The 72,089-nt window shown below is 36.5% G+C and overlaps 2 protein-coding genes and 1 pseudogene across 3 annotated transcripts; all 3 read left to right on the plus strand.

The window, feature by feature from the left end:
- The first annotated feature begins 3,271 nt into the window (after positions 1-3,271).
- On the plus strand, positions 3,272-12,553 carry LOC142634032 (FBD-associated F-box protein At4g10400-like). Of its 2 annotated transcripts, none has more exons than XM_075808298.1 (5): positions 3,272-3,399; positions 3,647-4,579; positions 4,955-5,098; positions 5,184-5,460; positions 12,276-12,553. In XM_075808298.1, exons 2-5 carry the CDS (start codon positions 3,683-3,685, stop codon positions 12,278-12,280), a joined length of 1,323 nt encoding a protein of 440 aa, XP_075664413.1. In that variant the 5' UTR covers positions 3,272-3,399; positions 3,647-3,682; the 3' UTR covers positions 12,281-12,553. The 2 variants fall into 2 exon arrangements, with proteins under 2 accessions (XP_075664413.1, XP_075664415.1); XM_075808300.1 differs by having other exon boundaries at positions 5,006-5,098.
- A 5,161-nt stretch (positions 12,554-17,714) lies between these two features.
- LOC142637217 (G-type lectin S-receptor-like serine/threonine-protein kinase At1g67520) lies at positions 17,715-21,731 on the plus strand. The gene is made up of 7 exons (XM_075811499.1): positions 17,715-18,576; positions 19,493-19,606; positions 19,702-19,913; positions 20,368-20,578; positions 20,680-20,917; positions 21,028-21,178; positions 21,267-21,731. Exons 1-7 carry the CDS (start codon positions 17,715-17,717, stop codon positions 21,576-21,578), a joined length of 2,100 nt encoding a protein of 699 aa, XP_075667614.1. The 3' UTR covers positions 21,579-21,731.
- Positions 21,732-31,824: 10,093 nt separating this feature from the next.
- On the plus strand, positions 31,825-49,408 carry LOC142633978 (signal recognition particle subunit SRP54 2-like; annotated as a pseudogene).
- Positions 49,409-72,089: the final 22,681 nt, after the last annotated feature.

A 72,089-nucleotide genomic window follows, 5' to 3' on the forward strand; every position in this document is an offset into this window, starting at 1 on the left:
AATGGTCATAACGTGAGACACTATGTAATCTTGCGATATTTTCACACACAACATGCAAAAGTTTTTTGCTACTTTTGATACATGTGCAGGTACAATATGATTTGGCCATCACAAGGAATACATGTGTTAATGTTTGCTCACTAAACTGTCTTGACTTGTTTTTGAAATATAAAATTTGTTAGACTTGTTTAGTATGTGTGTGTGTGTGTGTTTGGATCTTAAATGCTTTACATTCTTCTTATTAAGAGATGTTTTTGAAAGCTTAAAATGTTGTTTGGATCTTTGGTTGAGTAACTTGCTTGGTTGTATTTATTTGTGTGTTTTTCTCTTCTTTGAAAACATTGTTTTATCAAGCTCGACAGCTCTCGACAAATAACTATCCATCTTGACCCTTGGACTTCTTTTTCTAGACAGATCTTAACGCAACTTCGATCCATCGAGCTTTTTAGAATTTGTCTTGATAGCTTCTCGACAGATTCTCGATCCATCGAGAAAGTTTTTGTCTGGCCGATAGCTTCTTGACAACTGTTCGATCCATCGAGATACTTTGCCGTCGACAGATTCTCGATAGCACCTCAACAGATTTATCTATCGAGAATTAGTGCTCGACATATTCTCGATAGGTCTCCATCCATCGAGACGCATTTCTATAAATAAATCTAATGCAATTTCAGATCTCATTTTCTTCAATCTCAAATCTAACGCAATTTTGCGAAATTTTGTGGTTGGGTTTTCCTTAAATGATGTTATATGCTCATGCATTGCATTACATTTGCATTTTCATAATGTTTCATGCATTTAGATGTGTGTTCTATATGTTTGAACCTTGTGTGCCAGTAGGATTGGATTAGGCTGAGCCCATAATATTTTTTTGTTGCACATCACATGATCATGCATTACTCATTCATATGTACCTTCTTTTCATTCCTTTTGGTATATCTGTTGAATGGTGCTTCTCTCTCTCTCTCTCTCTCTCTCTCTCTCTCTCTCTCTCTCTCATAGTCTGCGTATGGCACCCAAGCACAAAACTACTCTGTCCCAGAACCCTCTTCATTTCGAGGCATCCTCTTCTGATCCTACTCATTTTCATGTCTGGTTCCGTGATGAGAAGGCCCGTAAGGACTTCTCGAAGAACTTCTCCAAACGTAGCATTCATTCGGAACGCCATGTTATCCTATTGGACTTCTCCGATCGATACTACTCTTCCGACTGTCATACACAGGCGGGGTTGGGAATTTTTATGTGAGATACCCGTGAGCGGTAACATCAGGATTGCCAAAGAGAACAGAAAAGGACTGTCACAGAGCGATAATGACAACTTCCAGCAATGCAATAGGGATGGCCTTGTTTTCCCCAATCTTAGGCTAGGCTGCTCAAAAAGAACAGGTCCAAAAGGGAGCTAATCCCCAACACGGGTAACCTCAATGCAGGTTCCTGTTATAGAAATTACTTGTGCTAAGAAGATGGCGTAAATGGTTTTGTGTTTCGATTTTGGATCAAAGAGAGTGGGAATGTCAAAGGGAGAGAAAAGTGGCCTATCGATGCATGCCTCTATTTCTGCCATATTTCTTTCTATCTTACATTTTTACTCTCACTTACCACTTAGTTTTCCTATTCTCTTTTGTTAGGTTTCTTTTCTTTTCTTCTCTCCATGTTTTTTCCTCCTCTCTCCATATGTGTCTTTTGTTGCTATTCATGGTCACCTCTCTTCCTTTTATACTACTTGAATTCATGGGATTTCTCTCTTTTGTCCCTAAGGTGTTACCAACCATATTTGATTTCTTGTGGGCATCTCTCTAAGATTGCCCACTAACTTGTTAGTTGCCCAACCACTACCTCTACTCAGAGTGTGCTTGCCACACCTTTCCATTTCTAGACAAAACTCATTGTTTTATTTCCCTCCCCTTCATTGCTTGCCTCCCCCCAAACAGATAAGGGTTAAGAGCTCTCTACACCTACTCTTATGGCATGCATCAAGTGGTCTCTGCCTATAATTACCTCTTAAATGAGAAATGTCATCTTAGCAAAACATTCCCCCAAAAGAAGCCTCGGCAGGAACCCCAAAATAAACTTTTTTTCTCCCCATCACCTAACCACACCCCATGAATCACTTGACCGATGACCCACCTCCCATGTATTGGTCGAGTACAAGTAGATGGTGTCCCAGGCCTTGTGCGTGTACCGCTACCATCTGCGTTTGTCTCCTTTTGCTCCCACGCCATTCCTGTCATTCCTGCATTGTCCTCCTCTGCTACGCGTACTGGGTCATGTTTGTCTTCTGTAGCATGAGGGGTGTGTGGGCTTTTGGGCTTACATAACCTTCTTTCATTCCTCCTTGGACTAGGTATTGTCTAAGTAAAGGTATCTGCTCATATAACCCACTAGACTTCCAGTTTTGCCATTCCTCCTACCTTGGCTATGGACCTTATGGTTGTTAGTCCTACTCTATTGACCCATTGGGCTTGTTACCTCTTTCCTTGGGCTTCCTCGGCCCATTTACATTATCTTTACCTCTTACTCCTCCCACGGGCCTACTGGCTCTCATATTTACCATGTTGGCTTATTGGGCTTACTATCTCTTTCCTTGGACTTCCTCATTTACTTTATCTTTACCTTTTATTCATTTCACGAGTCTGATGGCTATCATTTTCGTCATGTTAACCCATTGGGCTTGCTACCTCTTTCCTTAGGCTTCTTCTACCCATTCACTTTATCTTTACCTCTTATTCCTCCCACGAGCCTGCTAGCTATCATTCTTGCCATGTTGGCCCATTAGGTTTAATAACTTGCTTTTACCATTCATATATCATTTCCCTTCCACTTCCCTTATTGTTGAGCTTCTTCTGCTATTAGGCTATTTGTTAAAAGTAGGCATTAACAAATTTGAAGTTAGACTAAAAGCACATATACATATGGCTTATAAAAAAAAACTACAGAAATAGTTTTTTAATTATTTAAATATAAACAGGGTAGGTATGAGGGAAAATATTCGCATATTTACAATGCAAAGAAGCGCATAAAAATACATTTAAAGTTTGAATACCAAAAACACATATACATACCTTATTAAGAACAAAATCTTATAAATTTTTTTTAAAAAAAAAGTAGTAAAATATAAACAGGATAGGTATGAGAGAAAATATTGGCATATTTACAATGTGAAGATGCGCGTAAAAATACAAATTTACCCCTACATGCGCATATTTACCCCTACACATACGCGCATATATATATTTATTTATTCTCGGCAAATTTTTTTTTTTTTTTCCTCAAAATATTATTTCCCGTTAACTTTGCCCAAATCTTCCTCTCCCGCACTCTCCTTTGAAACCCTAAATTCCACATTGACCGGTTCCGACTATGACTAGGCCCATTGTCTCCGTTTTCTCAGCGTTTCAGGTCACACTTCGATTTTCTCTTTGTTTTATGTTTTTGTTCATGTGATTTTCTTCAATTACACAAGTGTCTTAATTGATTCATTTCTACTTGCTTTACTGTATCAAATTCAATATGCTAATTTTTTGTACTGATTTGTTGTTGTGAGTTAGAAGAGTTATAGATTGTTGAATTACAAACTCATAGCTAAAAACTGTTTTGTTTTGTTACAAGTTTTATCACAACTGATATTCATATAATATATCCCCAGTGAATCAATCAAATTCAGTAATGAACTTTTGATCTTATGGCCACCGAATCAAACCCAAAAAGATATTCAGAAGAGGTTGATCGGATTAGCAATCTACCAGAATGTCTTCTCTACGACATTCTTTCACTCCTCCCAACCAAACAAGCTGTTGCCACATCAGCATTGTCGAAAAGGTGGAAGCTGCTCTGGACTAAGCTCACCGTTCTTGATTTCTCGCACTCCGTAACGCGGAACCAAGGCATTGGTAATAACAATGGCCGCATGACCTTTACCCATTTTGTATGCAATGTTTTGCTTCTCCGCAAGCCGCTTCCCGTGAGGAAATTCCGGCTGGTGCTCGATTCTTTTGATGATTCAATTCATTTCCACGTCTCTTCGTGGATTTGTTATGCATTGGATCACGGCGTTGAAGAAATGGAACTCTTGCTCCTGTTTAGAAAACCATTTGAGTTGCCCCATCGCTTTTTTGGTTGCAAATCGCTGAGGATTGTGACACTATATGGCGATATTGTTCTCAATTGTCCTTCATATGTACATCTTCCGAATCTCAAGGATCTTCGTCTTGGCAGTAAATTATGCTCAAATGAGGGCTCTTTTCATAGCCTCTTAACTGGTATCCCAAACCTCATAACATTTTTCATTGGGAGAGTACGAAGAGATGATATAACGGCTATTAATATCTGTCACCCTAGATTGCTCTTTTTTTGCATCCAAAATAAAGTACCATTTCCTTTTAAAATTGAGATTGATGCGCCTAGTCTTAAGTGTCTTTCTTTCTTTGATGGATCTGTCCAAGATAGTTTAACGACCAACATTGTTAAAGCGACTTTTGATTTTTCTGAACACAAGCAACAAGCTGATGAACATGACAGTTGCGGTCACCTTCTTACAGAGCTCCGTAGCGTTCAAAGTTTGTTAGTACGTCATACCAAGGTACTTTCCTTCATTTTGACTCTTAGCAAATTAGTAATTCTTAGTAGCTTCTTCACTTTCATGCTTTATTTGATAGTTTATGCTAGTTTGTTTTTACTTTATAAAGTTAAACAAACATAATACATTAATAACATTTAAAATATTCAGCTAGCCAGTTTTTCTAGTTTGGTATAACTTTTGGGTAGACAGATTTTTTGCCCCTAGACAAAATAAGGCAATGAAAATATGGTATACCAAATGCACCACAACTCATTTGTCACATTTTGATGGTAGCAGTTTGGGCAATCAGATTTCTAAGTCTTTCTTGCTCTATAATTGCTAAATCTTTCTTTTGCTATTTGCAATAATGTCATTTTAGTTTTCATGTTCCTGTAGGTGCAGTCTCTTAGATTTGGTTTTTCTCTTACCATGCTTAATATTTTGAAGTCACTGCAATTTGATGTAAAATGCTGCAAATGGCATATACTACCAAGGTTGCTTGAAAGTGCTCCTAATCTTGAGAAACTTATTGTTCATAAGGTCAGTTTGGTTTAAAAGATTATTTTAGTTAATCTTCTCATATAGACTTGATTTTTTTATTAACTGGTGAGTCTGTTTTCATCAGGTGGATACTGATGGACCACATGAGTTGTGCTGTTGGACAGAGCCACCACATGTTCCCAAATGTCTAGAATCATGCCTTCGGATAATTTCTTTATTAAAATTTAAAAGCTTGGAACATGACTTGGAATTCGTACAATTTTTTCTGAGGAATGCAGGAGTCTTGGAAAAAATGGGAATTCTTACTGGTTTATTGGATTTGGCAGAAAATACTCGAATTCTCAAGAAATTTTCAGAGTTACCAAGGGGTTCTTCTAAGTGTGAACTTTTTCTTCTCAACGGTATGTTCTCTCTCTCATGAATGTTATCATGACCTGTGTATCTATGTTTTTGTTGATTTGCTGGGATTACTTTGTATCAATGACATTTGTATTGACAACCTGAACTGTAGCTCAATGTATATAGCAAATAACAAATAAATAGTACTTCTGACTGAAGTATGGAACCTTTTTTTTTTTTTTGATAAGTAACGAAAATTTTATTAAAAAATGAAGAACAGCCAACCCGAGTACATTGGGAATGTACTATGGGGGCATAAATCAATAACCAAGATTACAACGATCAAGTAAAACGGGAAGGGAAGAATAAGAAAAATGACAAAAAACCACACTCCAATCGAGGAGAGTGTGTAGGAAAAAAGACTTAATCTCTAGTAAAGAGCGTTCACAGCCCTCGAAGCATCTCTCATTCCTTTCGCGCCAAATACACCATAACAAGCAATGAGGCACAATTCTCCACAACTCAATATTTCTATGTCTTCCAAACTTACCCTGCCAAGACTCAAACAACTCAATAACCTTCTGAGGCATAACCCAATGAACTCCAAATAGGCAAAACACCAACGACCACAACTCACAAGCAATGGGGCAATGAAGAAGAAGATGATCCACCGACTCCCCACAATTCTTACACATATAGCACCAATCCAGAACTAACACACGTCGTTTGCGAAGATTATCTGTTGTTAAGATCTTACCTAAAGAAGCAGCCCATGAAAAGAAAGCTACCCTTGGAGGAACCTTCGATTTCCAAACCAACTTCCAAGGGAAGGGTAAGGTGGTAGGAGGGTAGAAAGAAAGATAGAAACCTCTAACCTCAAAACCTCTACTCCTTGCTGGCTTCCAACACAACCGATCCGGACCCAAACCCCGTACCGTCGAAGAGTAGACCATATCCATAAACCGATCAAAGGATTCTTGCTCCCAATCCTGTGGAGGACGACGAAATTTAGCATCCCAATGAATCCTCCCACCAGACCAACACATAACCTCCGCTACTGAAGAATCCTTTGTTCTACTAATACAATAGAGCTCCGGAAAAGCCTCTTGGAAAGTACGATCACCACACCATACATGCTTCCAAAACTTCACTCGAGTACCATCACCCACATCATACATAAGAAGTTTAGAAAAACGTGTCCAACCACTCCTAATATGTCTCCACAAACTAACACCATAAGCACTGGTCACCTTTTTCGTGCACCAACCACCCCAATCATTCCCATATTTCATTGCAATAACCCTCCTCCATAGAGCATCGTTCTCCATACCATACCTCCATAACCATTTTCCTAACAAGGCAGCATTAAAACTCCTCAAACGTCTAATACCTAACCCTCCAACCTGCAACGGCTTACAAACCTGAGCCCAATTGACCAAGTGTAATTTAGAGTCACCATGAAGACCACCCCACAAAAAATCTCGCTGTAACTTCTCCATACGATTCGCCACCTTCCCAGGAAGAGGCAAAAGGGAAAGGAAGTAAGTAGGTAAGGAGGAAAGAGTACTTTTAATAAGAGTTACCTTACCCCCCTTAGATAGATACAACCTCTTCCACCACCTTTAATCTCCTTTCCATCTTCTCCAAAATAGGATTCCAAATTGCCAACTCTTTAAATTTAGCTCCTAATGGTAGCCCCAAATATCTCAAAGGAAGAGAGGATAGCCTACAACCCAGCATCCCCACCAACACATCCATATTGTAGACCTCCCCTATAGGAACCAACTCAGATTTCCCCAAATTAATCCTTAAACCTGAAACCTCCTCAAATCTAGCTAAGATCGCTCTCAAACAAGCTATATGCGAAGGATCAGCATCACAAAAAATAAGAGTGTCATCAGCAAACAAAAGATGAGACACCATCACCGAGTTGCCAGCTGCATTACCTACAGAGAAGCCTGAGAACTGACCAGAAGAAACAGCCACATCCAACAAACGACTCAACCCCTCCATAACAATGTCAAATAGCAACGGAGACAAGGGGTCCCCTTGCCGAATCCCCCTAGAGCTACCAAAAAAATCAGAAGGACTACCATTGATCAGAATGGAGAATTTAACAGTAGATATGCAACACAATATCCACTTTCTCCATTTCTCTGAAAATCCACAACGCTGAAGCATATACATTAAAAAACCCCAGCTCACATGGTCATAAGCCTTCTCCACATCCAACTTACACAAAACTCCCGGAACACCTGACTTCAATCTACTATCAATACATTCTGAAGCAATCAAAAAAGAGTCCAATATCTGTCTACCTTTCACAAATGCATTCTGAGAAGTCGAAATAAGCCCATGTGCCACCCTTCTGAGACGATTAGCCAACACTTTAGAAATGATCTTATAAATCCCACCAACTAAACTAATAGGCCGAAAATCCTTGATCTCCACAGCATCCACCTTTTTGGGAATAAGAGCAAGGAAAGAAGCATTAAGGCTCTTCTCAAACACAGCCTGAGTATGAAAATTGTGGAACACTGCCATAATTTCAGCCTTCAACAAACACCAGCAAGACTGAAAGAACGCCATAGAAAAGCCATCCGGACCAGGAGCCTTATCACCCTTAAAATCACTAATCACCCCAAACACCTCTTCCTCATCAAAAGGTCTATCTAACCACAATGCATCATCCTCTGAGATACAAGAGAACTCCACATCATCTAGTAAAGGTCTATGAGCCACAGTTTCAGTATATAGCTGCCTATAAAAATGAGAGATACAACCAGCTATAGCCTCCGAATCTGAAGACAATTCACCATCTACCATAAGCCTATCAATGGAATTAACTCTTCTGTGAGAGTTAGCTATACATTGAAAGAATTTGGTATTCCTGTCTCCTTCCCTAATACAAAGGACTCTAGACTTCTGCCTCCAACAGATTTCCTCCATCAAAGTAACTTTTTCTAATTCACCTCGAATTCTCTCCAACTCCAGCCTTTCCTCCACAACTAAAGTTCGACTCTCCTCAATCATCTCTAAATCACGAAGCTCTTGCCACAATTTTCTCACCCGATCTTCAACATTTCCAAAAACCTCCACATTCCATTTCTTCAAATCATTTTTCAAAAGCTTCAATTTATAGGCCAACACAAAACTCGGAGTTCCTCGGACATTATAAGATGCCCACCAGGATCGCACCCTCTCCACGAAACCCTCATCTTTCAGCCACATATTCTCAAATCTAAATGGCCTCCTACCGCTCTGAAAGGAACCACCCTCAAGAACAATCGGGAAGTGATCAGATAACAGCCTAGGCAAGCGTTGCTGAGAAACAGACGGAAACATATCATCCCAATCTGCAGAAAACAAAAACCTGTCCAGCCTAGCCTTCGAAGCAACTTCACGAGTATTAGACCAAGTGAAAGATCCCCCTTGAAGCGGAATATCAATGAGACCTTGCTCAGAAATAAAATTGGAGAACTCCCGCATGACATTAGTAAAAGAGGATGAACCAGAACGCTCAGAAGGAAACCTAACCACGTTAAAATCACCACCCACACACCATGGAACATTCCACCAACTATTCAAACCAAATAATTCTTCCCATAAGAACCTTCTATCTCTCACAGAATTAGGACCATAGACACCAATAAACGCCCAAACAAACTGATCTGACACACTAGTAAATCTACAAGAAACTGAAAATCGCCCCACAGCTTCCTCCTCTTTATTCACAACCCGTGTATCCCACATCAGTAACACCCCTCCAGAAGCTCCGCAAGAGCCTAGATAAGACCAATCGACATGTTGGCCCCTCCACAAACTGTGAATCACATTTCTAGTTATCAACTCCATTTTAGTTTCTTGAAGACAAATAACATCAGGCTTCCATCTCCTTACCAAATTACGAACCCGAAGCCTTTTATCCCTATCATTCAGCCCTCTAACATTCCAAGAAATGATCTTCAAATTCATTGATGAACCACCACAGCCCTCTCCTTACTTATATTCCTCGGTTTCGTTGAACCAACCTCGACATTCAGAGATGTCAATAAATTTTTCAACTCCCGTTGACCTTTCTGCCCCGACTTACCGTGCTTCATGTGATCATCCACTGCCTTAAGCTTTTTATCCTTTTTCTTGGCCTCTATAGCCAGCAGCAACCCCGTAATCTGCTCCTCAAAACCTTCCAAAGAGGTGCCCACTGATTTTCTAAAAGCCTTAATCCGATTTGTTACCCATATTGATAAAGTATTACTATCACCCAACTCCATACACCCAACCCCCCGCTCAGAACTACACTCCAACTCCAAAGGAACTTCTGTGGCCAACGGTACCACCTCTAACGGCTTGCCACTACCCTCCCAAGACATCAAACTCTCATCAAAATCCCCCATCACCTCCTCTGCCTCCTTAACAGTAGACCAAGACTCAACTAACCCACCACAGTCCTCTGCCCAACTAATTATCTGACCGTCAATGATAACAGTGTCATTACCTGTTACAGTCTCAACATCATTGACTGAGCAATCCGACACACTTTCTGGAGATCGATAAAGAGCTAATGGAATCACTACTTGTCGACCATCTCGCAATTGTAGCATCCATTCTTTGGAATTACCCCATGATTTATCCAAGTCACTGACCAATTCCCTAATAGTGGGAAGATGATTAGAAGCCATCTTACCAGAGGCCTCTTGCTCCGTCGCCCTTACCTCCGGACCCACCAACTCATCATCCTCCTCCTTCATCTTCGTCGGAGATGACGACATCTCCACCAACTGATCAATCAAGTCCCCTGAAGACATCCCCTTCCTCACTGCCGGCTCAACCGAAGTACATATCGGAGCTACTGTTGACGAACCCACCTCGCAAACATCCTGCACGACTTCCGACGTCAATATCGGCACTGTAGGAGGCTGGGTAAGGCAGCTCGAGCTCACCGGAACACAAGACCCACTCCCGCCAGCTACTTCCAGCGCCGAAATGGGAGAAGTCGAGCCAATGGTGGCCATCGGAACCTTCGTCGTCCTCCTTGGTGGTAGAGAACCAAGCACCGAGCTCTCTGAGACAGTCGTACCTGCACACAGGCCCGAAATGCTTAACTCTAACTCCTCAGCAAATGGGCCCGTAAGACCTGGGCTTGGTATAATTTCTGACTGTCTGGAGCAAGCCCCTGCCTCAATGCAAGATGCCAACGGATCTTTAAAATAGTTTACGTGTTGAGCTAATTGGAGCTCACCAAGTAAGAAAGTGGAAACAATTATACAAAACAGAAAAAGTACTTAATGTATGAAACATTACACCATGATTACTAAAGATGCCTATCCAGCAAGCAAAGCAAAACTTTGAAGTTGCCTATTTAAGGTTGCACTGTGCCGGGTAGGTACCACAGCTAAATTAGAGGACTCTTGAATCTTTAGGCATTTGACAATGGTGGAACCTGTCCACTTTAATCTGACGGGTGAGGCAATCAAAGGCCAAACAGGCTCTTGGAAAGGAGTGCATGGAATTAAGAAACTGGTGAAGTTGATGGTTGTTGAGGACATTGAATTGGCCAAGATGGAGAAGGTGCTTGTAGATGTTGGTTATGTTCATGCTTGGCAACAACCTGGATTAGGCTCCAAACTTATTTTAAAAGGGCTTGATGCTAGAGAGGAGAGAGAATAAAATCATTGATATTTTTAAATTAAAATTATTTATTTAGTGAGAACTAGGAAAATAAAAACTAATTATAGATGCATTTTGGAATGCTGTTTCTGTTGCAGTCAGTCAACATATATAGTCAGCAACATTCACCAAGTCTAGTCATCAACTCTGTTGTCCTAGTCAGCTTAGTTTAGCAAGTGGTTATTTTATTATTAAGCTGCTAAGAGTTTGTTGTAACATATTTAGTTGGAGTGGATTTCGTTGTTGTATCAGATTAGACCATGCTTATTTACCTGTATAAATAGGATCTCTTTCTCTCCAGATTGTAAGCTGTATCATTTTTTCTAAATAGTGAATAATAGATCAACTCAAAGTCTTCTGTCTCAGCGTTTCTTTTCCCTTTCTCTGTTTCTCCATACTGACAACCAGTCTAATAAGGTTCTAAAAAAAGAATAACTTGAGATCAGGCAAAGAACGCTCACTATCTTCAAAGCACCTACTTCTTTCCTTCCAAATACAGCACATCAAACAATGAGAAACAACGATCCATATATGTCCATTACAATGGCAACCAAACTGACCTTGGTAGCAAGCAAGAAGCTCAACAACAGACTTGGCATAACCCAACTTTCTCTAAATAAACCCAAAACCATAGCCAACAGATCCATAGCAACTAAACAATAAATGAGGAGATGGTCAATAGTTTCACTATTACACTTGCACATATAACACCAATCCAAAATACATAAGGTAGCACATTGAAATGTTGTTTCCTTTGGCCATTTAGATCCTTCTCAATTTGGTGGTGTTGATTTCTTTTTGTTAAACTACATTTTGCAGGTTCTCTGTTTTGGGATAATCTTAAACTGAAATTAGTGATAATATCTTGGCTTTGTGACAACCAACTGGCAAAATGATTTTAACCTTTTGAGCTTTCTTAAGATCTCTTTTGTAATGTTTAGGATCATTTCAAAAATCGATATTAATGAACTCTCTTAGAAGGCTTTATTCCCCATGAATTTTTGGATTTTTGGCCCATTAAGTTTTTTTTTTTCTTATATGCTCACATTTTAGGTGCTGATAGTTGAAACTTGAAAGTTAATAATCTTATTTGGAGTTTACAGGAAAAGGCAGGGTTTGTGATACGCTCCTGCTAAAAGGAACTAAGTAATAATTATTAACCAACTTCACTGGTGTTCTCACTGATAGTTTTTCTTTGTTGCAACAGGTTGAAGAGTGAATAAATGAATCTGCTGTGCTCAACAGCCCCAAAAGCCATTTTGCTTCCCTCTATTTTCCCTTTCATTAAAATGTAGAATTTATGTAGAATTTCCAACAGGTTATTGTGATTTCATGCTTGCTTTATTTTGTGGGGTTGAATTTTGTTATTGGTGGCCTCTTAAAATGAAAATCCTAGGTCTTATTGACATCTTGGAGTAATTTTTTTTTGGGTACACTTCTTTTACATTTTTATGAAGAAATGACGAGGCCTATATTTTCTGTGAATTGAAATGAACTATTTAATATGCCTCTTTGAATCCAATATTACCCACGTAGAAATTGGTTGAACCTTGAACCAAGTAATTTAAAGAAGAGGAACTTGATTAGGCCAAGGACTTTAAATCAGTTACTCAACACACCAAATCATGATTCCCAGCAATTTTTTGTTAAACTAATAATGAGTGCATATATATATATATATATATATATATATATATATATATATATATAACCAATACATTAACATCTACCTCTCAAAGAGGGAGGGGAAAGTTTGGAGGAAGAGAAGAAGAGTTTTTATTTTTATTTTTTATAAATAGGAAGATGAAAATTTTAAACATTTAATTTTAACAATTACTTGAAATTAGAAAGAAGAAAATGAAAAGTTGAAATCAATTTGGGTAGTTGGATATAATCAAACATTTGCATCTAATGAATAGTAATGTTTGTAATGAATAGTCAAACATGTGCGTTTGTCCGCTAAAAAGATAATGAGTTATTCAATTTTAACAATTATTTGAAATTAGGAAGAAGAAAATGAAATGTGAAATCAATTTGGATGGCTAAATAGTCATATATTTACATTTAAAACAAATGAACAGGAATATGTTGAATAGAAATGAAGTGCATTAAAAGGTTTGTCCATGAACTATATTCTATTATTTTATATTAAATCAAATAGAAAAATCATAAAGGAAGTTTTTTTAAAGTACAATGTGGTTGATGAGGTGGCTTAACACATGTATAGCAACATTAAATTCTAAGTCTCATTTTTTAGATGTTTATATATAGACTAACTTGTAACCACATCCATATGCATGAATGCAAATATATTTAAAAAATATATATTATAATTCTTACATATATAATTTGAATATTATTGATAGTCATTCTTATATTTTTTTTAACTCTTTAAAAAGTCTTGAAATGATATTATTAGGTGGAAAATATAAATTGTCCATTTAAAATATATATATATATATATATATATTTTTTTTTTCATTAATTCTAGACTCTTTGGTTTTTGTATGTAATAACTCACTTGGATGAATATTTATGATGTGATTCCACATTTGACTTCAAAATTAGTTAATAAAGCTCTCTCTGAAAATAAATAATTTAAAACACATGGCGCAAAATTGGATTTCAATTGTAAAATCTAATTGTATTTTCTCTAAATTTTGCAGAAATATATATATATATATATATATATATATATATACACACACATTGATTGGATTTGATTTAATATGATAGTTGTTGAGGTTTAGTAATGCTCTTTGAAGGCCTTGCATACTTGTAATTAAGGTGAAAATCTTTTAAGTGTGCATGTTAGGAATATATTGTCATTGAGTTGTAATTACACGATTGTGATATATTGGTTGAAACAGTTAGTTAGTTACTGTGGTAGTTATGGTGGATTAATGTTGTTACATTGGTTAATAAACGGCTGAGTGAGCAAGTGGTAGTTAGTGACCATGGGTTAGTTGGAATGGACCATGGGTTAGTTAGAAGGGTCCACGGGTATAAGGGCAAAGGCTTGTAACAGAAGGAGGATTGTGTGAATAACATTCATTTTTGTCTCTCTTCTCTATCTCTATCTCTGTGCTCTTCCATGGAGGCCAGGTCACCTTGAAGTGACCCATATCTTTCTCTGCTTAATCCTTTAGAAAAAACCTTAACAATGCAACTATTGTTGCATGCTTAACCCTCTTGGTTGTGTTTGCGCGTGACAAAGTCAAATGGTCAATTTGAAATGATCCAAGTCAATTGTTTCCGGCTTCCAGGATTTTTGGTCAAGGCTTATAACCTGCCTCTTGCAAGAGAGCTTCTTCTGGCATATTTGCACTTAAAATTGAATTGATCCCTTCCTCTACCACAAGATCTCACCAAAAAATCAAAGAATGTTAGTTATGGCAAACAAAATACGAAAGCTTATCCTTTGTCTTTTATGTTTGCTATTCTACTTAGGGCCATCCAGTTCCCTGCAACATGATACATTAGTGCAAGGACAAGAACTCAAATTTCTGATAGAATCATATTCAGCTAGTGGAAAATTTAAAATTGGATTCGTCAAATGATGTTGAATTTCTAGCAGAAGTATATTCAGTTAGTGCAAGGATATCACTTCCAAAACTTATAATTCACATGAATATCATTATCAAAGTTTAGATTAAAAGAAACTCAAGCAAAAGTATAAAACCCACTAAAAATATTTGAAATTTTTACCTCAAATAATAGAGAAGAGTGAGCTTTAACTTTTTCCTTTGAATAAAAAAACCATCTAGCTAAATTAGAGATAGTACTCACAGTTTTTGTGTGAAAAAAATATGGATTGAATGTAGTAAATGATATCAAATTTATACAAAATAAGATGGGAAAAGGAAAAGTCAAAATATAAGAAAGTGGAAATGATGGAGGAAGTTTAATGCTAAAGTGAAGAGTAGTAGGGAGATAAAGAGGCAAAAGGGAGGGGAAAGGTTAGAGGAAGAGAATAAGAGTTTTTTTTTTTTTTTTTTTTGAATAGGAAGATGAAAAGTTTAAATATTAAATTTTAACAATTACTTGAAATTAGAAAAAAGAAAACGAAAAGTTGAAATCAATTTGGGTAGTTGAATATAATCAAAGATTTGCATCTAATGAATAATAACGTTTGTAATGAATAGTCAAACATGTGCATGTATCCACTAAAAAGATATTGAATTATTCAATTTTAACAATTACTTGAAATTAGAAAGAAGAAAATGAAAAGCTGAAATTAATTTGGATGGCGGAATAGTCAAATATTTGCATTTAAAACAAATGAATAGTAATATATTGAATAGTAATGGAGTGCATCAATAGGTTTGTCCATGAACTATATTTAATTATTTTATATAAAATAAAATAAAAAAATCATAAAGAAATTTTTTTTAAGTATGACGTGGCTGATGAGGTGGCTCAACACAAGTATATCTATAGTAAATTCTAAGTCTCATTTTTTTAGATATTTATATATAGACTAGCTTGTAACCACATTCATATACATGGATGCATAGATATATTTAAAATATATATATTAAGATGCATAGTATAATTCTTATATATATATATATATATATATATATGATTTGAATATTATTGATAGTCATTCTTTTTTTTTTTTAACTCTTTAAAAAGTCTTGAAATGATATTATTAGGTGGAAAATTTAAATTGTCCTTTTTTAATGTTCATTAATTCTAGAGTCTTCGGTTTTTGTACGTAATAAATCACTTTGATGAATATTTTTGATGTGGTTCCACATTTAACTCCAAAATTAATTTATAAAACTCTCTCTGAAAATGAATAATTAAAGACACATGGCGCGAAATTGATTTTTTATTGTAAAATCTAATTAGATTTTCTCTCAGTTTTGCTTATATATATATATTGGCTTGTAACCCCATGCATATGCATGTATACACTTAAAGATATATAATAAGATGCATAATATAATTCTTATATATATAATTTAAATACTATTGATAGTCTTTTTTATATTTTGTTAACTCTTTTATAAAATTTGTAAGGATATTATTAGGTATAAAATGTAAATTGTCCATTTTTTTTTAATTATTGTGAATCACTTCTTTTTTTTTTACGATTCATTTATTCTAGACTCTTTGATTTTTTTTTACTTAATAACTCACTTGGATGAATATTTATGATGCGGTCTCACATTTGATTCTAAAATTAAGAAATAAAACTCTTTAAAAATAAATAATTCATGACACACGGCGCAAAATTGGAACTCTAATTTGGAATTTTAATTTAAGTTTATCTCAACTTCACCTATTATATATATATATATATATATATATATATATATATATATATATATATATATAGATATATAAATTACATATACAATATCAATTAATAATTATTGTCTATGAAATTCTACTAAATACAACACAAAATAAAACAATAAACTGGTCAAATAGTATCTCCTAAATTGAAAAGGTATGTGTGTATGGAATCATTTAGCATAATTACAGTTTGTTACGTTCAATATCTTCATATACAAAATATCTAAATAAAAACGGTATAAAAAATATGCTCATTAGTTCAGCAAAAAAAAAAAAAGCAAAAAGCAAAAATTTAAACAATTTAATTTGTATGGAAAACTAACAAAAGCAAAATTCAATTTTGATTCTAATTGACTTTTCTCTAAACTTTAATATATATATATATATATATATATATATATATATATATATATATATATATATATATATTTCGTAGTCATGGTATATTACATAAATGACTTATAAATTTGAATTGTTTTTAATTATATGATTAGGTTTTTTTATAATTTATTTATATTGGACTCTTCGTTTTCTACAATAAATTAACTCATTTAGCACAAAAATTTTAAAAAAATTAGATTAGATGGGTCATGTGGCACAAATTAAACTCTAATTGAAATCCAATTTTTACATTGAATTAACTCACTTGGCACAAAAATTTAAAATTTAGATTAGATGAAACACATGGCCCAAAATTAGATTCTAATTGAATTCCAATTTGAAATCTATTTGAATTTTCTCTCAGCTTTACCTATTATATATATATATATATATATATATATATATATTGATTGGATTTGATTTGATTTAATATGACAATTGTTGAGGTTTATTAATACTCTTTGAAGGCCTTGCATACTTGTAATTAAGATGAAAATCTTTTAAGTGTATGACTATTGTTGCGTGCTTAAACCTGTTGAATGGTCAATGGTCAATGGTCAAAGTCAAATCAAATCCAATCAATATATATATATATATATATATATATATATATATATATATATATATATATATATTTATTGGATTTGATTTGATTTAATATGACAATTGTTGAGGTTTATTAATACTCTTTGAAGGCCTTGCATACTTGTAATTAAGGTGAAAATCTTTTAAGTGTATGACTATTGTTGCGTGCTTAACCCTGTTGAATGGTCAATGGTCAAAGTCAAATGGTCAATTTGGAATGGTCCAAGTAAATTGTTTCCGGCTTCCTGGATTTTTCGTCTAGGCTTATCCCTACCTCTTGCAAGAGAGCTTCTTCTGCTATATTTGCACTTAAATATGAACTGATCTCTTCCTCTACCACAAGATCTCACCAAAAAATCAAAGACTGTTAGTTATGGCAAACAAAATACGAAAGCTTATCCTCGGTCTTTTATGTTTGCTATTCTTCTTAGGGCCTTCCAGTTCCCTGCAGCATGATACATTAGTGCAAGGAAACGAACTCGAATATTTGGCAGAATTATATTCAGCTAGTGGAAAATATAAAATCGGATTCATCAACCTCATCTTGGGTGGTCCCAGCTACATAGGAATATGGTACAACGACAACCGTTTCCGTGAAAACAATACTCTGTGGGTTGCCAATCGTGACAAGCCATCCCTAAATGCTAGAAGTCTCGCCATTGATGATAACGGGGAATTGAAAATTATAAACAATGGAGATCTTCCTTTTGTACTGTACTCCGGACATGAAGCTAGTAATGTAAGTGCTGTTCTACTTGATACCGGCAATTTTGTACTGAGTGAAATCAGTTCAGGGCGACAATTGTGGCAAAGTTTTGATTACCCTAGTCACGTACTTCTGCCAGGAATGAAACTTGGAGTAGACCGAAAAACGGGGCAGAGATGGTTTCTAACATCATGGAGAAGCCAGGAGGTACCCGACTCAGGAAACTTTACCTTTGGCCTCCATCCTAATCGTACAGATAAATTGGTCATCTTGTTGCACGGGGTCATCTACTGGACAAGTGGGTATGTCAACTCATCTTCATTTCGCCTAACAAATTCCAACTATAGTTTTGACTACACATCGAATGAGAATGAAACATACTTCAGCTACTCTGTTGTGGACATATATTCCCCACAGTTATCGATAAATTACTTGGGAGTACTTTCTGATCATGAAGGCGTTATAGTTAATTGTACTTCTACTTCCTCTTATTTAAATGAAGGATGTGTGGCCAAAGAAAATCTTCAATGCAGGAGCCTTAAGGAGACATTTTCTCGAGTTTTCGGTTCATGGCATGATGATGGATTTAAGTTTAATGAAAGTGACAACCTGACCCTTATGGATTGTAAGGCCAAGTGCTTGAACAATTGTTCTTGTGTTGCCTATGCATCTACAAATGAAGAGAATCAAACTGGCTGTGAGATTTGGAGCACAGGGCCTAGAATTGCTTCGACAGATGCTAGTAAGCGACGGACAATATACTTCCTTGGTAAGTCTAATTAATTCATGCTCGAGACTAATCAAATAAATGTGCATATTATTGATGTATTAAATGTAGATATAACATATATACTATTAACTTAATTTTTGAAAATTGAAGGAAAAAATTGATATAATTAATATTTGAAGAACCTAGCTTTTGAATCTAACGCCTCAATTCTCATGTCAACAATATTATCCACTATGAAGTCCATACCCATCACAGCTTTGTTTCTCCCTAGTAAAGAGCAAGAAAAAAAATGTGTTGTTAATATTTTGGATATTCAACCCAAATAAGGCATTCTCTTTTACCACACCCAAACCATGTGAGATTTCATGGATAGCCCTCACCTCATCATACCAATGACCCTTGCTTTGTGCATGGAAGAAACAAAGCCGCAAGGGGTATGGACTCCAAAGTGAACAATATTGTTGATATAGATCTAAGGACTAAAGGAAAACTTTCAGAATGTATAGAATCAAAATTTTGTACAACTACAAAGAGGCTCAATCTCAAATGATTTGAAGCCTCTAGGGGTCAAAGAGAAACAATGAATTTTGTGAGTCTTATCTTGATTTCTAAAGCACAAGCAATCATGCAACTTAAATCATAGTAAATCACAAGAAAAAGAAAACTATTGGTAGTATTATTGAAAATATGTTTGTCCTCGTAGCGAAAAACGTAGTAAACAGGCAGGCGAACAGGTGGTGGATATGGCTAATCATGGCAGTAGGGGCAATTATTATCTCGTTGTTGTGCTTCTTAGGCAACACAAAATGGAAAAAATGCAGAGTGGAAGGTAATTGATGCCCCTACTATAGATTTTTAGATATATTACTAACGATCAAGTAGAAAGAAAAAAAAATCAACTAATATTTTATATATGTTAATTAGGGGAGAGAAAAAAGAAACAAAAATTGCTCATGCAAGAAATTGGAGGTAATGCAATACCTTCCACAGTACATGAAAAAGTGAAGAAACAAAATAAAGATGGACAAGCTAGCCATGAGTTGCAAATCTTCAGCTTTGAAAGCATTTCTGTAGCTACAAATAATTTCTCAATTGAAAATAAATTAGGAGAGGGTGGCTTTGGACCAGTTTATAAGGTTAATTCTTCTCTCTCTCTCTCTCTCTCTCTCTCTCTCTCTCTCTCTCTCTCTCTCTCTCTCTCTCTCTCTCATAGCCTAGCTAATCCATTCTGTCTGGTCAATAAATTAACACTTGAGGTGAGCCCAATTGCTAGGAAGAATCTTGGAGAGGGTTTGGATAGCACGTTTGCGTCTGTGTCTGCGTCCAGCTTTCCGCGTTTTTTTTTTTTTTAAAGACCAGCTCTTAGTGCACTGTTCATGGGACATGAACAGTGCACTAAGGCATATGAACAGTAAAACAAGAGTAAACAGTAATTTTTTACACATTTAAAAATTATTTTGCTACAGTGTTTTCAGTTTTCAGTTTTCAGCAATAAGTTCTATCCAAACGGACCCTTGATACAAAATTAAATAATGTAACTAGAGATTGAATTAAGATGATATGAGTATGACTAATACAATATACTTTCAGGGTAAATTATCTGATGGACCAGAAATAGCAATAAAAAGACTTTCAAGAAGTTCTGGGCAGGGATTAGTAGAGTTCAAGAATGAAGTGATTCTTATTGCCAAGCTCCAACACACTAATCTTGTCAGGCTTTTAGGGTTTTGCATTCAAGGAGAAGAAAAACTACTAATCTATGAGTACATGCCCAACAAAAGCTTAGATTTCTTCCTCTTTGGTAGGACGTGGTTAATGATTAGGAAAGTTTACTTATGTGAAGATTTTTTTCTTTCTTTTATATAAAGTCAAAACAACACTTAATCATTTGCTTGCTATCAGATTCTACTAAAAAGCATTTATTAAGTTGGAGGACACGCTTCAACATAATTGAAGGCATTGCTCAAGGACTTGTTTATCTTCACAAATATTCAAGACTAAGAGTAATTCACCGGGATTTAAAAGCAAGCAACATTTTGCTTGATGAGGAGATGAATCTAAAAATATCTGATTTTGGCATAGCAAAAATATTTGGGTTGAAAGGATTAGAAGAAAACACAAACAGGATTGTTGGAACATAGTAAGTATGCATTTCATTTCAAGCAAGCATAATTTAATTATATTTTTCTATATGCACATGCATATATTTGCTTGTTTATGTTAAAGTTCATTGGTCACTTTTTACTTTAGTGGTTATATGTCCCCGGAGTATGCAATGAATGGTGTTGTTTCGATAAAAACCGATGTATTCAGTTTTGGGGTTCTACTATTAGAAATCATGAGTGGCAAGAAAAACAATAGTCACTATCACTTTGAGGATCCACTCAACCTCATAGGATATGTAAGTTTCTCAGTTAACCCTTCTTAACCAATACATGGACTTTTGAACTTAATGGTTAACATTGTATGAACAATTGGACTTGTATTAGGCATGGCAGTTATGGAATGAAGGTAAAAGTTTGGAGCTAATAGACCCAACAATACTAGAGGAATCACGCCCTCCATTTGAAGCATTGAGATGCATTCACATTGGTCTCTTATGCGTACAAGATCAGGCAAAGGATAGACCCACCATGCCAGATGTTGTTTCTATGCTTTCAAATGAAACTCTTAAACTATCTTCTCCAAAACAACCTGCATTTTTTACCAACACAAATGCAGAAGACTTGGGGGTTTCAGAAATTAAGCCAAAAAGCTGTTCCATAAATAGTGTCACAACATCTGTGATGGAAGCCAGATAAATACTAAAATGCAATAGTTATGTATGAATGTTTGGTATGTACATGCCCATGTTTTTTGAGGGCAAACGGCAGAATGTACATGCCCATGTTAATAGGGCTATTCCTACATGTAACTAGACAAACCTGTATCCATAAATGAAACCTAGATTCATTTATCTTTCGTCTTGTTGTAGCAATTAAAAGAATTATCGATGCTTGTGTCATGTGTGAGTCAACTAATTTAATGTTTGTCGTAAGTGTCCTAGCTCAATTGTTATTGGTAAAGCTAACCATCCGGGTGATTCAAGGATTCACTGACCTCGATGTTTACCAACCACATATAATATAATACTTGCAGTAATGAATATGTCTACTCTCCCACTTCTTTGGTTTCTGGTTCTGATGATGTCGTTTCTTCCTATGCAATGAGTCTTTTGCTTCATTGTGATATACCTTTGTCCATCGTGATAAGAAGGTAATTTGAGAGATGCTGTAAGGTTTTTGCTGTATTTTTGGTTTTATCTAAATCATTGATGACATTCTATATTTATTTGATATATATTTTTGAGCGATGTAGTGGGTTTTGCTTGCAAGGGTTTTGTCCATCATGATCAAATTGCTGTGATAAGCTTATTTTATGCTGCACTCTATTTAGTTTGGTGATTTGATTGTGTCATAATTGAATTTGCATGTAATTTGAACTAATTAATCAACTTGGTTAATTGGTTAATTAACTCAGAACAATATATAACCCAACAGGTGTCTAGTTAGCTTTATGTTTTTTTTTTTTTTTTGAGAATGTAGTTAGCTTTATGTGATAAAGCTGCTTTCTTGAAGCACATACGATGAATCTATTCGCGAAAGGTGGTTATTTGTTGGTGGCACGGGTGAAGAACAATTTACTGAGGGATAGGAGTTTTCGGACAGCAAAAATTTCTCAAGAATGAACAAGCCACTGTAGGAAGTGAAGGAAAAATTGTGGTTTTGTATCTCATACAAAACACATAGCGGAAGCAACAAACAAGAATCTATTTCATTCATAATTGATAATGTGCACAATATAAATTTCAGAATTTAATAACAAGATAGCATACCTTGGTATGGAGAAATTCAAAACAAAGATTAGAAGCACTTGGATGTGTGGTCTCTCAATCAGTTTTCAAGGGAGAATGAAAGTGTGTCTCACACTCTCTCACACACCGTTTCTTTTCTTTTCTAATCTCTTAAAAAAAATTATGTATGTTTCTCCATTTATAACTAACTGATTATCTAATTGGGCTGACCTATTGGGCCTTTCCAATTGGGCTTTAGTGTGTGGCTTGGAGTGGGACCAAAAATGGACCAATAAGACACTAGCTCCAATGGGCCTTGGGCTTTTCCGTCAACTCTTGACAAGTCCAAGGTTACCATTAATTATATTTAATACCACTATATAAATATAATTGCACTCTAGGCCTTATTAATAAATTATATCTCAAGACTTTATTATACACGTAACCCCTTCATAAAATATTCGTAGTAACACAAAGTCATAAATGTAGACTGCCACTTTGTAAATTACTACATCTTATCCTTGAGTACCCAGTTTAATCCTTTAAAGTTATTCATTATATATTTATGAAATCAAATTTCATAAATATATACTTTAGTAATTTCTTACTAAAGTGGTTAGGCCTAACTCTCTGAATAACTGAACTCATTAAACTTATCTCAAGAGAATATTTTATATCTCCATCAAGAAACTATGAATTCCATCTTGAGAATATATGTTCTATCAACACTAAATGTGGTTGCCCAACATACTGAAGTTTTGACCATCACTTCAGATCTCACTCCTGATATATCAAAGCAACCTACACTCCATGATCAGGTCCATTATTCTTTCAGGATTAAGAGTTCATGCAAATAGAAGTCGTGAGATTTATTATTCATTTGACAGTCATTAGGAGAATAATAAATCTCACAGCGGTCCTGTTCAATATGTTTTAACTCTTAAAACATATCAACATATCAACTAGAAGTCTCCACTTCCATGATCAAGAAAAATCATCGTAGTTGACACGTTATAGTCTTCGCAGATGAAATGCCCAATTTCATCACCGACTACGAACTATAAATTCTGAGTTTACAAAGAACTTGTGATTTACATCTTCTGTGACTTTTCACATAAATCACATACAATGCATCTCATGGACTATATGATAATGTCTCATATTCATGTTACCATTATTTTATATAATAATAAAATAATTTTATCAATCACAATATTAAGTCATACATCATGTCATACATAATGTCATACATAATATCATACATAGCATCATACAATAGGATTTAAGGGCACAAATCCTAACAATCTCCCACTTGCCCTAAAGACTATTGTGCACTAATCTAACTCCCATTCCCTCTAAATGTGATTCGAAAGTCCTTTGAGGCAAGGCTTTGGTAAAGGGATCTGCTAGATTATTTGCACTTTCAATCTTTGCTACCACAACATCTCCACGAGCAACAATATCTCGAATGATGTGGTACTTCCTCTCAATGTGCTTTCCTTTCTTGTGATTCCTTGGATCTTTAGATTGTGCAACCGCTCCACTATTGTCACAAAACAATATGATGGGAACTTGCTCCATTCTCATAACACCAAGATCAAAAAGGAATTTCTTGAGCCAAACAACCTCCTTTGCTGCTTCACAAGCAGCAACGTACTTGGCTTCCATGGTGGAGTCTGCAATATAAGATTGCTTAACACTCCTCCAACTTATGGCTCCACCTCCCAAGGGGAAAACACATCCTGAAGTGGATTTTCTGAAATCTAGATCTGACTGAAAGTCTGAATCTGAATAACCAATGGGAATCAAATCCTTACTATGGTAAACAAGCATATAATCTCTCGTTCTCCTAAGATACTTGAGAATATGCTTTACAGCTTGCCAATGTTTTGGTCCTGGATTTGATTGATATCGGCTGACCATGCCAACTGAATAACAAATATCTGGTCTAGTACAAAGCATGGCATACATGAGACTTCCCACTGCAGAAGCATAAGGAACTTGTCTCATCATATTTTCTTCCTCTTGAGTCTTAGGTCTTTGGTCATCAGACAGAGGAACTCCATGTCTAAAAGGAAGCAATCCTTTCTTGGAGTTTTGCATGCTAAACCGTTCTAGGACCTTATCTATATATCCAGCTTGTAATAAGCCAAACATCTTATTCTTGTGATCTCGCCAAAGCTTGATCCCTAGAATAAAGTTAGCCTCACCCAAGTCCTTCATATCAAATTGGCTTGACAACCAAACTTTGACCGATGACATTACCCCTACATCATTTCCAATGAGTAGAATATCATCAACATAAAGCACTAGGAACATTACTACTTTGTCTCGATGTCTTTTGTACACACATGGTTCATCAAGATTTTGTTTAAAACCAAATGACTTGATTGCTTGATCAAATCTAATGTTCCATGACCTAGATGCTTGTTTAAGTCCATAAATGGACCTATTCAACTTGCATACCATATGCTCTTGGTTCTTTGCTATGAAACCTTCTAGTTGCAACATGTATATTTCTTCTTCAAGATTGCCATTAAGAAATACAGTCTTGACATCTATTTACAAAATCTCATAATCATAATGAGCAGCAATGGATAAGAGAATTCTGATAGATTTAAGCATGGCTACTGGCGAAAAAGTTTTATCATAATCAATACCTTCTTTTTTTGTATACCCTTTCGCCACTAGTCTTGCTTTAAAGGTTTCAACCTTTCCATCTATCCCTCTCTTCCTCTTGTAGACCCATTTGCAACCAACAGGTTTAATGCCGTTAGGCGCCTTTACAAGATCTCATACATGATTGGAATTCATAGAATCCAATTCAGATTTCATAGCTTGGACCCAATGATGTGCATCTATATCATTCATTGCTTCATCATAAGTGTAAGGATCCGATTCAGCCTCTTCTGAGATAGCCTCATAAGTTTCTCCCAAACCTATGAATCTTATAGGAGGCCGAACAATTCTTCCACTACGACGAGGCACTTGTATACTAGACATCTCATGAGTAGTATCTTGTGGTGTATCTAATACAGTCACATCATCCCTAGTTTCATCCATTGGTTGTTCAACTACAGGTTCATTCATTTCAGCCAAGATAACTCTACTTCTAGGAGTGAAATTATTCACATAGCCATTTTCCAAGAATTTGGCATTTGTGCTAACAAACACTTTATTATCCTTATGACTATAGAATAAACCTCCAACTGTTCCTTTTGGATACCCTACAAAAAATACTACTTTTGTTTTAGACTGTAACTTGTCAGACTTTCCTTTCAACACATGTGCTGGACAACCCCAAATGTGGAGATGTCTCATACTAGGCTTACGCCCATTCCACAGCTCTACAGGTGTTTTAGGAATAGACTTCGAAGGTACTAAATACAGAAGATACATTGCAGTATTTAAGGCATATCCCCAAAAAGAAATTGGTAGAGTCGAATAACTCAACATGGACCTAACCATATCTAAAAGAGTCCTATTCCTTCTTTCTACTACACCATTTTGTTGTGGAGTTCCAGGTGCAGTCAACTGGGATATAATCCCATTTTCAGTCAAGTAATCCTTGAAGTCACCAAAAAGGTATTCGCCACCTCGATCAAATTGAATGGCTTTTATGTATTTACCCAATTGATTCTCAACTTCAGCCCTAAACTCTTTGAACTTTTCAAAGGTTTCAGACTTCCATTTCATTAGGTACACATAACCAAATCTAGAGTAATCATCAGTGAAAGTAATGAAATACTCATAGCCACCTCTTGCTTGGATTGACATAGAACCACATACATCTGAATGTACTAGTTCTAGCAAATCTTGGGCTCTTCTACCCTTTGCATTAAAAAGTCGTTTGGTCATCTTACCTTCCAAACAAGATTCGCAAACTGGAAAACCATCAAAGTCCATGGGCTGTAAAAGTCCATCTTTGATTAGTCTTTGAATCCTACTTGAAGTAATATGACCTAAACGCAAGTGCCATAGATATGCATCACTAGTAGAAGGAAACTTTCTTTTTAATGATTTCACATGAGAGTTACTATCTAATTCAGAATTGTATAATTCATGCTTATCAGGAGTTAAAATATAAAGACCATCCACAATATTGCCAGAACAGATAAACACTTGATCCTTCTTTATTACAACATTGTCTTTCAGGATAACACAATATCCATGTTTACCTAAGTAAGTTGCAGAAATTAAATTCCTACGAACATTAGGTACATACAAACAGTCTTCTAATATTAAAACTTTAGACTTAAAACACAAATTAAACACTCCAACAGCTTCAACCGGAATCTTGCTCCCATCAGCCAAAGTAAGAAATAGTTCTCCCTCATTCAACTTTCTGGTCTCCTAGAACCCCTGCAAAGAATTGCAGATATGATTAGTACAACCTGAATCCACACACTAGGAATCTGTTGGATTCTGTACCAAACATATTTCAAGAAGAAATGAACTTTTCATACCTTTATTCTTGGCAGCCTTGTATGTTGGACAATTCCTCTTCCAATGTCCTTTCTCACCACAATAGAAACACTTTCCTTTGGTTTTCTTTCCTTTGTTGGCAATCCCTAAGGCAATTTGTTTACCATCTTTCTTAGTGAAGTCCTTCTTCTTCTTCTTCTTCTTACCCTTGCCTTTCGACTTAGGTTGAGAAGTAAAAGCTTCACCTACATTGGCTTCAACACTAGAAGTACCAAGGATGCCTTCCGCCGCCACTAACTCATTCATTAATTCAGACAAAGAATAAATCTTTTTGTTCATATTATAATTGAGTCTGAATTCCTTGAATGATTCTGGTAGTGACTGGAGTATCATATCCACTTGGGATTCTCCATCAATGTCGGCACCTAAAACTTCTAATGTGTTCAGATTAGCAATCATCCTAAGACAATGCTCCCTCACTGAACTCCCTGCAGCCATTTTGGTATTGTAAATTTGCCTCATGGTTTCTTGCCTTGCAGAACGGCCTTGCTCACCAAACATCTCCTTCAGACTATGCATTATGTCCGAAGCAAGTTCTACATCCTGCATTTGATGTTGTAGAACATTTGAGATAGATGCTAGGATGTAGCACTTAGCCATCTCATTAGATTTTTGCCAACGATCATATTGTTGTTTTTCCTCAAGAGGAGCATCTAATGAAGGAAAGTTAGGACATGATTAAGTAAGCACATATTTGTGCTCTTTAGCAGTAAGAATAATGTCCAAATTTCTTTTCCAATCAACATAGTTGGATCCAGTCAGTTTATTTTGATTAAGAATAGAAACAAGTGGGCTAAAAGATGCCATGATAAAATCTGAAAATAATAAACATGAATATAATAAGTAAACTAGACATTATCAATTTAGCATATAAGCATATAATATGGAACCTGAATAAAACCATAAAATAACATATGCAACGACAACCCAATCTCATATTCAATATCCCTCAGCATAGAGTGAACATAAAATACTATGATTGATTGAGAACTATTCTCATTATTAGTACTATCATGATAACTCTTATCAAATACTAATAATATGCCGTTTTATATTTAGCCTCTAAATAATAATAGTAAGAACTCAGCATAGAGGATACTATAATACTTAGTCTAGTGTATACCATTGTCTAGAATTATGTGTAACCACATTTCATCCCTTTAACAGTCTTATTTTGTAGTAATATGATAAAACACCCTCCGCATGGAATGCAAAACTCGAAGCTAAGACAAGGTGTTTTTCAAACCACTATAAACTAGGAAATTCAATCTTGTAGTACCATGAAATAAATACTCTCCGCATGGAATGCTAAGCTCGAGGCAAAGATAAAGTATCTATTTCACACTACTATGAACCAACAATGGAGACCGTGAGATCCAACTCTTGTATCTCTCTCCTACTAGATATTTTAAATTAAAGGTTTTTAAGGTCAAGAACTAGAATAATGCTAGACATATTGAAAAATAATCCTAATCTAATTAGGAATAAATTTCATTAAACTAGCATTAACATATATATAAATATATATAACTTAATAAAAATATTTATTATATATAAAAATCTATATTATATTATATATAATATAATATACAAATTAATATATAATATATAATTATTACATTGTATATATATATATATATATATATATATATATATATATATATATATATATATATATTTATTTATATATGCCATTGAATTGTCTTATTATATGTCACGGTGGGCCATCAAGAAATTGTACTCCAAGACAATTCGTGAAATAGGCTTTGTCTCATTTAATGAAAGTAGATGCAATTCCCATTATAAATGAAAGAAACCGTGGGCCATCAACAATTCATTTTTCTTATTATAAATGAAAGTAGATGCATGAACCGTGGGCCATCAACAATTCTCATTAAACTATGTCCAAAGACATGCAAATGAATTCAAGCCGTGCAATTAAAGAAACCAAGTCAGGCCATAAAAAACCGGACCATGCAATAAGACTCCAATCCATGCATTCAAAGGTCGAACGGTGCATTAACAATTCAAAGTTTTTGACAAGTGCATAACTGCTAATCAATAGCTACCATGACTAAATGCAATCCATACATGACAATTACACAGATTCTACATGTAATCCGTTAACTTCCATTAATAGTTATTGAATCAATGTCCAATCCGTGCATATGTAGAACAATATATCACATATATTTATCAATGCACACAAGATTTATGGAACAATATCTTTACGTAGAAATTTAAAACATAAAGATAACGGTTTTCTTAAATTCTAAAATTCAATCACACGCTATACAATCATAATATAAAAACCTGGCTCTGATACCAATTGAAGGAAAAATTGTGGTTTTGTATCTCATACAAAACACATAGCGGAAGCAACAAACAAGGATCTATTTCATTCATGATTGATAACGTGCACAATGTAAATTTCAGAATTTAAAAATAAGATAGCATACCTTGGTGTGGAGAAATTCAAAATAAAGATTAGAAGCACTTGGGAACACTTTTAATCTTCACTCCAATTCCACTTTACGCCCAAGATATGTGGTCTCTCAATCAGTTTTCAAGGGAGAATGAAAGTGTGTCTCACACTCTCTCACACACCGTTTCTTTTCTTTTCTAATCTCTTACAAAAAATTCTGTATGTTTCTCCCTTTATAACTAACTGATTATCTAATTGGGCTGACCTATTGGGCCTTTCCAATTGGGCTTTAGTGTGTGGCTTGGAGTGAGACCAAAAATGGACCAATAAGACACTAGCTCCAATGGGTCTTGGGCTTTTTCGTCAACTCTTGACAAGTCCAAGGTTACCATTAATTATATTTAATACCACTATATAAATATAATTGCACTCTAGGCCTTATTAATAGATTATATCTCAAGACTTTATTATACACGTAACCCCTTCATAAAATATTCGTAGTAACACAAAGTCATAAATGTAGACTGCCACTTTGTAAATTACTACATCTTATCCTTGAGTACCCGGTTTAATCCTTTAAAGTTATTCATTATATATTTATGAAATCCAATTTCATAAATATATACTTTAGTAATTTCTTACTAAAGTGGTTAGGCCTAACTCTCTAAATAACTGAACCCATTAAACTTATCTCAAGAGAATATTTTATATCTCCATCAAGAGACTATGAATTCTATCTTGAGAATATATGTTTCATCAACACTAAATGTGGTTGCCTAACATACTAAGGTTTTGACCATCACTTCAGATCTCACTTCTGATATATCAAAGCAACCTACACTTCATGATCAGGTCCATTATTCTTTCAGGATTAAGAGTTCATGCAAATAGAAGTCGTGAGATTTATTATTCATTTGACAGTCATTAGGAGAATAATAAATCTCACAGCGGTCCTGTTCAATATGTTTTAACTCTTAAAACATATCAACATATCAACTAGAAGTCTCCACTTCCATGATCAAGACAAATCATCGTAGTTGACACGTTATAGTCTTCGCAGATGAAATGCCCAATTTCATCACCGACTACGAACTATAAATTCTGAGTTTACAAAGAACTTGTGATTTACATCTTCTGTGACTTTTCACATAAATCACATACAATGCATCTCATGGACTATATGATAATGTCTCATATTCATGTTACCATTATTTTATATAATAATAAAATAATTTTATCAATCACAATATTAAGTCATACATCATGTTATACATAATGTCATACATAATATCATACAATAGGATTTAAGGGCATAAATCCTAACAGGAAGTTAGTGAAACTCACACAAAAAACCAGGAATTTCCTGAAGTTTGCGGCTGCTTAGGGGGTCTCTGTTGTACTCTGGCTGGACTAGTGGCATCTTGTTGGTGTTTTTATAAAGTAAATATGTCCCTAGGATGGTGTATGATGCAGCAAGAAACCTTGAAATGAAACTCTCTAGAGTTTTGAAGCATTACAACTGGTGTTGACCCCTTGCTAGATAAGATGCTCTAGCAGAAATACAATCCGAGTTAACCATGTTACAGAAAAAGACCTTGGACAAACCAATTTGGCTTAAATCAATATCTGGAAATTTCTCAAAACTCGAAATGCAATTGAATCAAGAGGGCTAGAGTAAATTGGTATAGTACAATCTGGTTCTCTAAGGCAATCCCAACAACACTAGAGCTTATAATTTCGTTTGCCATGCTAAACAGATTATCTACAAGAGATACGTTGATTCAGTGGGTTGCAAAGCTTGTATATTTTGCATAAGGCTTATCGAGAGTAGAAAACAATTGTTTTTTTAACACGCTTTTACCAAATGAATTTTCGGAAAAATTATAGACATTTTTCCTTCAAACCATATAACTAAAAACTACACATAACCGGTGCTTTCAATTTGCTTATTAGCTGAACTGGTAAAGTCTCTGATGGTTGAAAAAATAATTTAGAGTTACATAAAAAACTAATTGCTAGTTTAATAATAAAGAGTTATCATTAAAAGCAAATTGGAATATAATAAGAGAGAAAGCAGAAGTTAAAACTTTCAATAAAATTAATTAAAAAAAGAAAGGGGCCTGGAGCCAACTTTTTGGGGCTTTCCCCAAGAAAAAAAAAATGGTCTCATATATGGGCTGGGCTTTAGAAATCTGGGCCATTCCAAACCCATTAATAATTTCAGTTTCAGTATTATACTATAATATTAATTACTCACCACCACCAGTAACCACCACCACCTCCTCCTCCTCCTCCTCCTCCTCCATTTCCTTCGATCGATCCCTCTTCCCCCCATAAAAGGAGACCTAACCCTAACCCTAACCCTAATCTCCAATCGTTGAGCAAAAATGGTGTTGGCTCAGTTAGGAGGGAGCATATCGCGTGCTCTTCAGCAGATGAGCAATGCGACCATCATCGACGAGAAGGTCTTGAACGAATGCTTGAACGAGATCACTCGCGCTCTTCTTCAATCCGATGTCCAATTCAAGCTCGTCCGCGACATGCAGAGCAATATCAAGAAGATCGTCAACCTCGACGACCTCGCCGCCGGCCATAACAAGCGCAAGATCATCCAGCAAGTACAACCTTTTTTTTATTCTCTCACATATTTTTCTTACATTTTATCATTCCTTTTTTTTTTAATTTTTTTTTTATGGGTGGTGTTTGTGATTGTTATGATGGAATTCACTTGGCTGCCATGAGTTTAGAGTTTAGGGATTGCTTTGGAAAGCTTAGATAAGGTTTTGAATTTGCATGTGTTAATCGGCTTAGGGATATGATTGATGTCAATTGATATAGAAATCTGATGAAAGAGAGCTCTGTTGGTTCAAGTGTCTAGATTTTAATGTTTTTTGAATTGAGGTTTTTGTATAATAATAATAAGACTTGGGGCTATTGGGATTTGGTTTTCGGAATTTTGGATGAATTTTGATAAGGTTTACACCAAAGAGAGAATGCGGATAGTGGAAGATGGTGCTGCTTGCACTTGATGTAAAATTCTGTTAGTTGCCATGATTATGGGAGGAGTGCGAAAAAAAAATGTTTAATACTATAATTTGTTTTGTTCTTACTTACTTTTATAATTGTATTTCTCTTTTATATCAAATAAATCTTTTCTTGCATGGCTACTTTGTACTAATTGTTAGCAACTAAATTCCGCAACTAAGCTACTTTTTTTGTGTTGGGGGCTAATTTTGTTAAGCCCTTTTTTTTGAAACCCCATTGACATACTCTTTGAAGTAATGTTATGTGTCTAGAGCGTTTTCAGTGATGATATACAACATCAATCTTCATTGTTCATACTTACTGAAACAAAACTAAAAAAAAGCGAAAATAAATAAATTCTTTATTGTATATTATGTTTTGGTATCTGCTGTGCTCTTATTGAAGGGTGGCTTACAATGTAGGCTATATTTAATGAACTCTGCAAAATGCTGGATCCTGGGAAGCCTTCTTTCACTCCAAAGAAAGGGAAAACAAGTGTTGTTATGTTTGTAGGTTTACAAGGTATGTTTTTTTACCTGATCACTTTCATGCATTTTGGATCATTCAGCAGTTTTCATAGACAATTGATGAGATTGTTTTTTTGGGAATTTGTGATCTGAACTAGCTCTCTGGGCTTTATATATGCTGTGACTGATTCATGGGTCCAAAATATGTTGTACTATTTTTATTTAGAGTGTACTGTTTCCTTTTGTTTATGCACATCTTATTATTTGTTTGACAAATTCAGGGTCGGGAAAAACCACAACATGTACAAAATATGCATACTATCATCAGAAAAAGGGCTGGAGGCCTGCCCTTGTGTGTGCAGATACATTCAGAGCTGGTGCTTTTGATCAGCTGAAGCAGAATGCCACTAAAGCTAAGATTCCATTTTACGGAAGGTACTTCTTTCGTATTCTACTGCTTGTTTGTGTGTACAAGTTGTGATGTAATTGAAGCATAAGATTTTCCTTTTTTCTTGTGATTTTTTTTCCTCACTTACCCCCTCACCCCTCTCTCTCTCTCTGGAAGAAAAAGAAAAGAAAAACAAAAGAGAAAAAAAGATGAAAAGATGATGTCACAAATAACTAGGTCTGTGCTATGATAGCTTATGAACATTGGTAAATATATCAAAATCTCTTTTATGCCATACACTAGAGATAATTTTCTTTTTCTTTTTTTGATAAGTTCACTAGACATAATTTTCAGTTGCTAAGAAGTCATTTTAGTCATGAATTCCAAAGAAAGAGCTTTAATATTGAATAATTAGTGAACCACTACTGGCTTTCTCCCCCTCCCCCTCCCCCTACCCCCCACCCCCCAATCACCTGTTATCAAAATGTAATCTCTAGTTTTAGCAGATAAGCAACAGGTTTGACCTAGGGATGGTCAGTGGAGAAGAGAGCTTTAGTGAAATGGATATGGCTGTTCTGGGTCAGAGCTACTACTTTTTTTTTTGGATAAATAACGTAAGAATATTATTAATAATAATAAAGAAGTTACCAAGCCGAGTACATTGGGGATGTACTATGGGTGCAAAAATCAAGAAACAAAAGAACAACGGTCAAGAAAAATAGAAAATGAAGAACAATAAAAATGAGAAAAAACCACACTCCATTCAAAGAGAGTGTGTAAGAAAAAAAAAAACTTAATCTCCAGCAAAGAGCGTTCGCAGCCCTCAAAGCTTCTAGCATTCCTTTCTCGTCAAATGCACCAAATCAAGCAATGAGGTACTAATTTCCAAACATCAATGTGACGATGTCACGCAAACTTTCCTTGCCAAGCCTCAAACACCTCAAGAACTGTACGAGGCATAACCCACTGAATACCAAACAAGTAGAAAACCAAAGACCACAACTCCCAAGCTATGGTACAATAAAGTAGAAGATGATCCACCGACTCCCTACACCTTTTACACATAAAGCACCAATCAAGCACAATCACTTGTCGTTTACGAAGGTTGTCTGTTGTTAAGATCTTACCTAAGGAAGCAGACCAAGAAAAGAAGGCTACCCTTGGAGGAGCCTTCGATCGCCATATCATTTTCCATGGAAAGGAAACAAGATTATGAGGGTAGAAGGAACTGTAATAACCTCTAACCTCAAAACCTGTATTCCTTGCAGGCTTCCAACAAACCTTATCTGGGCCAAACCCTCTTGCTGACGAGGAGTAGACTAGCCCCATAAACCGATCAAAGGCTTCTTCTTCCCAATCTTGTGGAGGACGACGAAATTGCACATTCCAGTGATACCTCCCAGCAGACCAACCCATAACTTCAGCCACTGAGGAGTCCTTAGACCTACGAAGACAATAGAGCTCCAAAAAGGCCTCTTGGACAGTACAATCCCCACACCACACATGCTTCCAAAATTTCACTCTAGTACCATCCCCCACATCATAAACAAGTAGTTTAGAGAAGTTCAACCAACCACTTCTAATATATCTCCACAAGCTGACCCCATAAGGACTTGTCACCTTCTTCGTACACCAACTATCCCAAAAATTCCCATATTTTGCCTCTATAACCCTCCTCCATAAAGCATCAGTCTCGGTGCCATACCTCCACAACCATTTATCTAGTAAGGCAGAATTAAAATTACCCAACTGTCTTATACCCAACCCCCCATCCTGCAGTGGCCTACAAACCTTGGCCCAATTAACTAAATGAATTTTAGGTTCACCACCAATCCCATCCCACAAAAAATTTCTCTGTAATTTCTCCATACGCTTAGCCACCTTACCCGGTAAAGGAAGAAGGGAAAGAAAGTATGTAGGTAAGGACGATAATGAGCTTCTAATGAGTGTCACCTTACCCCCTTTAGATAAATACATTCTCTTCCAACTTGCTAATCTCCTCTCCATTCTCTCAAGAATAGGGTTCCAAACAGATAAGTCCTTAAATTTGGCACCTAAAGGAAGGCCCAAATATTTCAAGGGCAGAGAAGACTGCCCACACCCCAACAGACCCACCAAAGCCTCCAAATTGAGTACGCCACCAACAGGTACCACCTCAAATTTCCCTAAATTAATACGCAGCCCGGACACCTCCTCAAATCTAGTAAGAACCTCCCTCAAATTAGCAATCTTAGACGGTTCAGCATCACAAAAAATCAAAGTGTCATCTGCAAATAGAAGGTGAGACACCATCACTGATGGACCAACTGCACTGCCCACAGAAAAACCTGAGAATTGCCCAGTAGAGGCAGCCACATCCAACATACGACTTAATGCCTCCATCACAATATCAAACAACAATGGAGATAAAGGATCCCCTTGCCGAAGCCCCCTAGAACTTCCAAAGAAATCAGTTGGGCTACCATTGATCAGAATGGAAAACTTTACAGTTGAAATGCAATACCTTATCCATTTTCTCCATTTTTTTAAGAAACCACAACGCTGTAGCATATACATTAAAAAATCCCAACTCACATGATCATACGCCTTCTCCACATCCAACTTACATAGCACACTTGGAACTCCTGATTTCAATCTACTATCAATACATTCAGAAGCAATCAAGACGGAATCCAAAATCTGTCTGCCCTTCACAAAAGCATTTTGTGAATCCGAAATAAGACCATGCGCCACCCTACGAAGCCGATTAGCCAACACCTTAGAAATAATCTTATACCTCCCACCAGCTATGCTGATAGGCCGATAATCCTTTACCTCCACAGCATCCACTTTCTTAGGAATAAGGGCTAGGAATGAAGCATTAAGACTCTTCTCAAACACCGCCTGAGTATGGAAATTGTGGAATACAACCATAATTTCAGGTTTCAAAACACCCTAACAAGATTGGAAGAATGCCATGGAAAAGCCATCCGGGCCAAGTGCCTTATCACCATTAAAGTCATGGATCGCCTCAAACACCTCTCCTTCCTTAAAAGGCCTATCTAACCAACTTGCATCTTCCATCGAGATGCTAGAAAAAACCACATCATCTAAGACAGGTCTGTGAGCCACCTCCTCAAAGTAAAGCTGCCTATAAAATTGAGAGATACGGTTTGCTATAGCAGTAGGGTCTGAAGACAACACCCCATCCGCCATAATCCTATCAATAGAATTAGCCCTCCTATGAGAATTAGCTATACGATGGAAAAACTTAGTATTCCTGTCTCCTTCCCTAACACAAAGAACTCTAGATTTCTGCCTCCAACAGAGTAGCTTTCTCTAACTCATCACAAATTCTTCCCATTTCCACCCTTTCCTCCGCTGATAATCCTTGACTCTCCTCCCTATTCTCTAGAACACTAAGGTCCTTCCACAATTTTTTAATCCGAACATCAACATGACCAAACACCTCCACATTCCATCTTTTCAAATCATGTTTAAGGAGCTTTAATTTATTAGCCAGAATAAAACTCGGTGCACCGTGAACTTGGTAGGAATCCCACCATGACCGAACCCTATCCATAAAACCTTCTTCCTTTAGCCACATATTCTTAAATCTAAATGGCATACTCCCTCTCTGGAAAGAACCACCCTCAAGGACAATTGGAAAGTGATCTGAGCACAATTTAGACAGCCGTCTTTGAGAAACTGTTGGGAACTTATCCTCCCAATCTGCAGAAAACAAAAATCTGTCCAGCCTAGCCTTCGAAACAACTTCTCTAGAATTTGACCAAGTGAAAATACCTCCTTGCGGTTACAGTGATGACTACCCCTCCCCCTCGCCCCTCCCTCCCCACCACACAGTCAACACCTTTCCCTCCTCTGTGCCCCTTTCTACCATTGCCCCTCAACCAGCCACCTCCTTCTCTCCCTGGTTATTTGCCATCTCCTTTCCCATCACCCTTTGGTTTCTCTCCATTTCACCCTCTTTGCCCGCCATATCCTTCTCCTTTGAATATCCCACCCCCATCTTTTTTACCGTTACAACCACAGGTTTGGCCTAGATCAGTCACTACTGCTTCATCCTCACCTCTCCCTAACAGTTTGCCTCTCCCTCCTAAATCTTCTCCTCAGAACAAGGGTGGCAGTAATGGGTCTTTTCGCATAGACTCGAAAACTTTTTCTTTCTCGTTTGTCAACGGTCAGGCTGACTCTTATGTTATTCACAAAAGGCGTCGGAATTTTAATAGTTCCATTTGTTTGGGTCGTAAAGGATTGGAATGGATTCTCTCTTGTTTTGCCGATATCTGTGATTGGGTTCTTGGAAAGGAATATATGTATCAACGTTACAGAGAAAATAACAAGTTCTTCGAATTTCGTGGAAGATCAAATAAGGCTGGTATTTTTGTGGAGATAGCTGTGTATTATGGTGGAGCTCGCCGTGGTTGGATTATGGTTCCTGCGAGTTCAAACCGGTCTGGTTGGAGTTTGTTTTCAAAAGAATTAGAAAGATTTCTATCAGGTTCAAACACTGTTTGGGTGAAAGGGAGGATTTCTGGTGTAGTAGCTGGTGCTGGTGCTAGTCCTGCTCTGACGGAAGGAGGTGGGCATTTTGGGAAGAAATCTCCCAAGATCAGGAAGCAGCGGAAGTTAAGGAATTTTGAATTTTTTAGAGCTGATTCGGGAAATAACGTGCTCATGGATGGTACTGGCGCTGCTGTCTCTTCTATTAATGGAAGACCCACGCGTGATTTTAAGTTTGAGGTGACTCCTGCTAGTTTGGCGCTGAGGGTGTCTAAAACCGTTGGAGGCAAACGTTTGGTAAATTGGGTGAACCACTCTTCTAATCATAAGCCCATTTCCAGTGGGCCGGTGTTGTTATCTGGACATAATAAAGTCCTTTCTCAGAAGGCTATGGATAGTGGGCCTATTTTACTAACTGGGCATGACAAAGCCCAAGTGGTTGACCCGAGAGGTAAGGTCCAGAATGGGCTTTCTTTTCATCGTGGAGTGGGTGCGCGTAGTCTCCATAATCAGAGCGCGAGGGTGGTGGGCGAGTGTTCTAAGCCACCGATGAAGTCATCGGCTTTATCGGTGATGTCTGAGGGTGCGTCGGCTGGGTTACCGCCGGCATCTACTCCTGGGTCTTCTTCGGAGCATCTCATTTCCAACTCGTCAAGAGAGTTGGGAGCTCCGGTGACCGAAACTCCATCGGCGCTACGATGCAGCTCTGCCACGGTCGTGCTCAACTCCGGTAAGGCTGTTCTTCCCTTGGACACCCTCTCTGATGCTGAGGATTCTCATGACCAAGCGGTTTGCTCGCCTTTGGTGGTGCTTGAGGTACCGATTCTGAAAGGTGTATCGCCGATCCTTGATCAATTTCCTTGGGTGATTCAAAATCGTTTCTCTCCTCTCTCAGAGCTGGGTAATGGGGTTGATGAAGGGTTTGTGGAAGGGGTAGATCATGAGGGTCAGTGGGAGACCAGTGTAGTGTATGACCATAGCTGTGGTAGTGGAGAGAAAGATTATGGGGTGTTGAAGTGTGACCCTCTGTCTTCATGGGAACCCAATGAAATCAGAGATTTGGCGCTGGTTCAGAATTCTGCAAAAGGACCTCAAGGTACAGAGTTAGGGACACCTTCTAATTGGGTGTCCCAGCTGATGAAAAATTTCTGTAACATGGTGGGGTTCCCTATTGTGAAACATGAGGATCAATGTCTGGCTTTGTTTCGCCTTTTGGAGCAGGAGTGTCTTAAGGTGGTTGTTGAGGAGGTGCCCAAGCAACCAGCAAAATCAGGGTCACGAGGACTCAGGGAACTTAAGGGGCTTATCTTTAATGTTAACTACGATGGGGTATCTTTTAGGAGCAAGAGCAGAGTCTCTTTGACTGCTGCAGGGGTTGTTGGTAGTTGTAAATGAATTTACGTCTACTCTCTTGGAACGTAAGGGGGCTTAACAATCCCCGGAAGAGAGAGGTTTGTAAGAATCTCCTAAAGGAATGGAAGTGTGATATTGTATGTCTTCAAGAAACTAAAGCATCTTCTTCTGATGCTGCCTTTGTTCGAAGTTTGTGGGGAAGTCCTTTCACTGATTGGGCTGTTTTGGATGCTGTGCAGACTTCTGGTGGGATTTTGTTGATTTGGGATAAGAGGGTTTTTGAGAAATTGGATGTAATTGCCGGTCAGTTTTCTATCAGTGTCTTATTGAGAGGTGTGGTGGACGACTTTGTTTGGGCTTGTACAGGTGTGTATGGTCCCCATGAGGATGGGCAGCGTGTTACCTTGTGGGAGGAGTTGTCACAGTTGCGTGTCAGATGGCCCATGGCATGGTGCTTAGTAGGTGATTTCAATATCATTAGGTTCCCAAGTGAAAGACTTGGTTGTGAGTCGTTTTGCCCTGCTATGTTTGCATTTTCGGACTTTATAGAGAGGAATTCCTTAGTTGACTTACCTCTAGAGGGTGCTTCATTTACTTGGTTCAGAGATTCTGGCCTTCCCTCTATGTCTAGAATTGATAGGGTTTTGGCTTCCCTAGACTGGGTGGATCATTTCGAGAATGTTTCTCAAAGGGTGCTTCCTCGGGTTATTTCTAACCATTGCCCTCTTTTGTTGGAAGCTGGCGCTGTTCGTAGGGGTCGTAGTGCTTTTAAATTTGAAAACATGTGGTTGAAAGTTGAGGGTTTTGTTGATAGAGTGCAGCAATGGTGGAACGGGTATAGTTTTGTGGGTTTACCAAGTTTTATCTTGGCTCAAAAATTGAAGGCTTTGAAAGCAGATTTAAAAAAGCGGAACAAGGAGGAGGTTGGTGACTTGGCACTCAAAAAAAAAAATTTGCTGACTGAATTGAGGGGTCTTGATGTTAGAGAGGAGCTGCAAGATCTCTCGAATGAGGATCACCTTTTTCGTATTCATCTCAAAGCTGACATAGAACAGTTGGCTTCTCTTGAGGAAATTTCCTGGAGACAAAAATCTCGTGCTTTGTATGTGAAGGAGGGGGATAAGAATACTCGCTTCTTTCATAGATTAGCAAACTCTCATAGAAATGCTAATCATATTAAGAGGATTGAGGTGGATGGTGTCCTTTATGAGGATGAGTCAGATGTGCGCTCTCAGATAGTCCGTTTCTATCAGGGGTTGTATGAGGAATCTAAATTGGGTCGCCCTACTATGGATGGATTAGATTTTGCTTGCTTAGAAGAGGAGGAGAGGTTGTCCCTAGAGAAGGCGTTCACAAAGGAGGAAGTTTTACACGTCTTAAGGGAGCTGGAGGGAGATAAAACCCCTGGTCCTGACGGGTTCACCATGGCTTTCTTTCAAAATTGTTGGAGTGTGGTGGAAAAGGATGTCATGGCTTTCTTTGACTTCTTTCATCGTCACTCTGGGTTTGAACGGTCTTTGAATGCTTCTTTTCTCATTTTAATTCCTAAAAAGAGTAATGCTGTTAACATTAAAGATTTTCGGCCTATCAGTTTAGTGGGTAGTGTGTACAAGTTGTTGTCCAAGGTTTTGGCTAATAGGTTAAGGGTGGTTTTGGATAAACTCATCTCTGAGACTCAGAATTCGTTTGTTGGTGGGAGGCAGATTTTGGATTCTGTGCTCATTGCAAATGAGTGTCTGGATAGTAGGCTGAAGAGTCGGTTACCAGGTGTGGTTTGGAAGCTTGATATTGAAAAAGCATATGACCATGTTAATTGGGAGGCCTTGTTTTATTTGTTGGACCGGATGGGGTTTGGGTCGAAATGGAGGGGGTGGATTAAGGCTTGTGTTACTTCTGTCCGTTTCTCTGTCTTGGTAAATGGTTCCCCTGAAGGCTTTTTTGAAAGCTCCCGTGGGTTGAGACAAGGAGACCCATTATCCCCGCTACTATTTCTCTTGATTATGGAGGTTTTAAGCAGAATTTTGAAGAGGACAGAGGAGAATAACCTTATTCCGGGGTTTCATGTGGGAGCAGTGAATTCTGTTGGTGTTCAGATCTCCCATTTGTTGTTTGCGGACGACACTATCTTATTTTGTGATGCCTCTAGGGATCAGTTGCTTTCCTTAAGGTTGGCGGTGTCTTGTTTCCAAGCTTTTACGGGTTTGAAGGTGAATGTTGGGAAAAGTGAGATTGTTCCTGTGGGGGAGGTGAATAATATAGATGCATTGGCTAGCAATCTTCAGTGTAGAGTGGGGAGCTTGCCTATGAAATATCTGGGGATGCCTTTGGGAGCTTCTTTTAAAACTGCTTCGATTTGGAACCCTATTTTGGAAAAGATGGAGAAGAGACTCTCAGGGTGGAAACGTCTTTACTTATCTAAGGGTGGTAGGCTCACTTTACTAAAAAGTACTCTATCGAGTCTTCCTACGTACTTTTTATCTCTCTTCACTATTCCTAAAGCTGTGGCTGCTAGAATGGAAAGGATTCAGAGGAACTTTCTTTGGGGGTCAGTTGAGGGGAGTTTCAAATATCCTTTGGTGGCTTGGAATAAGGTGTGTTCTCCTGTTAAATTGGGGGGGTTGGGGATAAGGAGTGTGGCGTCGTTTAACCAAGCTCTCTTAGGGAAATGGTTGTGGCACTTTGGGCAAGAAGTTACTCATCTCTGGCGGAGAGTTATATCCACTAAATATGGTGAGGGTCAAGGGGGGTGGTGCACCAAAGTGTGCAGGAGGACTCACGGTTGTGGCCTTTGGAGAAGCATTCATGAAGGGTGGGAGAGTTTTTCTAAGCACCTATCGTTTGTAGTGGGTGAAGGCACTCGCATCCGCTTCTGGCATGATAGGTGGATTGGGGATTATATCCTAAAAGATCTCTATCCTGAGCTTTATGTGTGTTCAGTTGCCAAGGATGTTTGCATTTCTGAAGTTTTGTGGCTTCCGGAAGGAGGTTCTACTAGAGTGTGAAATTTAAGGTTTTTTAGAGCCTTTGAAGATTGGGAGCTTGCTGCTTCTTTTTCTCTTCTTCACTTTATCCAACCTCATATCCCTCGGGGGGATAGGAGGGATATTCTTTGTTGGCGGCTCAAAGGCAATGGTATGTTCGACACCCGCTCTTATTACCAAGCAATCCGGGGTTCCTCGGATTTTTTGTTTCCTTGGAAGGGTGTTTGGAAACCGAAGGTTCCTAAGCAAGTAGCTTTCTTCTTGTGGACAGCCGCTCATGGTCGGATTCTCACTTTGGATAATCTCATGATTAGGGGTCGGCGTCCTTTGGCAAATCGGTGTTGTATGTGTTGTTGTGATGGGGAGTCGGTTGACCATCTTCTTCTTCATTGTACTGTTTCTCATACATTATGGTCTCTTATGCTTTAGGCTTTTGGTATCCACTGGGTTATGCCTAGATCAGTGTCGGGGTTGTTATCTTGTTGGCATCAGTGGTTAGGGAAGCACAACTCGAATATTTGGAATTTGATTCCAGGGTGTTTATTGTGGATTATTTGGTTGGAACGAAATCGTCGCTCCTTTGAGAACATGGAGAAGACATTGGATGAGTTAAAGGTGTTATGTCAGAGAAGCCTCTTCGAGTGGTCTCGTTGTTGGGGTTTTACGGATTCTCCGTCTCTTTTAGAGTTTATGTTTTCCCTTAGAGTTTCCTTCCCTTAGTTTTCTTTCTTTGTATCTTTCTGTTCATCATCATGAACATCCTGTACTACTTTTCCTATTAATATTACTTCTTTGATTACCTATCAAAAAAAAGAAAATACCTCCTTGCAAGGGCAGATCAATAAGACCCTATTCTGAGATAAAATTAGAAAACTCCCTCATAGCAGTAGTGAACAAAGTAGACCCCAATCGTTCAGAAGGAAACCTAACCACATTAAAGTCACCACCCACACACCATGGGACACTCCACCAGCTATTCAAGCCACAAAGTTCCTCCCATAATATCCTCCTATCTCGGTGTAAATTAGGACCATAAACACCCGTAAATGCCCATACAAACTGATCTGACACCCTTGTAAACTTACAAGAAACCGAAAATCTCCCCACTGCTTCCTCCATTTTATTCACTACCCGAGTGTCCCACATCACTAACACCCCACCAGAAGCACCACAAGAACCTAAATAAGACCGATCAACATGTTGGCCACCCCACAAGCTACGAATCACTGCTCTATTAATCAGTTCCATTTTGGTTTCTTGAAGACAAACCACATCTGGTCCCCATTTCCTAATCAAATTTCTAACCCTGAGCCTTTTATCCTGCTCATTCAACCCTCTAACATTCCAAGAAATAATCTTCACATTCATTGATAAGACACAACCGCCCGCTCAGAACTTGCACTCCTTACTTTATTTGTATCATACTCGACATTTAAAGATGACAGCAAATTCTTCAACTCCCGCTGACCTTTCCGACCGGACTTAACCAACTTCTTCTGATCACCCACCACAAGTTTCTGCCTATCTTTCTTACTGGCCTCTATGGCTAATAACAATCCTGTAATCTGCTCCTCAAAACCTTCCAGTGAAGTGCCCACAGATTTCTTGAAAGCCTTTATCCTACTGGTTACCCATTGTGATAGTTGACAACTATCCGCACTCTCCTTACACCCAATCTCCTTCATAGAACTAGACTCCAACTCCAATGGACCTTCAGTAGCCAAAGGTACCACAACTAATGGCTCATCACCTCCCTCACAAGACCTCAACCTTCCATCAAACTCCCACAGCTCACTTACTAACCCGGGAACCACAGTCAAGGAATCTACTAGCCCCTCACTCTCATCTACCAAAGTAACCCTCTTCCCTTCATTAGAACAAGAAACATTACCTGGTACACCCTCTCCCTCTGGACTTGAGCAGACTGACATACAATCTGGAGAACGATAAAGTGACAATGGGAGCACTAATTGCCGGCCATCCCGCATTTGTAATATCCAGTCTTTGGAGTTACCCCAAGACTTATCCAAGTCTTCGACCAAGTCCCTTATAGATGGGCCAGGTAGTTGAACTCCCTCAAAGTTAGAAATACCCGAACCTTCCAAACCCATACACTCCTCATCCCCATCCTCCGATGCCACTGAAGAAGACAGCGGCACCAACTCCGACACTATCGGGTCAACCAGATTCACTCCCTGCTCCGATATCGTGGCCGATGACACCACCGGCACCAGTCTCGACCCACACGGAGCACTGGTCAGCGACATCTGTTCGTGAGGGACTTGGGCCACCACTGCCGATCCTGTTGGCTCAGTGGGTGGCTGCCCTAATTGTACATCTAGAGCTCTTTTTTACCCTTTCCCTAAACGAAAGAGAAAGAAGAAAAATATTTTCAGTTCCATTTCCTGAATATTTCTCTTTTGTGATTTCCCTAAAATTAAATATTCTTTTTGTTTTGTTATAATTATTATTATTATTACTTCTGTTTATTACTGTTGCCATTATCACTCTCATTAATGCCTTTGCCAATTACATTTTATTAGATAATGCGTTCTTCTTTATTTAAGTAATAATTAAGGTGGATTTCAAATGATACAGCTATACAGAATCAGATCCTGTAAAAATTGCAGTGGAAGGTGTGGAAACATTCAAGAAAGAAAATTGCGATCTGATAATTGTTGACACCAGTGGGCATCACAAACAAGAAGCTGCTCTTTTTGAAGAAATGCGTCAAGTTTCAGAAGCAACGGTAATTTCCTGGTATTGCTTTGTTCTTATTAATTTGTTGTTGATTGCCTATATTGCTAATACATTTTATTTGCATCTTCCAGAAACCAGATCTTGTTATCTTTGTTATGGATAGCAGCATTGGTCACGCTGCATTTGACCAAGCTCAAGCTTTCAAGCAAAGTGTTTCAGTTGGAGCTGTAATTGTTACCAAAATGGATGGGCATGCAAAGGGAGGTGGTGCTCTTAGCGCGTAAGTTTAATTGCAACAAGTCTGGCCAAATTTCTTGTTTTTAGTTGGATCTAATGTAATATTTAAGCTTCAATGCATGCACTTGCTGAAGCTGTGTAGTTGCTTTTCAAAATTGGTGAGTTTAGAACTTATTAACTAGACCCTATATTTCTTTGATGGTGGATGCACATTTTGTGGTGAAGAAAAAAGGGTACTCATTATGGGAGGGAGTATCATCTTAGTTATATATAGTAAAGAACACCATTAAGCAGTATGGACTTGCATAGGTGATAAGCGATTAAGTTATTCATTGTGAAATGTTATTGTATTGTATATATACATGCATAAATACATACGTAATGATTTCATGTTTGAGTTCTCAATATGTTGGCTGCAACTTTTCAGTTGGTTATACAATAGGATAATCATCTAGGGTTGCTTCTTTTTGTTACAAATGTGTTATATAAGTATGCATTTATTTGCTTAATCTAGTACCTCTCACCATTTACATAATGCTCAGTTTCACTCCGTAAAGTATATTACCCCATTTAATAAATGTTTGCAACAGTGAATTGTGCTAGCCAGTAGTCAGAGCATTAGGATTTTAGTTTATGGTAAGTATCCCGCACACAAGCCTTCATTTCAATTCTTTAACTAATTCTAAGGTGTCTCTTCCCTTCTCTACTTTCCTGGGATTGTTAATGTACCTAATATTCCAGAATGTACCCATTGAACTACAAATTAGGCAGAAGATTATCATTTTGTTCACTATGATGTTGCTAGAGAGCTATGGTTGCTTGTTTTGGGTTTGGAATTTAGTTGGTGATTGTGAGAACAATTTTGTCATTGTCGGAATTCTGGGGATAATGTTTTTGTGCACAAAGGAGGTATGTGTCATGCATTTGGGGTGAGTCTATAAGTTGGACATTTGAAATTCATCCAGTTTCCATGGAAAAGACAAGATGGTGCTTCTGAGATCATGCTTAGAATATGTCTATGTTGCGCTGCTGTTCCTTCTTCTTCTTTTTTTCTTTTTTTTTTTTGGATTTTTAAGATATCTGAAGTTTGATTCTTCTCTTTTTGTGTTCTCATTTATACTTCCCGTGCCCATGTATGGTTTTTAATAAAATAATAATACAAAGAAAAGAAAAAATGAAATACTTAAATTATATGCATTGGCATGCATATTTGATATGTTTGAATACTCAACACAAAGCTTGGGTCTTTCTGTGGTGTGATTTGTAAATGGCGTAAAATAATTAACTTTAGGTAGACATAAGAACATAAAAAATACAGTCGGTAATGTACTGGACATCTTTTCTAACATACAGGTTCCATAATTTATGGAATTATAAGCTACCTTCATGTTTGGTTCAATTTCCTATGAAATGGAAACTTATTGCTCATTTTGATAGAAGCAATTTTAATTTTAATTTGTTTTTTTTTTCTTTTTTCTTTTTTCCTTTTGACACTAAATTCTCTTCCACTGTATATGTGCAGTGTTGCAGCAACAAAGAGTCCTGTTATATTTATTGGAACTGGAGAGCATATGGATGAGTTTGAAATTTTTGATGTTAAACCATTTGTCAGCCGTCTCTTAGGTGTGCAACTCTTTTACAGTTTTGACTCTTGATTTTGTGACTTAAATTTCTTGTGTATGTTTTAAGTACTTACTTGTTGATTATATTTTAATCTAGGCATGGGTGATTGGTCTGGATTTATGGACAAAATTCATGAAGTTGTTCCTATGGATCAGCAGCCTGAGCTTCTGCAAAAGCTTTCAGAAGGGAACTTTACATTGAGGATTATGTATGAGCAATTTCAGAACATACTTAAAATGGGTCCAATTAGCCAGGTTAGTACTTGACTTATACCATCTAATCAAAGCTTTATCGACAACAAGGTGCCTTTCACATATATGAGAAATAATAGGTGACCTCTTGGTAGCTATGTTTAGGTGACTGATGGAGCAAGATCAATAATTGATTAACAAGATTTTACATTCACATTTTTAAAAAGGATTTTTTTTTTGGGGGGGGGGGGGGAGGGGGGGTGTTGGACGTTTTTCTTTGATCTTTGGGGATAGCTTTTTTAAATATATATAATAAGAAACTTTATTAAAAAGATAAAGAAAAATACAATCTGTTCCCAGAGTACACAGGCAGTGTACTAAGGAAACCAAGCAAACTAGCAACAAAGAGAGCAAAAATAATTGTTTCTCCCCCTCAAAGTTCGATGATTCTGATATCTCCAAATAGTCCACATAACACATAAAGGATCAACCCCCAAATAACTGCTATCTGATGCCAACCAAATCCCCCATTTCCAACACACCAGTAGCTCCACCACATGCTTGGGCATCATCCAAGAAACTCCAAATAAGCTAAACACAAAAGTCCATTAACTATATATGCATTTGAGCAATAAATGAGCAGATTTTCCACCGATTCCCAACTATTCTTGCGTATACAAATGTTATTAACCACACAAATATTCCTCTTCCTCATATTATCCAACAATTGAAGAAAGAAACTCTAGCGGGAGCTTTCACCTTCCAAATACTTCTCCAAGGAAAGGTAAGAGTGCCCTTTTTGTGAGATTTTTTTTTTGATAGGTAAGAAAAATTATATTAAAAGATGACTACTTCATTAGAAAAATGAAGTAGCACAAACAACAGAGACACTTCATTATCCCCCTTTGAAAATATGCATTTGTCCTATTCAGTTTGAGACATTGTTTTACTTGTCTTTTTACAATTGCAGCTTGGTTTTTATTATTTTAAAAAAAAATGTAGTGTATTGTTATTTAATTAGTGAATTACTAGCAACTATTTTAAAACATTGATTGACATCGTCACTGGGCTTAATGGTCTACCAACTGTACCCAGAGCCCTGTTCAATAGAAAAAAAAGTGTAAACTTTATAGTTGAATACATGTGTAGGTCAAATTCTGAATACTTATGAAAAAAAATAAAAAATCAAATATCCCATGCACTTGGACAAAAGTTAACATTATCAATTTAAACCTCCCAATTGAACTTCTTTATTATTAATATTTTTTGACTAGGCAATTGGGAGAATTTTTTTTTTTTTGGGGGGGGGGGTGGGGGCGCAGGGTGTGGTGGGGAGTTGAAATGATGGGGTATGAACCTGAGTGTCCAAGCACCACGGAGGTGTTGGAACCACTGGGATATTCCTTGAAGCCCAATCAAACCTTTAAAGTTGAGGATTTAAATTGATACAATTTTAGAAGTTAATGATTCAGTTCTAAACTAATGAAATTGTAAGTTTAATTTGTACCAATGCTAAGGATTAGTTTGAAACTTTGAAAATGACCCCTTAAAATATATGGTTTAAAATGAAATTTATCCAAAATTCTCTTTCCAAGTGGGGTTGGGGATTGTTAAGTTTCAGCTGTCATTTTAGAGTTTTTGACTGACCATGCTTCAAAATCTAAACTTTGGATCTTAGCTGGAGAGGCTGCTACTTCATGCTGATGACTGACTTGGTCCGTGTAGGTTTTCTCAATGCTTCCTGGATTTAGTGCTGAGTTAATGCCAAAAGGCCGTGAAAAGGAAGTTCAGCAAAGATCAAGCGGTACATGACAATGATGGACTCAATGACAAATGAAGGTGAGTCAAGGCCATTTTTTTGTGGTTTTGCTCTTTATGTGCCACATGTTTATGGGATTGACTTTATACTGACTCAATCCAATGTTCTGATCCTAATAGTTGACTGCTAAAATGTTGCAGAGTTGGATAGTACAAATCCAAAGCTCATGAATGAATCTCGAATGATGCGGATAGCACGAGGTTCTGGTCGTCAAGTTAGAGAAGTAATGGAGATGTTGGAAGAGTACAAGCGTCTTGCCAAGATATGGAGCAAAATGAAAGGGTTGAAGATTCCTAAGAAGGGTGAAATGAGTGCCTTATCACGTAATATGAATGCCGAGCACATGAGCAAAGTCCTTCCCCCACAGATGCTGAAACAGATTGGTGGCATGGGAGGCTTACAAAACTTGATGAAGCAAATGGGATCTACAAAAGATATGATGGGAATGTCTGGAGGTGGAGACAAGTAAAATTTTCCCAGAGATCTATCATGACTTCCTGATCTCAGTTCTAACTGTGGCTGTAAGCATTGCTTTGTTGGACTGAAAGGCACACAGGTGTCTCTATGCAGGTTGATATGACTGACCGTTCTGCTTTGCCAAATATATTTATATTTTTATAGAAGGGTCACATGTAGTTTAATCTCAAGCATAGTGGGCATTTTGTTGTAATATGAAGAGTCAGCATTGAAATTTTCCTTGTATGTATTTACTTAAAAAGGTTAGTCACGGAATTGAAAAGAACTGAAATGAATATGAGGTGTTGTACTTGTATGGCAAATGATCTTTCCTTTCGTTGGTGTTTAAACAAAGAAAATAATGTTATTGCAGTTTTCCACAATGAAAAAGAGAACTCTCATTCCACTTCCATGTTTTCGTTCACATGATTCTTCGGAAAATCCTTGATAATAACTTTCGGCTGTACAATGGGCGTATCTCAGACTCCAGCAATACAGACCAAATTGATTAAGTACCATAATTTTTGGATTCTGTAGCTAAAATTACAGCAATTTATTACATTACATTACATTTGACACTAACCCAAGTAAAAACATGATCACAGCACAAGAAATGATCGCAAAAATTCCACCCAAGGTTGAAAGCCTCATTCAGTTGGAGAGAGAAAGAACGCCACACAGATTCGGCAATGGGGCAAAACCATAACAAATGCCCAAAGGTTTCATCAGAATCTGCCCAGCAAACCTTGTTTGAATACAGGCGAAAATCACATTTTTGTCCCTACATTTTCAGGCGATTCCCACTTTGGTCCCTAAATTTTATTTTTACCGCTTTTAGTCCCTATCCTAAAAATGCTTCCCGTTTTGGTCCCTGCCATTACATCAGAGATGGAAAATGCCCACGTGGCAAACGGCAGAATTAAAAAATATTAAAATAATGTCCACGTGTCACTGCAAGTTTCACGTGGCTTTCCTGCCCTTAGTTCCATTCCCACCTGTAGGAGGTCTTGTGGGCCCTCACGTGACTTCATAATCATCTACTCATTTAAGGATCAACTTCTTGCCAAATTGAAATCCCTAAACCCCAAATTAAGCTCCTCGCCTCAAACTTAGCTCCTTGCTCACAACATAGCCCAAAAACATCTTCAACTCAACTGCTCTCATGGAATCAAGCTCGATGTCATCGAGTGGAAGCCTGAGGAAAAGGGGCCCAATTCAATGCTTTTGCTCTAAGAAACCCATTTTGGTTGTTTCGTGGACACCTGAGAACCCTGGAAGAAGGTTCTACAGGTGTCCAAATTTTTGGGTAAGTTAGTATCTATCTCTCTAACTCTAACTTTGCATTTGGCTTTCTCTTTCTTGGTCATAGACCTAGTTTTCATATCAAGACTATTCTTGTTGCACATTTTTTTTTTCCAATAATACACGATCTCTCATTGTAAATTTTTTAAATTTCTATTGAGTTTTTGGGTGGGAGTGAAGTTTAGGTGAGAAAAAAAAAAGAGTGAGAAAGAGGAACTTTTTGTGGGGAGAGACAGGAGTCGACCCACTGTGAAGAGAGAGAGAGAGGTGTTTAGGCTTCTTTGATTGTAAAGATGTTATTTTCATGGAACATTTATAAGATTCTGTTCTTGGGTTTTTATTTTATAGCAATTTTCTTTAGTGGGTCTTTTTTAGTTTCAAAGATTTTAGTATTATGCTAATACAAGTGTTGGATTGGCTGTGACCAGATTTTGCTAATACTATTTGTTATTGTTTTTCATGATTTTGGTTAAAGATATAATGGGTTTCATCTGGCTCTTGGGTGTCAAACTAGATGCAAGTGTAAATTTTTTCAGTGTTGTGATCATGAAATATGCAAGCGTGGCAAGGTGCTGATTCCGGAGCAGAGGCAACAGATTTTAACCCTTAAAGTTGACATTGCAGGCTACAGGAAGAGAGAGAAGAGGCTGCTCATATGTTGGGGCTGTCTTTGGTGATAAGTTGGATGCTACTCTACTTGATGCTTCTTTTGGTTGGCTAAATAGGTGGGGGGAAAATGGGTCATTAGGTGGCTAGTTATTAGTGGAAAAAAGGCCATAATTTTGGTGTATGTTGGTAGATTTTGGCAAAAATTTTGTGTTGGTATGTGTTGGCTTGAATTTGTGTTGGTATGTGTTGATATGTATTAGTGGGAAAATGCCTGAATTTTGATGTAATTCTTTCTGTAATCCGAGATTTTAACAATGGAACATCACTTTTTAATTAATCTATGACTTGTATACCAATTTATTGCACACTAGTTTCCTACAACATACCACATAAGATAAACTAGTTTCCTCAACTAAATTTGAAGACATTAACTTCTTGACCAGACCACTTGGAAAAGCTTGCTCTTTTCTATTTTATATTTGAACCATATAAGGGTACCTGCACAATAGCCTTAAAAACACAATAGCCTCCCAATGCCAGTCAAACAAATCTGGCTTCAACTACACAGTAATTAAGTATTCAACACAACTATACTAATGAACACAGAAACACAGCATCACCTGTAAATACTAATGATCACTAATTAACACCAATGACAGTTTTTGGTGTACCATAATAATTACAAAATATGGGACAAAGTCTACCCAGCACATTCATACAAAAAAAGGACTTGGTCAACCATTATATAAGTATACCAAAATGCTAATTGTCTTGTTAGTTACATAAACATATGAAGAGTGCTCTCAACATATAGCACACCAAAAAAATAGGTCTTGCTTTAGCTTGCTATCTTCTAGCATCTCATTGCTGTCATATACCTTGCTGCATTCCTCGTTGCATTCAAGGTCTCAGTGGTGACTGCACTTCTCTTCCTCTGTCTTTTTGGTCTTGGATTGGACTGGTTATTAGTTGGGGGCAGAGGTGCACTTATGGTCACATCATCAATAGAGCTTGGTTGTGCCCTATGTACCGTTGGCTGAACATTGGAGCCTGGTTGTGCACTACCTACAGCTGGGCTGTTTGCATGACCATCCTTGGCTGCTTGCAAGCACAAGCATAATAACAATTAATAATCTGCCAACTAAAAAACAAACAACACAGATATCTAAATCAAAGTAGTATATTTACCCGCCTAGTGGTCTACTGACTTAGGATGCACTCCTAAGCAGGGAGGAGTTCCCTCCTACTTCTCCATTGCAGCTCCTCCTATTGTGTCCTAATTTCCCAAATGACTTGCATTCTTTTGAGATGCCTAGACCTCTATTTTTTTTTTTGACTTCTAGGTTCATTAGGCTCTAGTGCCCACTTCTTCTTAGGCCTGCTGGGAAGTCTCCTCTTGATAGAGGGCTGCACAGGTGATAGTCCACTAGGTCTCCACATATTCTGGCAATTGATGAGCTCTATAATGAGGTCATAGCAATCAATGTAGGTAGTCCTTTTGTAGCAAGCATTGACATACTTTTCAACATGGTATGCCAGTTATGTCCCACTTCCTATAGCTGCACTTCTTCTCTTCCAAGTCCACAGTGAAACTCTCCAACCCATTCTTCACTTTAAACTTGGTACGACCAGCCCAACATGCTAACCACTTGCTACATGCCAACTTCTCCTTGCATAGTCTCTTCCTTATCTTAGGACACAACTTAGATTCCACCTTCATAATCATTTGTTTGTTTGCTTGAAATCTAGTCATCAGATATAGCCTAATACACTCGAGCTACAAGCACATAGAGAGAAAGGGAGAATTAATCATTCATGAATCACACAGGTCTATGGATCATAATGCACATTTATGCATACTAAGTGATGACTACCCTGAGTAGATTGCCTACCATGGTGATTATAGGTTTGCTCCTAAACTTAACTATCCTGTTGTTGAAGCTTTCACACAACTGTGTCACTCTAGCCATCACTTTTGAACATGTGCCTAGCCTAGACAGTTGTTGAATGAGACTGCGGCCATTTGAATGCATCTTCATCCACCTCCTTTAGCTCAATCATTGCCCTCTCATGTGCTTGCTAATAGGTGGTCTTGGCTGCTTTCCAAAAAAGGTCTCTAATAAGGACACTAGGATGATTCTTCCTCAAGTTATTGTATAAATGTCTGTAGTAGATCCTGTGCTTGTACTATGGCCAATTCTCAACAAAAGTGTTTACCAACCCTCGCAAAGCACAATCATTTAATTTAGCAAGCAATGAAGCTACCATCAACCACAATTAATTTAGCAAGCAATAAATTAAGAACACCCATTAACCACAATTAATTCAGCAAGCAATAAATCTACCATCAAACCTTCTGTTGATCAGATATGAACACCCATCTATCGCCATTTCCTATGTCAGCAAGCAATAAATTAAGAAACCAGGTCCAAGAGTCCTTGGTTTTAGTCTCGACTACTGCATATGCGAAGGGAAGTATTCATCATTAGGATCTCTGCCAATAGCACACATCAGCTGACAACCTGTCTTGGTCTTCAGATGGCATGCATCTAGACCAATGATTGGCCTAAGCCCTGCCAAGAAGCCCTTCTCGCAACCATCCATGCAGATGTAGATTCTTTCAAAATATGGCAGCCCAGTTGCCAAGGAATGCTCAGCTACCAAATCGCCATCATTATAAGTATGTAACTTCATTAAACTGTGCTCCCAAGACTGCACCTTCTTAACTCATCACAGTACTCCCACAGCTAGTTGAACTATGCAGTGTAGGCCCCATCAACAACATCTTGAGCTTTCTCTCTACCCCTACATGCCTTGCTTGCACTTATGTCAATCACATACTTCTTATGCATAGCATCCTAAATGTCCTTGAGCTTTATGTCAAGTTGTCTCCTAACCCTCTCCACTAACTTCTTCCCAATGTATGATGTTGTGCACCTTGGATTTCTATAACTTTTGCTGCATGTGTGTTCCATGTTCAGTGTTTTCAATCTAAAACTCTTCTCTCTTGGCACCTTTGTAGGTAGGCAACAAACTTGCACCCTAGTCAGCATCGAGCTCTCACTCTCACCAAGTCATTTTTCACAAATTTTATACCCCTTCCACCATGAACTGCATCATTAGTTATAGCATCTTTAAATTGTTTAGGTGAGATGAACAACTCTGGCTATTGGCCTAAAGATTGGGTATCTGCTCCTCCTAATAGAATTGTCAACCTGAGCAATAGGGATGTCATCATCACTTGAATCATCACCATGCTTACTGCTTAATGATGATTTGTCAAGGCTAAGCAGCTCCTCACTATCATAGTTATAATTCATGACACCACTACCCATTTATCCTAGTTCAACATCATCTTCTTCAGATTGATTGTCCCAACTATCAATACTATCTTCACTAATGTTCATTGGTTGCATTTCTGGCTCTTCTTCTAAGCCACTCCCCTCAGCCTCACTACTCTCCTCAATTTGGTCATCAACAACTGGTGATTTGCTAGCCCTTCTAGCACAAACCTACTCAGCATCTACTCGATATGGCTCACCATGTCAACATTAGTACTTTCAGCATTATCATGGCCTCCAAGTTGTGAAAAATCAGGTTTGTACTCTTCATCATCATCATCATTATCATTTTTATACTCAGCATACTCATAATTGTGATCACTCTGAAGCTCACTGTCACTGGTAACACAACAAACCCCATCTTCATTTTGTTGATCACCAACAAAAACCTCTAAGGCCTTAGCATCTACACCTTCTAGTTCACTACCAGGTTGTCTAGCAGCTAAGGGCTTAAAATCCTCCACTGGTAACTCAAGTGGTTCATGAACTAGATGCTCTACAAAGACATGAATCTCCCCATATCCCTTCACCAAGTCAGTCATGAATACAACAGCATCATCATCAACCACCTGATGGAAATTTGCTTGCTTTGGGTTCACACCAAGCATTTTAAACCAGAGCTTATCCACTGCAGTGTACCAAAACTCCCTACAGATACTCTCAATCTCTACTTTTGACCACTTATCTAGGTCACAATTATCTACTATATCAACTGTCCCTCCCACATACACTTGAGGGTCCCACGGGAAATGCCCACCATGGTGGACATGCAGAGTAAAAAATTCATCCATCCTACATGCAAGTCACGAAAAGAAAATAGAATGAAAACAAATATCCACTTTTTGAAATTAATAATACTTCGTTAGGCTAGTAAACTAATAAACAAATAAAAAAAAATATACAATACAGACAAAAGGAACACATGGACCCAACCACTTCTCGAAAAGCAAGACACAATACAGACAAACACAACTAATACCAGCAAACATATTCCATAGTTTATCACATTCAATAGTAAAACAATAGTAAAACACAATACAGACAATCAATGCAAATACCAACACAAAGATTTCATGCTTTATCAAAGTCAATATAGTGGCCCCTAATAAACAATAGTGACACACAATATAGACAAACAATGCAAATACCAACAAAAATATTTCACTGTTTATCACAGTCAATATTGTGGCCCTTGATATAAAAAAAAAGTAAAACAAACAAAGCCACAAATACCAAAAACTATAAACAAAAGTAACACACAACAGCCAAACAATGCAAATCCTAAAAATATTCCACTATCACAGCCAATATTATGTCCACTACAAAATCTATAAAGGGGGAGAAAGAGAGAGAGAGAGTGTGTGAGACACAACGAGAGAGAGAGAGAGAGAGAGAACCCAGTGCCTTAGACTGAAATTCTAGAGCAAGAACAAAACACAACATCTCAAAATTCCCTAATTCTCAAAACCCAAAAGCTAAGATTGAGACCCAGATCGATTACCCAGCACTTAAAAATAGCATTCATAAGAGAGAGAGAGAGAGATAGTACCTTCGCAATCTTCCTTTCACAAACACGTAGTTGCTTCGAGATGGGAACCGAAGCTACAATCACTCTGAAGCTATCTAGGTAAGAGATTAGGGATTGTGCTTGCTGATTTGGGGTTTTTTGGTTTAGAAAGAATTTCACTTGAGGGCCACGTGACTAACTAAGGGTGGGAAAGTCACGTGGAGCTTGTAGTGACACGTGGACATTATTTTAATATTTTTTTAATTCTATCATTTGCCACGTGTGCATTTTCCATTTCTGATGTAACAGCAGGGACCAAAATGAGAAGCACTTTTCAGGATAGAAACTAAAAGTAGTCAAAATAAAATCTAGGGACCAAAGTGGGAATCGCCTGAAAATGTAGGGACGAAAATGTGATTTCTACCTTGAATATATTCACATGTACAAAAAGTTGAAGCATTTTCATCTTTTCTTACAAAGGAAAAAGAATGCGCTCACAAAAGCAGGCAAGACAAATCACACTATCGTTCCAAGGGAACTAGCTTTAGGTAGCAAACAAATTTCAAAAAGGAAAGGGTTTGGCTCCACTCATTTTCTCTCTCACATTCTCTCTTGAAAAAGTGGCTATTCTCTTTTTCTCTTTCTACCTTTAGATTTTTTATTCTTTTTTGAAATTCTACTTTAGGTTGATAAATCATTGTGATTTTTAAAACTTTATTTTGGGTTCATACGTTTTGGTGTATTATTTTTTTAGTTTCATATCACAAGTAGTATTTCTCTCTCTTATAGTTTTGGTTTGATTTTTGTTTGAGTCAATACTTATTTATTTTGGAAGTAAGAATTTGAATTTATATCAAAACACAGTCATGGCAATGCTAATTATAGATTAGAATGTAATCCACTTTGGTCTATATCAGTCCAATTCAGTTGATTTGGCCCACCTCGGTCCAATTCGGTCTACTGTAGTCCACTTCGGTCCACCTAATGAATTTGGTCCATTCAGTCCACTTGGGTCTATTTTGTCTAGTTCAGTCCATTCAGTTCAGTCCAATTTCGGTCTACTTCAATCCATTTCGGTCCAATTCAGTTTATTTTGGTACATTGGGTCCAATTCAGCCTAATGCAGTTCACTCGGTCTAATTCAATCCATTGACTCCATTCAGTCCACTTTTGTCTATGCAGTCCAATGTGGTCCATTCGGTTCATTTGGTCCACATTGGTCTATTTGGTCCATTTCGCTCCACTTCGATCCATTTGGTCTATTTCTATCCATTTTGGTTCAATTCGGTGTACTTACTTAAGAATTAAAAAAGAAAAGTTTAGAGTGAGAGTACTATCAATTATTTTAATAATATCAATTATATTTATATTATAAGTTTTGGTTATCATAATAATCTCTTTAAAAGAATGAGAATTCGAATAATAACTTTGAAACTTAAAAATTTTATTTCTACCAAAAGAAATTAGGAAAATAAAATGAATAATAAAAATAGTAAGAAGAACAGTTTTTGGTTTTAATGAAATTTCTTTATTTAACTGTGTAACAAGGTGGATAAAAGTTGTTTTTTTAACTTATTCCTAGAATTGATGTAAAAAAGACTATAAGGAAATGTTTAGAGAAGAGTGCATATAGTATGCCTCTCTTGAATACAGTGAATGTACTTCCATAATCCAACATTCTCAACGTAATGATTATATGGGTGGTCTGCTTCTACTTTAGAAGCAAATGCTAATGCCAAAAGCAAAATACACACATATTATACATGCACACGTCACTAGATAACCAAACATAAACATAAACATGAACATATATATATATATATATATATATATTTTTTTTTTAGTGATCCTTTTGGTTCGTTCAATCTCTTTTTGGTATGGGTTTTGATTAGATGTTTTTTTTTTCTCTTTCGTTTAAATTTTATGGTTTAATATCAATTTTATTTCCTCTTCTTGCCCAGCAAACCTCGTTTAAATATATTCACATGTATAAAGTTGAAGCATTTTCATATTTTCTAACAAAGGAAAAAGAAATGCGCTCACAGATGTAGGAAAGACAAATCACACTAACGTTCCAAAGGAACTAGCCTTAGGTAGCAAACAAATTTTAAAAGGAAAAGGTTTGGCTCCAATCATTTTCTTTAAATTTCTTATTATTCTCCCTCACATTCTCTCCTTAAAAAGTGGCTATTCTTTTTTTCTCTCTCTACCTCTAGATATTTTATTCTCTTGCAATTCTACTTTAGGTTGATAAATCATTGTGATTTTTAAAACTCTATTTTCGGTTCATATGTTTTGGTGTTTTATTTTTTTAGTTCCATATCACAAGAAGTCTTTCTCTCTCTTATAGTTTTGGTTTGATTTTTGTTTGAGTCAATACTTAGTTATTTTGGAAGCAATAATTTGAATTTATATCAAAACACAATCTTGGCAATGCTAATTATAGATTAAAATTCAATCCACTTTGGTCTTATTTCAATTCAATTCGGTTACTTCGTCGCACTTTGGTCTAATTTAGTATACAACAATCCACTTCATCCATTTGGTCTGCTCGGTGAATTCAGTACATTCAGTTGACTTTGGTCTATTCTGTCTAGTTCGGTCTATTCAACTCAATCCAATTTGGACCATTCCGGTCCAATTTGGTTTAGTTTGGTATATTGGGTCCAATTCAATCTAATTCGGTTCACTCAGTCTAATTCAGTCCACTTTTGTCTATGAAGTCCAATGTGGTCCATTTGGTTCATTTGGTCCAATTTGGTCAATTCAGTCCATTTCGATCCACTTCGATCCATTTGGTTTATTTTTGTCCACTTTGGTTCAATTCGGTGTACTTACTTAAGAATGAAAAAAGACAAGTTTAAATTGAGAGTACTATCAATTATTTGAATAATATGAATTGTATTTATATTATAAGTTTTAGTTCTCATAATAATCTCCTTAAAAGATTGAGAATTCGAATAATAACTTTGAAACTTAAAAATTTTATTTCTGCCAAAAGAAATTAGGAAAATAAAATTCATAATAAAAATAGTAAGAAAAACAGTTTTGGTTTTAATGAAATTTCTTTATTTAACTGTGTAACAAGGTGGATAAAAGTTGTTTTTCAGCTGATTCCTAGGATAGATGTAAAAAAGATTATAAGGAAATGTTTAGAGAACAGTGCATATAGTATGCCTCTCTTGAACACTATGTGAATGTACTTACACACAGCGGAAGCAACAATTATAGATCTATTTCATTCATGATTGATAATATGCACTATGTAAATTTCAAAATTTAAGAACAAGATAGCATACCTTGGTGTGGTGAAATCCAAAACAAAATATTAGAAGCACTTAGGAACACTTTTTAATCTTCACTCCAATTCCACTTTACACCCAAAAAGTGTGGTCTCTCAATCAGTTTCCAAGGGAGAATAATCGAGTGGCTTCATTCACACATACACACCATTTCACAATGATGTCTCAATTTTTCTCTAATAAAAAATTATGTATGTTTCTCCCTTTATAACTAACTGATTGTCTAATTAGGTTGGCCTATTAGGCCTTTCTAATTGGGTTTTAGTGTGTGGCTTGAAGTGAGACCAAAATGGACTAATAAGACACTAGCTCCAATGGGCCTTGAGCTTTTCTGTCAACTTTTGACAAGTCAAAAGTTACCATTAATTATATTTAATACCACTATATAAATATAATTACACTCTAGGCCTTATTAATAAATTATATCCCAAGACTTTATTACACATGCAACCCCTTCATAAAATATTCGCTGTAATACAAAGTCATGAATGTAGACTGCCACTTTGAAGATTACTACATCTTAATCCTTGAGTACCCGGTTTAATCCTTTAAGTTATTCATCATATATTTATGAAATCTAATTTCATAAATATATACTATTAGTATCTCCTTACTAAAGTGGTTAGGTCTAACACTCTGAATAACCAAACCCATTAAACTTTTCTCAATGAAATATTTTATATCTCCGTTAAGAGATTATGAATTTCATCTTGAGAATATATGTTCCATCAACACTAAATGTGGCTGCCCAACATACTGAGATTTTGATTATGACTTTAGATCTCACTCCTGATATATCATAACAACCTACACCTCATGATCAAATCCATTATTTTCTTAGGATTAAGAGTTCATGCAAATATAAGTCTTGAGATTTGTTATTCATTTGATAGTTGTTAGGAGAATAATAAATCTCACAGCGGTCCAGTTTAATATGTCTTAACTCTTAAAACATATCAACATACCAAATAGAAGTCTCCACTTCCATGATCAAAACAAATTATCTTAGTTGATATGTTATAGTCTTCGCAGATGAAATGCTCAATTTCATCACCAACTACGAACTATAATTCTAAGTTTACAAAGAACTTGTGATTTATATCTTTTGTGACTTTCACATAAATCACATACTATGCATCTCATGGATTATATGATAATGTCCAAATATTTATGTTACCATTATTTTAGATAATAATAAAACAACTTTATTAATTACAACATTAAGTCATATATAATGCCATACATATCATCATATAATAGGATTTAAGGGCACACATCCTAACAATCTCCTACATGCCCTAAAGACTATTTTGCACTAATTTAACTCTCATTCCTTCCAAATGTGACTCAAAAGTCCTTTGAGGCAAGGTTTTGGTAAAGGGATCCATTAGATTACTTGCACTATCAATCTTTACTACTACTACATCTCCTCGAACAACAATGTCTCGAATAATGTGGTACTTTCTCTCAATGTGCTTTCCTTTCTAATGATTCCTTGGGTCTTTGGATTGCGCAACCGCTCCACTATTGTCACAAAACAATGTGATGGGAACTTTCTCCATTCTCACAACACCAAGATCAGATAGGAATTTTTTTCAGCCAAATAGCTTCATTTGCCACCTTACAAGCAACAACATATTCAGCTTCCGTGGTGGAGTCCGCAATACATGATTGCTTAACACTTCTCTAACCTATGGCTCCACCTCCCAAGGTGAACATACAACCTAAAGTTGATTTTCTGAAACCAAGATCTAACTGAAATCTGAATCTGTATAACCATTGGGAATCAAATTCTCACTATGGTAAACAAGCATATAATCTCTCGTTCTTTGTAGATACTTGAGAATATGCTTTACAGCTTGCCAATGTTTAAGTCCTAGATTTAATTGATATCGGCTGACCATGCCAACTGAATAACAGATATCTGGTTTAGTACATAGCATGGCATACATGAGACTCCCCACTGCTGAAGCATAAGGAACTTGTTTCATGGTATTTTCTTCCTCAAGAGTCTTAGGCATTTGGTCATCAAACAGAGGAACTCCATGTCTAAAAGGAAGTAATCCTTTCTTGGAATTTTGCATGCTAAACCGTTCTAGAACTTTATCTATATACCTAGTTCGTGATAAATCTAACATCTTATTCTTGCGATCTCACCAAAGCTTAATCCCTAGAATAAAGTTAGCTTCGCCCAAGTCTTTCATTTCAAATTGACTTGAAAACCAAACCTTTATTGATGACATTACCCCTACATCATTTCCAATGAGTAAAATATCATCAACATAAAGCACTAGGAACATTACTACTTTGTCTCGATGTCTTTTGTATACACATGGTTCATCAAGATTTTTTTCAAAACCAAATGATTTGATTGCTTTATCAAATCCAATGTTTTATGACCTAGATGTTTGCTTAAGTCCATAAATAGACATTTTCAACTTGCATACCATATGCTCTTGGTTTTTTGTTATGAAACCTTCTGGTTGCATCATATATATTTCTTCTTCAAGATTGCCATTAAGAAATGCAGTCTTGACATCCATTTGCTAAATCTTATAATCATAATAAACAGCAATGGATAAGAGAATTCTAATAGATTTAAGCATGGCTACTGGCGAAAAAGTTTCATCATAGTCAATACCTTCTTTTTGTGTATACTCTTTTGCCACTAGTCTTGCTTTAAAGGTTTCAACCTTTCGATCTATCGCTCTCTTCCTCTTGTAAACCCATTTACAACCAACAGGTTTAATGTCGTTAGGCGCCTTTACAAGATCTCATACTTGATTGGAATACATAGAATCCAATTTAGATTTCATAGCTTGGACCCAATGATATACATCTATATCATTCATTGCCTCTTCATAAGTATAGGGATCCGATTCAGCCTCTTCTAAGATAACTTCATAAGTTTCTCCCAAATCTATAAATCTTATAGGAGGCCAAAAAATTCTCCTACTACGATGAGGCACTTGTGTACTAGTCATCTCATGAGTAATGTCTTGTGGTGTATCTAATACGTCCACATTATATCTAGTTTTATCCATTGGTTGTTCAACTACAGGTTCATTCATTTCAATCAAAACAACTCTACTTCTAGGAGTATAGTTATTCATATAATCATTTTCCAAGAATTTGGCATTTGTGCTAACAAATACTTTATTATCCTTATGACTATAGAATAAACCTCCAACAATTCCTTTTGGATACCCTACAAAGAATATCACTTTTGTTTTGGACTGAACTTGTTAGACTTTCCTTTTAACATATGTGCTTAACAACCCCAAAGATGGAGATGTCTCATACTAGGCTTACGCCCAGTCCACAACTTTACAGGTGTTTTAGGAACAGACATCGAAGGTACTAAATTCAGAAGATATATTGCAGTACTTAAGGCATATCCCTAAAAGAAAATTGGTAGAGTCGAATAACTCAACATGAATCTAACCATATCTAAAAAAGTCTTATCCCTTCTTTCGGCTACATCGTTTTGCTGTGGAGTTCCAAGTGCAGTCAACTGGGATATAATCCCATTTTTAGTCAAGTAATCCTTGAAATCTCCAACAGGTATTCGCCACCTCGATCAGATCGAATGGCCTTTATGCGTTTACCTAATTGATTCTCAACTTCAGCCCTAAACTCTTGGAAATTTTCAAAAGCTTTGGACTTTTCAAAAGCTTTGGACTTCCGTTTCATTAGGTACACATAACTAAATCTAGAGTAATCATCAGTGAAGGTAATGAATTACTCATAACCACCTCTTGCTTATATTGACATAGGACCACATACATTTAAATGTACTAGTTCTAGCAACTCTTGGGATCTTCTATCTATTGCAATAAAAGGTTGTTCGGTCATTTTACCCTCCAAACAAGATTCACAAACTGGAAAACCATCAAAGTCCATGGGCCCTAAAAGTCCCTCTTTGATAAGTCTTTGAATTCTTTTTGAATTAATATAACCCAAACGCAAGTGCCAAAGATATGCATCACTTGTAGAAAGAAACTTTCTCTTTAATGATTTTACATGAGAGTTATTATCTAGTTCAAAATTGCATAATTCATGTTTATCCGGAGTTAAAATATAAAGGTCATCTACAATATTGCCAGAATAGTTAAACATTTTATCCTTCTTTATTACAACATTATCTTTTAAGATAACATAATATCCAGTTTTACCTAAATAAGTTACAGAAATCAAATTCCTACGAACATTAGGTATATACAAACAGTCTTCTAATATTAAAACTCTAGATGCAAAACATAATTAAACACTCCAATAGCTACAACTGGAATCTTGCTCCCATCAACCAAGGTAAGAAACATTTCCCCTTCATTTAGCTTTTGGGTCTCCTAAACCCCTACAAAGAATTACAGATATGATTAATACAACCTGAATCCACACACCAGGAATCTATGGGATTTTGTACCAAACATGTTTCAAGAAGAAATTTACTTTTCATACCTTCATTCTTGGCAGCCTTAAATATTGGACAATTCCTCTTCCAATGTCCTTTCTCACCACAATGGAAACACTTTTCTTTGGTTTTCTTTCCTTTGTTGGCAATTCCTAAGGCAACTTGTTTACCATCTTTCTTGGCGAAGTCCTTCTTCTTCTTCTGCTTCTTCTTCTTCTTCTTCTTCTTCTTCTTTTTACCCTTGCCTTTCGACTTAGGTTGAGAAGTAGAAACTTCAGCCATATTGGCATCAACACTAGAAGTACCAAGGATGCCTTCCACCACTACCAACTCATTCATTAATTCAGACAATTAATAAATCTTTTTGTTCATATTGTAGTTAAGTCTGAATTCCTTGAATGATTCTGGTAGTTACTGAAGTATCATATCCACTTGGGATTCTCCATCAATATCGGCACCTAAAACTTCAAATGTATTCAAATTAGAGATCATCCTAAGACAATGCTCCTTCACTAAAGTACCTTCAGCCATTTTGATATTATAAATCTGCCTCATAGTTTCTTGCCTTGTAGAACGGCCTTACTCACCAAACATCTCCTTCAGACTTAGCATGATGTCCAAAGCTAGTTTTACATCCCGCATTTGATGCTATAGAACATTTGAAATAAATGCTAGGATATACATTTAACCATCTCATTAGATTTCTGCCAACGATCATATCACTATTTTTCCTCAAGAGGAGCATCTAATGATGGAAAACTAGGACATGGTTGAGTAAGCACATATTTGTGCTCTTTAGCAGTAAGAACAATGTCCAAATTTCTTTTCCAGTCAACATAGTTGGATCCAGTCAATTTGTTTTGATTAAGAATAGCAACAAGTAGGCTAAATGATGCCATGATTTTAAATCTGAAAATAACAAACATGAATATAATTAGTAAACTAGACATTATCAATTTAGCACATAAACATATATTATGGAACCTTAATAAAACCATAATATAACATATGTAACGACAACCCAATCTCATATTCAATATCCCTTAGCATAGAGTGAATATTAAATACTATGATTTATTGAGAACTATTCTCAGCATTAGTGTTATCATGATAACTTTTATCAAACACTAATAATATGTCGTTTTACATTTAGCCTCTAAGTAATAATAGTAAGAACGCAGTATAGAGGATACTATAATACTTAGTCTAGCGTATACCATTCTCTAGAATCATGTGTAGCCACATTTCATCTCTCTTAACAAATTTATTTTGTAGTACTATGATACAAAACACCATTCGTATGGAATGCAAAGCTCAAGGCTAAAACAAGGTGTTTGATCAAACCACTATAAACCAAGTAGTTCAATCTTGTAGCACCATGAAATAAATACTCTCCGTATGGAATGCTAAGCTCGAAGCAAAGACAAAGTATATATTTCATACTACTTTGAACAGACAATGAAGGCCGTGAGATCCAACCCTTGAATCTCTCTCCCACTAGATATTTTAAATTAAAGGTTTTTAAGATCAAGAACCATAATAATGCTAGAAACCCTTGAAAACATAATCATAATCTCATTAGGAATAAATTTCATTAAACGAATACTTTAATCCTAGCGTCAATATATATAAATATAATTAATTCACGAAGTTAGGCCTTGAATCTTTTATAAACTATTTGCATATAAACATATATATATATATATATATATATATATATATATATAATATACGACAATTATCACACCATATATATATATATATATATATATATATATATATATATAATATACAGATTCAATACTTCCAAAGCAATTATCACATGCTTATAATATGGCCATCAAGAATTTGCATATCACACATGCTAAAACCTTGTATCACTTCCTTATATCAATAATCTAAATGCAAATGAACCCATATAAATAATAATAATATATCAATGCAATTAAAGAAAACAAGAGAGTGATACATTAAAACCACTAGACCATTCGGTCTACAGTATATTAACACATGCAAGATGGCCATCAAGACAATTAACATTAAATTGTCTTTCTATAGCCAAGTGGTGCAAAAAAAAGGTCCAAGCGGTGCAATCAAGAAACTCACGCACATGACAGTTATTCAACTTACATTCAATCACTATATCCTTGGCAATTACTATTAAGACATGGCATGATTCAATAGCTATAGCCAAGATGTCCATTGAAAACAATAAAAACCATAAACATAAACATATATTTAAACATAAACGTAAATATATATGTATATATGTATTTTTTTTTAGTGATCCTTTTGGTTCGTTCAATATCTTTTTGGTATGCGTTTTGATTATATGGGTTTTCTTAATTTTGGGTATTTAGAATCTAATTTGACAAAACTCATGTGCTTTTCTTTGGGGCATGGATGTTGATCAAAACAATGAATCCAAGCAAGAAATCAATTATGAAAATAATGTGATTGAGTTATACAGAATTGAGGACAGTAACAATGAAGAAGATGAGATTTAGTATGAGGGGGATGAAGAAGTGGAAAGACAACATAATTCAGTCAAGACCTCTCTTCATGACAAACCAAAATAGTCAATGGCAGAAAAAAGATTTTGGCTCTTAAATAAGAACTACAGTTTGATTTCAATAGAAAAGGTTAAGTCTAAAATGGCTGCCATTGAACACAATAAAGCTGAAATTGTCAAGGAAATTCCAAGTCCAGAGGCAAGGACAGAACACAAGGAAGAATCAAGTATCCGTGTGTTTTTGTTTGCCAATTTGTGTAGAAGAAATGAATCATTGTGATAGGAGTACTATAGTTTTATATTCGTGCTAAGTGAAATGGGAAGGAATATTTTACAAAATATAATATAATTTTACTTATAAATGCGTATTGCAGTAATTGTTTTTTTTTTTTAACAAAACTAGTCGCTAACTTATGTGATGCACGTAAATAGCTACTAAATGAGTTTTAGGAAGAAAAAAAAATTGGAGTAGTAAGCAAAAATGCATGACATAAACATAAACATAAACATAAAAGAGAGGTTTCGAGTCTTTTGACAATTAATTGATACTCAATCAATCGAAAATCACAAACCCAACTAACATGTTTAAATTCTAAAGTTGGTTGCTTGGTTTACTATTAACCCTACATATAGGCAATACCTATTTAAGGCATGTTATAACTCTAATTCAGATGACTATGTAGAGGCAGTAACTCCATACTACACAGGAACTACTCAGAGCCTCCAAAAACTCTTTCAATTTGTGTGATTAAGACTTAAAATCACGGAACATTCGATCCTATGCATATCTAACAGTTGAAATTCCAATGCATAAAGTGTGTTAGAATTATATTTAAATGATTAAATTTACCATTTCTTAATAGCTTAGACTTTTGGAAAAATCAATAATTTATCTTGGTATTTGAGTCGGATATCCTAACATCGATCGCTATCTTCACTCTACTTCCCATTTAAAATGTTAAAAACTCTACATGTTAGACCTCACTTATTAATGGGAAGTTTGGGCTCACACTTAAGGGGGATTGTTAGAATTATATCTAAATGATTAAATTTAACAGTTTCTAATAACTTAAACTCTTAGGAGAATCAATAATTTATCATAGTGCAACTCACTTTTTGGTTGAATTTTTTGTGTTTTGTTGGTAGAATTTTACAGATAGGAATCTAGAGAATTAGTGGATTTATGGCTGCTTTTTAGTTCAGTTCTTCTGATAAGGTTGTAAACAGGTTAATTTATATTATGCTTAAAATGGATAGTGCTTAAATATATTAGCGTGATTAATTTTTAGGCATTATTTTTACCCTTTCTTTGTGTATTGCTATATGAAAATCTTTTGGTCCTCTACTGGTTGATTGGTGCTATGTTTTGAACTTAAACTATGCAGGATTGTTTTAGTTGGAAATATATAACATAGTATATATGGTTAAATTAAATAAGTGGTCAAATATTATTAGTAATGTTACTTTATCTTGATTCTTGAATATCTAAATGAATATGAACTCTGAGTCGTCCTATGACATTTCTTCATATTCAGATGATTTTTGTCATTTCATAGTGGTCTTTTCTAGGAAATCAAAATTTAGAAACAAGTGTATAGTTTGGTTAAGAATAACCTTTATTTTGTGGCTATGACACAAGACAACCAAAACTGATAGGCCAAGAATGTATTGACCCCTTTTAATAAATTAACCGATTAATAAGCCAAGTTAATTTATTTATTTAATTAACATGCAAAATGTGTGGTAGCACTAACAAATCACCAACAAAGTTAATATGCAGCGGAAAATAAAGTTGACACGGTGATTTGTTTACGAATGAGGAAAACCTCAGGCAAAAACCTTACCGAGTGATTTTAAGTTCACCACTCTTAAGAATCCACTATTATCACAATAAGCGGTCACAAGTAAAGGAATCTCAGTACCTGATACCAACCTACAGTTGAACCCTTACCCTAATACACAATCGGACTTGTTCTATAATGACGATCTCTTCTTTTCAATGCACGGCTCCCAATACGTGACTAACCAATCGATGCACGAATCCCAGTATTCGACTTACTCACCAACTTGAGAAAAATGTTGGCTACAAAGTTCTTCAGTTCATCAACATGATGAAGATCACGAAACTCTTTGGTTATAAAACCCAACAGCGTATAAACGTAGCAACTTCTTCAAGAGAAAGATGAACTAGTACAAATTCTGTCTCCGGTCACAATTTTCATAAACAAAACTTTGCTTCACACTCGCTTAACCTTTCACAGCCCTTAAAATAATCTTTATATATGTTTAGGGCTGTGAGAAAATGAAGCCTAAACATGTACACACAGATTAGAGTGAAATCAGATCTGAAAAACTGATTTTCATAAATCTAGATAGATAGGTTATCTATCGAGCAGCTGTCGAACATCAGGCTAAAGCAACCTTTTAAACCTCGATAGATGCTATCTATCAAGCTAGCTGTCGATCTTTAAAATCCAGCACTTCTTCACTTGTTTCTTGGACAGATTTGCATGGCTTCAATACTTGAACTTGAACTCTTATTCCTAGAAGTATTAAACACTACCTAAATCTACCCAATTACAAGTAAAGTGCATTTTGTCGAAAGATAAACCAATTCTAAATGACATATGTTCTTAACGTGATTCACATATGTCCTAACAATCTCCTCCTTTGGTAATCTTTGACAAAACCACAACAAACAAATGAACATATGAGAGAAGTCATAAATCACTCAACTCATACTCACTTGTTAAATACAATAAAATCTATCATAACACAAACTCTTGAAAAACTTTGCAAGAAGAGAGTTCATGGCAAGATAGATTTTGACAACCTGTATTTCTGAAACATATAAACAAAACTTATCACAGCATCTTAGTGTGAAACAGAAATATAACATTGCATACAGGTAATAAGAAGTATGTGTATAAAGAAAAGAAAAAGAAACAACACATGAAAAGATAGATGAAACTGTAATAACAACCTTAATATATATATATATATATATATATATATATATATATCAATAATGAGTACAAGGTTTGCTATCACAACGTAAAAAAAATGTATCTAAAAGGAAAGAAAAATAAAAGAACAAAAAGTCCTCACTACATCCCTCATAAACAAAAGCACACCCCCTAACAAAAATATCTTCTATACTAACTCTCTCCCTAAGTACATAACTACTCTCATACCCAAAACTACTCCCCCTTTTTGTCACGAATGACAAAGGGTAAGTCACTGAGAAGCAGTCATCTCCTCGTCACCGAAAGAGCTAGAAGCCTCACCCTCATCAACAGTAGCACTAGCATCACTAATGGAGTCACCATTGTCATCTTTGTCCTCAGATGCCTCTAGAGAAGGAGTGGGAGACTCTATAAAGCCACCCAGGCGAGCCTGTCGTCGTGCAATACTATTGACACGGGTGTTCACCTGACACAACTCATCACTAAGAGTGTTAAGGCGAGCATCCATGAGCTGAAGCTATGCCATGATCGCCTCGAGGGTCACACCATCCGCAGAAGAAGAGGGAGCGGATATGGAAGGAGCTAAAGAAGCTAGAGGAGTCACTGTCTTGGTCGATGGCTGCTTAGGTCAAAACTGGGCCTCACTCCTTCTAACGGATAACTCATCAATGGCACACATGACAAAGAAGTGGTCCAAAACGGGAAAGGAGATAGAGAAATGGCAAAGGATCCTCATGATAGCAGAAGGAAAGATGAGCTTATCACAGGTTACCGTGTCCCTATATACATCTATAAGGGAGAGAATGAATTGAGAAGGGAAGTCTGTAGTAAGGTCCTCTAACAGGGATAACAAAAAGTGAGCACGAGGCTCAGTAATCAAATTATAGTGAGACAAGGGATGTAAAAGAAATGTCATCACCATATTTAGGAACCTTGGACCTTTAGCAAAGGTTAAACAACCGGTGTTTTGATGACCACCCCAAGAAGAATGTGTCTTACAAAATAGAGACATGAACTCGTCTTTAGACACAGTCTTAAGATGATCACAGCCAAGGTAGTCAGGATGTGCTACCCTCGGTATGTGTAGCACATCGGATATAAGATTTGAAGTGACTACAATGCGCGTACCTCAAACACGAGTGATGAAATGAGGTACAGAGTAATCAAATCCGTGCATATTGGAGTAAAACTCCTATATAATCACGGAGGGACAAGTGACCGAGACATCATAAAGGGACTCCTAACCCCTACTGTAGATAACAGTGAGAAGGTCAATATCAGAAAAGTCCAATAGAATGACTTGGCGTTTTGAATGAATGCCTCATCAAGAAATCCTTATAGGCTTTCTCATCACAGAACTGAACGTGAGAAGGGGTAGAATCAAAAGTAGATGCCTAGGAATGAAGAAGGTTCTGGGACGGAGTGGACTTACATTTAGGTGCCATGATGCAAACTAACCGAAAGAATGAGAGAGAGAGAGAGAGAGAGAGACACACAAGCAGAAAAGTACCAACACAATTAATACCAAAATATAGAAAAAGAAAGGTACGTATGCATGAAAAATGCATGAACATGTGACATGTAACAATAAAAATATCATGGGCTCAGTCCAATTCAACCCTACTAGCACACATCATTGCAACAAAGTAAACACACATCTAAAATGCATGAATCATTGTTAAAATGCAAATGTGATGCAATGCATGAACTTTTTTTAGATCATTTGAACAAAACTCATCCCAAATATTTAAAAAAATCTCATTAATTTTGAAAAATCCCAAAATATTTCAAAAACCCCAAAAGTTAGGTCAAAAGATGAAATGCATGATATATGAAGGAATGAAGATCATACTAGATGAAGAAAACACCCTTGAGACCGAAGATTGAGTGGGGAAGATGAAGAGGTTGAGTGGGAAGTGTTTGGGAAAGAGAAAAAAGAGTTTTTGTCGAGAGCAATGAGAGAAAATTGCACTGAAGCCTATATATAAAAATCATAAAGCTCTATGGATTGAGAGGTATCGAGCTTTAAATCTCGATGGAAAGAGCTATTGAGGAGCTATCAAGAGGTGTCCACAGCAAAAGAACCTCAATGGATCGAAAAGCTATCGAGGAGACAGAAACTTTCTCGATGGATCGAGAAACTGTCGAGAAGCTATCGAGACAAATTCTCAAAAACTTCGATGGATCGAAATTGCGATAATAGCTATCAAGAAAGGAAGATCAAGAGACTCGATAGATAGCCTAGCTGTCGGGAAGTATCGAGAAGCTGTCGAGATTATGTTTTTCAAAGAATGGAAAAACACAGACATGAATGCAATCAAACATGCTACTTAACCAAAGATCCAAACAACATTTTAAACCCTCAACATCATCTCTCAACAAGAAAAATGTCAAGCATATAGATCCAAAATACACATACACACTAAACGGGATGCCTTTGGGTTCTTTGTTTAGGCACTCAGTGATGAGATTCGGCATTTGTGATATTGAATTTGGACTTTGGATTACTAATGTGGACAGATTAGAGAGAGGAGGGTTTAAGGGGAATTTACAGGCAATGATGCGATGCAATTTTGTTGGGTTTTCAGACCTTGTGCAAATAATTGCACCTCCTCCTAAAAATAAAAAAATAAAAAAAACAAAGCACCATTATTAACACCATCGAAGACCAGCAAAAGTTGCCTTGGATGCAAATTGACAATATGCTTTGCAGGTGCTACACATTCATGTAGGTTGTAGAATGTTGGTGAAACGTGATTGTACTGAAATTTGTCAAATATAACAATTCATTGTTGATATTTGATAATATATGGAAGGTGACGTCAAGTTCCTCATTGGACAAAGTTCCGCTACAAATTTGGTTGTAGCCTACGAC

The sequence above is a fragment of the Castanea sativa genome, chromosome 5, assembly GCF_040712315.1.
Source record: "Castanea sativa cultivar Marrone di Chiusa Pesio chromosome 5, ASM4071231v1".
Taxonomy (NCBI): domain Eukaryota; kingdom Viridiplantae; phylum Streptophyta; class Magnoliopsida; order Fagales; family Fagaceae; genus Castanea; species Castanea sativa.

Coding starts and splice junctions, on each gene's coding strand:
- LOC142634032 (XM_075808298.1), top strand. CDS start 3,683: ATGGCCACCGAATCAAACCCAAAAAGATATTCAGAAGAGGTTGATCGG. Junction 4,580..4,954: donor TGTTAGTACGTCATACCAAG/GTACTTTCCTTC, acceptor ATGTTCCTGTAG/GTGCAGTCTCTTAGATTTGG. Junction 5,099..5,183: donor AGAAACTTATTGTTCATAAG/GTCAGTTTGGTT, acceptor TGTTTTCATCAG/GTGGATACTGATGGACCACA.
- LOC142637217 (XM_075811499.1), top strand. CDS start 17,715: ATGGCAAACAAAATACGAAAGCTTATCCTCGGTCTTTTATGTTTGCTA. Junction 19,914..20,367: donor GCTTTGGACCAGTTTATAAG/GTTAATTCTTCT, acceptor ATATACTTTCAG/GGTAAATTATCTGATGGACC. Junction 21,179..21,266: donor CACTCAACCTCATAGGATAT/GTAAGTTTCTCA, acceptor GACTTGTATTAG/GCATGGCAGTTATGGAATGA.